We start from the raw sequence: 60,948 nt of genomic DNA, 5'->3' as shown, positions 1-60,948 counted from the left end.
CAGGAGGGGATGCAAGCCGGGCCAAGGCCAATAATCGAGGCAGCCCCCTCCCTCCCCCCCCGCCGCCCACCGTGAGAGGTGGCCAGGGCCGCTGCCCCGCACGGATTCCCAGGATCCAGGAGGTCCACCCGCCAGTCCGCAGGCACAGGGCTGGGGGGTGAGGCGACTCCGGGAAGAGCCCGGCCGCAGACAATGGACGCGGCGGCGGGAGGGGCGGCGGCTGCGGGAACAGCCGGGAGGCGGCCCCGGGAGCGCGCGGTCCCCCGCCCCTCGCCCCCGCCCCCCCGTCCCCTCTCCCTCCCCCTCCCCCTCCCCCCGCCGCGGCCGCCGGCTCGCGATCTGATTCCTCATCCTTGATTCCTTGATCTTTGGTCCCGCCATGGGAGCCTGAGCGTCCTCCAGTGCCCCCCGGCCCCCTGCCCCTGGGGCCTCGCGGGGGAAGAGGCCAGCGGTGTGGGACCGAGCGCGGGGTGAGCCAACTCGGGAGCCCCCCTCGACACCCCCCCACCGGCCGCGCCGCCCGTCCCGGAGCGCGGAGTTCGGAGCGACCCCGGAGCGCTGCGGATACAAAGGCGCCGGGCCGGGCCGAGCTGCGCGCCGGGGGCTGAGCCCACCCGGCAGCTGGCGGCGGCGGGTGAGTGCTGGGCCGCGGGGGCGCGGGGAAAGTTTGTAAGGGAAAAGAAAAGAAAGGAAAGAGAAAATAAAAAGGGAAGGAAGGAGCGAGGGAAGGAAGAAAGGAAAAGGGCAGCAGAAAAGGAGGGCGATCGTTCACGGGGCCAGGGGTGCCTGGCCCTGGAACCAGCGGGGAGGCTTCTGGGGGTGGGTGGTGGAAAGGGGGGCTCGAGACCACCCCTTTCCTGCCCGCTCCCCCCCCCACTGCACAGCGGAGTACACCCCAACTTTACAGAGGGAAAGGGGTGCGTGGGGAAGGGGCGGAGCCCAGGCCTGGAGAGCCGGGGACTTTCCTGGGCCCGGGGCCCGAGCGGGGGGCCTTAGTGATCTCCGGAGAGCCGGCCGGAGCCGGGGACTGGGAACGTGCGTTGGAGGTGGAGGCGGCGGCGGCGGTGCCAGGATCGGGGCTCGAGGTGTTGGAATCCAGGTGTTGAAGGATGCACGCACGCCTCAGGAGTGCGGGGAGGGCCGGGGCAGGTATGCATTGAGGGTGGGTGTGCGGTGGCGTCTCGAGGGCCAGCAGCGGACCGGAGAGGGTGTGTGTGTGTGTGTGTGTGTGTGTGTGTGTGTGTGTGTGTGTGTGTGTGTGCAGCCTGAGGACGGGCTTGGCGCCGGGAGACCCTAGCACTGTGTATGGGGGTCCAGGGGACCGATCGGCGCTTACATCTCTCCCTCTCCAATCCTATTTGCCCCCATCAGGGTACTTGGGCTTTGCATTAGTGAGTTTTCCAGGGTCGCTGGAGGATCAGCCTGCATGATTCTTTGTGTGTATGTATATGGATGTATGCACGCGTTGACGTGCTGTGTGTTCCTGCAGGTGGGCCCTGGGCATGGATATGTAGTTGTTTTTCTGTGCTTGAATGTGTGCATGGCCAGGGAGCAGGCTGACCTAGCATTAGCTGTGTGTTTGGATATGTATTTATGGGTATATTCAGGAGGGTGTGTGTGTGTGTGTGTGTGTGTGTGTGTGTGTGTGTGTGTGTGTGTGTGTTGGAAGACGGGGTTTGTTGGAAGAATGTGGATAGATATTAAGAAAGGTGGGTTTAATAGCAAAATGGGGTATGCATGTTACATGTGTATTCGTGTTTGTGTGCGTGTGTGTGTGCACAGGCACACACTTATATAGTGGGAAGGAGTGTGAGTGAATCTGTGCTCTCTGTGTTGATAAGTGTGTGTGTGTGTGTCTGCCTTAGCTGAGGTGTGTATATCAGAATGCGTGTTGGGGGTACTTCTTGTCTCTGCAGACAGATTTTCCTGGCAGAAAGCCCACAGGGAAGGCTGTCTGCGGATTCTGAGCCTTCATAGATGGGCCCTGCCTGGGTTCAAGGATAGTGTCTTGAGTATCTGAGAATTACAGGTGGGAGGGAATGGGCTGTCTTAGGAGGTGCCTGTTTTGGGAGATGAGATTTTTCTATGGGAAGGTGTGTGTGTGTGGAGGGGGGGCCTCTTGTTGTCCTAGAAGGATTTGGGGGTGGGAATTGAAGAAATCAGAGAGACAAATGAGAGTCAGAGGTTGAGATCTAGTGCTGGGAGAGGCATTTTGCTAGGCTTCATGCCCCTCAGGCCATGTGCAAGAGTCCTAAGGTTTGTGAGTGTGGATTTTAATGTTGGTTGGGGGCAAGAGTTAGAAGCACATCTGGAGGGATAAGACCCAGTAAGCAACAGTAGGGTTGAGAAGGTGGCATGAATGTGTTTGGGAGTTTGTGCACGTGTATCTGTGTGCTTTAACACATACTTTCCCTTTTCCCTGGTGAGATGCACTGTTGGGCTGCAATTAGGTGTGGGACCAGGGCTGAGCTGGCTGGAGGACTGGTATCTATCTGTGTGTGTGTGTGCTGGAGGGGATCACTATCATGATTATGATAGTGGGATAGACATATGAGTACATGAGTCTCCCCCACAGCATCCACTTCCTTTCTCCTTCCTCTGGTCCATTCTTTTTTGGAGAAGGAGGAGCTAACCTTCTCCTTTAGGACACAAGGCTTGTGCCCCAGCTGCATGCTCTCAGGTATTTTCCTCTTCTTACCAGAGGTTAGGTGGAGACACCCGGTTTTAAGAGCAGAGACTGCGGCTGCACATGCCTATTAGGGTCTCTGGGCAATTGCAATTGGAATGTTAGTCTCTAATGGGCAATTGGAATGTTCCCTCGTTAGCCCTCAAGGGTCCGGGACCCTTCCTGAGGCCTGATAATAAGAGTGATTGGGGCTGGAAAATGTTAGGACTAGGGATAGTAGAATAAGGAAAGGTCAGATTCTTTCTTTTCTTTTTTTGTTTTGTTTAAATGCATGATTCTCCCAAGCTGGACATGCATCCGATGTTAAGGCTCCTCAGGACTAGCACTGTGTCTAAGAAGATGTACCCTGTTTGCCATGTACACACTCCCCCTATACATGACCTATTGTACTGGTGGGGGCTTTCCACAGAGGAGGAATTGTGGTTAGACAATAGGAAGTGTCATTTAAAAAAGTACTTCCAGATTGGGAGCCAGTGGTCACACTGACCCCTCCTTCCCCATTGTCTTGCTCCTGCCTTCTATTTCCTCTAATTCTTCCGGGGCAGACCTCTGAGGCGGGTCTTCCTCTGCTTCATCAAATTCTTCTACATCTTTTTATTTACTCACCTGTAGGAAGAGGTCTGGGTCTCCTCTCATCCCTTGGGAGTTTTAGGGACTGATGTCTTCTTTGCTTGTCTTCCCTTCACAGCTCCTCGCCCTGTGAGGCCAAGGGAGGAGTCAGACAGAGCTGGTTGGAATTAAGACTTAATAGCAGTGTAACTTTAGGCCAATTTCCTCAGCCTGTGAGATGTTTTAGGACACCATCCTCCAAGCCCAGACGGAGCCCATCCACCAGAAACCCCAGGTCTCCCCACTGGCCTCCTCCTTTCCTCCTTTCCATTTTTCTGACTCTGCTTCTTTCTAATTTCTATGACCTCAGACAGAACAGGTAACTTTTTGAAGCCTCACCTGATAAATGCAGCTATTAATAAACTTTTGATTTATGAGGATTGAATGAAATAAGCTGGAGATAGCATGTTGCTCCGTGTTCAGTGCTCAGTACAGGTTCGCTGAGATCCTGATTGATGGCTACCTTAAGGGGAGATGTCTGAGCAGTAGGGCAGCACAGCAAGTGTCTGGCATTGGTCTTTTCTGGCAAACCATGCTAGGCATTACCTACTATCTGCCAGGTGCTGTGGAAAGCACTGGGGCTGGAGGGACGAATAAGTCAGGCTTTCAGAGGGGAGACATGTGTTAACATGTCCATTCCCTGTAACCTGTGAGTGGTGTATGGAGGTGTGTCCTGGATGCCACTGGAGCATAGAGGAAGCATGCTTGGCCCTTGGGGGCAGTGTCAGGGAAGGCTCCTAGAGAGGTAGCTGGAGTTTGAAAAATTTAGGTGAAATTTACACAACATGAGATTAACCATTGTAAAATGAACAATTCAGTGGCATCGAGTCCATTCACAATGTTATACAACTATCCTTATCTAGCACTAAATCATTTTTACCACCCCCCAAAGAATTCTGGGCTCATTAAGCCTTTACTTCCAATTTACCCTGCTCAATCCCTGGCAAACATGTCTGTATCATGTTTCTATGGTGCTACCACTTCTGGTTATTTCATATCAATGGGAATCAGAATGTGTGACCTTTCTGTGCCTGGCTTTCTCACTTAGTATAATGCTTTCAGTTTTCATCCAAGTGGTTCCAAGAATCAGTACCCCTTTCCTTTTTATGGCTTAGTAATATTCCCTTGTGTGGATATAGCACAGCTGATTTTAAAGGACCGTTAGGAAGGCAAGGAGGGGACTGAGGACGGCCTTGCTGGTAGAGAGTGAGTATGAAGGAGAAGGCAGGAGCCTAGTGTTTGGGAAGGCTGGATCTTAAAGTTGGGATTTGGCCTCAGTTTCCCTGGCTATAAAACAAAGTTAATGATCCCTTTCCTTTCTTGTCCTGTAGGGTTGGTGGAGGTGGAAGATTGGGGGAGAGGAGAGCTGGGATATTATTCCTGCTTCTTAAGAGCTTTTTTTTTTTTTTAAATCTTCTCTTTTCTCATCTTTACTGGCAGCTCCCTCCTGTGTACTCTATCCTGTGCGTTCCTCACCTTCCTGCTTTCCTTGCCATGAGCTTCTTTTCCTTGTGAGTTGACCAGAAAATTCTCCTCTTACCCTTTTTTCAGGTGGGTAGTCCTGTGAATGATGAGATTTTTGGCAACAGGCGAAGGAAAGGTCTGGGAATAAATCCTGTTCACATGTTGTCCATGTCCTGAGCCTTTCCCCTTCTCTTCCCTATTTCTTGGTGCTCTGTCTTGGGCAGCCCCCTGTCATCTAGGAGGATCTTTACACTGGCTTCCTCCGCTCTGTCTGGTACAGAGTAGGAGGCCAAAGCCCCTCTGGTGGGGCCCTTTGGAAATGAGGTGTTGTGGTGTTTGTCTGATGCCCCTGGCAAAGTTGGTAATTACAGTCAAGACAGCTGGGAATGGGGTTGGGAGAAGCAGGCTTAGAATCAGCAGAGCCAAGGCTATCCTGGTAATCAGGGTGGGGCAGCGAGAGGGCAGAGTGGGAAGAAGGTGGGGTGGGGTGGCGTGGAAGCTTGGGGCCCCCTTCCCTTGCCACTCCACACACAGCTGGGCTGAGAGCCTAGTGGAGAGTGGGAGGTGATTGGAGTCCAGGCCCAGTCTCACCGTGAGGAGGCGGCAGGAGGAGAGGAGAGAGGCTGGGGGATCCAGGAGCCCCTGAGGAAAGAAGCAGTGTGGGAGGAGGGGTTGTGGCTGTTCCCTTAGTACCTGGATGAGGTCCAAGTTAGGGAGGAGCCAACTCTGCACCCAAAGGTGATTCCATATTATTCTGGGTAGAATCTTCTCACAGTGAGAAGATGGCAACTGGAAGTGAAGGGGATTGACTGTGCACCCCTGAAGGAGAAAGAGGTGGGAAGCTAATATTTACTGAGCATCACATCTATTATGTGCTAGGATCTCTGATGTTTGAAATGAATTCCCATTTTGCAGATAGGAAAACTAAGGTTTAGAGAAGGTAAATCAACTCATCAAATGTCACATAGCTCATTAAAAGGCTATTCCAGGTTTATTTGACTTCAGAGTCTTTGCTTTATACCTTTTCCTATTTTTTTCTTTTTTAGTCAGTTGTGGGGCTTGAATTTGGGGTCTGGGCACCATCTCTGAGCGATTTTTGCTCAAAGGTACTGCTCTGTCACTTTGAGCCACAGCTCTACTTCCAGGTTAATTGGAGATAAGAATCTCTCAGACTTTCTTGCATGGGCTAGCTTTGAACTGCAATCCTCAGATCTCAGCCTCTTGAGTAGCCAGGATTACAGGTGTGAGCCACTGGCACCTGGCTTATATCCTGTGTGTGTGTGTGTAGTGTGTGTGTGTGTGTGTGCGTGTGCGCCCGCGCGCGCATGTTCTCACGCACTGGAACTTGAACTCAGGGCCAGGGTGCCATCTTTTACCCTTTTGCCTGAAAGCTAGCCCTTTACCACTTGAGCTCTACTTCTAGGTTTTTTTTTTTGTTGTTGTTGTTTTGTTTTGTTTTGGTAGTTAACATAAGATCAGAATTTCAAAGACTTTCCTGCTCTGAGCTGGCTTAGAACCTTGACCTTCAGATCTCAGCCTCCAAAGTAGCTAGGATTAGAGACATAAGCCAGTGCATCTGGCTTACTGTTCCCAATTTTCATTTCAACTACATCTATTGCTCATTATTGCCTTTTTTTTTTTCCTTTGCTAGTACCAGGGTGTGAACTCAGGGCCTCCAGCTAGCTGGGCCAGCACAATACCCCTTGACTCCAACCTAGCTTATTGCTGTTTATTTGGAGATGGAATCTTGAGGACTTTTCTGTCCTCAGTGGCTTCAAACCTCAGTCCTCTAGATTTTAGCCTCCTCAGTAGCTAGGAATATGGATCTGAATCATTAAAAAATTTCTTTATCTTCTTAGTTTTGTTTTTGTGACAGAACCTTCCTATATAGCCCAGGCTTGCCTGAAACTCATGATCCTCCTACCTCAGCCTATGAATACTGGGATTATAGGTTTGCATGTCACCTTTCTACTCCCCCATCCTAAGTAGTTGTCTTTAATCTAGGGCATGAATAAGTCCCTGTCCCTCTAAATAGCAGACATGAAACCAAATAGCTAGGGAAGTAGAGAAGCCTATCCCTGATGGTGGGAGCCAGATTGGGAGGTTCCCACGGAGGAGCCCCATCTCTTCCAGGAAGAATACTTATCTAATCCCTGGGCAGAAGTCTCTTCTGGGGCTTTTCCCTTTCTCTTGCTGGGCCACTGTTTGGGGTAAGAGTCATGGGAAGGGATAACAAACTATTCTAGCCCATGAGGTCTTCGGATTCTAGGGGCCAGGCCCTCATTCACTGTATGGTTTTCTTGCATTGCCCTAACAGCCTCCTCAAGACTGTTTTCTCCAACCTGGCTTCCCCAGCCTGGCTAGAAACCAGAGTGACTTTTTTAGGGTAAGGGGTAGAGGAGGGAGGTGTGAACAGGTGCTAAGTTTGAAGTGTTGATGCAGTAACTTAAAAAACAACCAAGTGTGAACAGAAACACATATTTTGTCATCGGCTTTACTCTAGGAATGGAAGTGACAGAAGAGATGGGAGGTGACACTGAGAATCCTCAGAAAGAAGGAAAACCTTGGTGGGATGGGGTTGAGTTGCTTTTATTTTTTCTTCAGTGGGTTGAGTTGCTTTTCAAGATGGTAGAGGTTGGTTGCTTCTGGGGCACTTCAGCTAGATCCATTTTTTAGATAAGAGTGACTGATTGGAGGCCCTGGGCTGAGGTGGGAGAAAGTTTTATGAGGAAACTCGGGTCTGCCATCCTTACAACCCCCCTCCCCCCAATCACACTGTGTCTCACACCCGAGGCTCACTCTACTGCTTCCCCAGACAGTCCTGACAGTGTCCCATATGTTGTTCCTCCCCCACAATCTCCCCACGCCTCACTCTCCCTATCCACAGTCAGCCGATGATTGGCCAACTTCCCCTTCCTAAATAGCTGCTTTCCACCTTCTGTGCCTTGAGGCAGGGTCCGGTGAGCTGGTTTTGAGGTATTTTGGGGTCAGGGACTTTTGGGGCCTATATAGGACATCAGATGATGAGGATGGGAGGCGTTTTGCTTGGCTTGTACAGGAGGATGTCCTGTGGATCAGCACTGTTCACCCACTTCCTATTGTCCACCTTCCTTCTGTCCTCTGGACCCCTTGCGGGCCTCTGTGCCATCTTGCTTCTTCTTTGCCTCCTGGACAGGGAAGGGCCGGTCCTGTGCTTCAGACAAGAGAGAGAGCAGCTTTAAGCCTTGTAGGTGGGGATTATGGGGCCTGCCCCCAGGTGAAAATTAAATAGAATATCCAGACATCCAGAAGCCTGTCCTGTGTCCTGTCTCTTCTCTGTCCCTCCCTGGGACAGATGCCAGATGGATTACTCACGGCTCCTCCTGCCCCTTTCCCCCCCAGCCCGACTCAATGAGTCTGGGGGAGACTGGGGAATGGGATGTTATGAACTGTGTGTGTATTTGTGTGTGTGCATGTGTGTGTGCGTGTGCGTGTGCTAGGTTGGGGGTAGGGAATTTCTGAGAGCTTGGATGGGGGTAGGGGTGCTAGAGAAAGCAGAGCAGGTCTCTACAGAACCTGCCTAGCCAGGGTGGGTGGAGCTGGGTGGGGCAGGCAGGAGCCATTCCAGGTTTCAGAGGGGGGAATGCAAGTGTAGGTGGATGTGGATGTGTGTTGGTGTTTCAGGGTATCTGAACATTTAGAGTGGGTCCCCACTAGCCTTCCTTGCCTTAGACTAAGGGAAAGCAAGAAAGTAGATGGAGAAGGGAGTGGCTATGGCTTTCTTGCTCCTGTCCAGGTAGCATCAAGCTCAGGTATCCTGGCAGGAGCCAGTCCGTGGACCCCTCCCCTGTGTGCTCCTGTAGGGTGATTGGAAGGCAGAGTTGCTCTGGGTGCAGAGATGCCTGGGTGGACCCAACATGGCCCCTCCCCTTTATTCTGCCCGGTGAGGAAAGGATCCTGCCCCCACCCTGGGGCTGTGAGGATGGTGAGCTCATGTCTGGGCTGTCCTGGGAGAGTGCCTGGTTACCAGTGCGGGGGTGGGGCACCTGGTGCCAGCTCCTGTGCTCCCTGGGCCTGCCCTTTCCCACTCAGCCCACTGAGATTCAACTGTTCTCTCTGGCCTCCCGAGCAGCACCGTCACTCAGGGCCACTGGGGTCTTTTAAGAGTGGGATAACTTATTGATCCCATTTGTGGTGTAGGGCTTAGGGTTGTCCCTTGCCTATTCTGTACCTTAGTTATTTTTGTGGTAGGAAAAGCCTATCACAAGCCTCTTAGGATGGATGGCTTGTCTATGCCCAAGGCTGAATGGGATAAATGAAAGAACATCTAGATTCTTAGTAAATGAATGGGAGCTGGCTCAGTGCAGAGCTCCCTTTTCTGGGGAAGGAGCTGTTTGGTCTTACCTTTTTTGGCTTTCACCTGCCTAGTCTCTGACCCTGTCTCACTGGCGAGAAGAGGGCATAGGGCTGCAGTCTGCAAATCTTCTCCTCTCCTGTCCTTAGTGTTAATGACCCAGAGTCCAAAGGAGACTTGTGTAGAAACCTGGTCCCATGTCAAGAAGAGCATGTCTTAGAGCCAGTGTTAGTAAGATTTTTCTAACAACAAGAGGCCCAAATGGGCTACTGAGGGAATACTGGCCATAGGCTGGCTACTTTCTTTTCCTGGGTATGACTTTTTTTTTTAATCTGTAAAGTTTAGGGTTGTACCTCTAAGGCATCTTTCAGCTTAGTGCTGGAACCTACTGAGAAGGTGGCGAGAAGTGGTTCTAGCACCTTCTTTTCTTCTCTGGAAGCCATGTTAATTGTCTGTATGCCCCCACCTCAAACCAAGAACCCCGGATTTTTAACCTCCATCATCTGCTAGAGCTGCCAGGATGTGGTGCTCAGAGAGTAGTATGACAAAAAGAAGAGAAACGAAGCCAGGGCTCTAAAGTGGTACCATGGAGCCCTGGAATCTCAGCTGGGCTTCATGCTAGTTGTTTTCTGACTTTATGGTGTTTTGTCTTTGGGCAGATGTCTGGTTCTTTGGATACTGGGTGGGGAGGTTGGACATCTGGCTTGCTTCTTGTCTCACACCTTCCCTCAAAGCTTCGTACCTGGCTCTTTGAGCAAAACTTACACCCATGTCCTTGAGCCCTGGGCTGTGAGGTGACAATTAGGAGCCACAGGGTGGGGTGCCACATGTGTACCCTGTTTCGTGGGCTGTAGTGCTGAAAGGGTGCAGGGCATATGCATGATCCAGACTGTTGTATAGGAATTAGAAGCCTATGATGGGCCAGGGGTCGATTTCAGAAGGGCTTGAAGAGGTAATTATGCCCATACCTATGTTCAGTTGGAGCCACTTTCCTTAGTCCCTCACTGGGGAGAGGACAAGGGCCTGTCAGAGATCTGCCCCTGTCAGAGGAGAGATTTTAGCTTCTTGTCCTCTTTTTCCATCTTCTTCCTTCCAAAATCAAACCTAAGAGTCGCTATACCGCTGGCCTGGTACTTCCAGCCCTGTCCTCTTTCCAGGTGAGGAACAATCGGTGCCCTTTTAAGGTGTATTTTTGTATTCTGTCTCTTGTCTCCCCTTTCTCTCTGGCTGAGTCACCCTGGCTGTAACAGTGATTTCTCTTGGTCCCATCCTCATCCTCCTCTGCCTCATTTCCCCAGCCCAGGCTTGAAGTGGCGGGGACTAGGCTGCCTGGCGTGGGTCAAGGTTACAGCAGTAGTGAAAGGAGGAGACCACAGCCTCTTTTCTGCACCCCATCACCTATGATCAACACACAGAATGCATGGAGTACCAGCGTCTGTGTCCAGTGCCTTGCTGCTTGAGCTGCTCCTGTGAGTGGAGAATGAGGAAGGCCCATATTTTGACCACCTCTCTTGTCTCTCCTCCCCCAACTTGCACACATACCCCAGGGCATTGCTCCCTTTGCCTCTTGCCTGGGTTTGAGTGTATTTTTTCCAGAGGCCTTCAATTGTTTCCTGAAGAAACCTGATCCATAGCTCAGACAAAAGCTGGGGCTGCTGGAGGAGAAACCCCATTCTCTCCTGCTCTGTCCCTATTCCCCCCACCTCCGTAACCTCCCTTGCTTTGGATGCTGGGTATGGGTTCCAGGACCTGGCTGCCATCACCTAGGCAACAGGGGGGTTTGGTTGCCATGGTGATCAATGTGGGAGAAACTGGGCAGCCGGGACAAAAGCCCCCACATTCCCCCCTAGCCTTCTCTCCCCCCAGTCCCCTTGGGATGATACCGAGACACATTCCATTAATTTTATTTCTGAAAGGCCTTTGGAGGGGAGAAGGGTCTCCTTTTTGTGCTGGGCTCTCTCTTCCCTCCCTCTCTCCTCTCTGGCCTCCTTTTAACCCCAGATAATCCATGACTGGGTTTGAAGCAGGAGGACCCAGCGTTTATGTCTTGGGGGACCAGGGTGAGGTGAAAAGCATTGGGACATTACTCCCTTTTTACAGCCTCCCACCCTTGGCCCCCAGCTGAGCACAGCTCCTTGCCCTGTGCCAAGTCCCGACTTCTCTCTGGTCTCGTCATCCTTCTGACATTTCCACTTGTTGATCTCATCCAGTTATCCCCTCCCCCACTCTCTTCCCTGGGAACACTGCCCACCCGGGAGACCCTCCAAACCCGATTCCTGAGACTGATTAAGTAAGGGGAACTTCTGCCCCTCTTTGCTCACCCTGCATCTTTCCCTGGTCCAGCTTCTCTGACGCTGAGATTTGTTCCCTGGGGGTACTCCTAGGGACAGCAGGCCAGGCTGTTGTGTTCCTTTGTGGTTTCTGTGTTGGGTGCGTAGAGAGAGAGAGGATACACGTTGGTGTATTTAGGGCACCCTGGCTAGCAATGCAGGGGTTGCCTTGGGTTTTTAATAAGTAGCTGGGGAGGAAAGTAGAGGGCTCTAGGGTGAGCAGCTAAGAACAAAGAGTTGGGAGGGGAATGGCACTCTGTCTGGCTTGAAATTTATCTGTAGGGAAAACCAAGTGGCTTGAGCGTACCTCTGAGTGTGTTTGAAGTGGTGATTCTGGTTGAGATGTATGCATGTGTTACTTCTTGATTTAGTGATACAAACAGCCAGATTTATTTATACCATCTCATTCTCTAGTTTCAGAAGAAGTGTCAGGGGATTGGAATATGAGTGATCCAGGAGCTAGAGCTTATTTAATTGCTTAACTGATTACTAGCTGTGCAGCTTATGAAAACACTTCTTTCACTTCCATGATCTTTATGGCAACCCTCTAAAGGAGGTATCATTCACTATCACCTCAGGGTTACTGAGGACCCTACCGGGTTACAGGCACAGAGAAGTTGAGAAACTTGTTCATGATCACACAGCTAAGTCAATGGAAGAGTTAGCTTTTGAACCTAGCTCTTTGAATGTTGATCCCAGCTCTTTTCGTTGTTGGCTTTGGTAGATGTTGGTATTCAGGGCAAGAGCAAGGAGATGGAGGGGAGGGCACTAGAATTGGTATATGAATCCTAACCCATGATGTTCCTTTGCCCCTCTACTTACCACCCCTCACTATGGAATAGGCTTGTTGTCTTTGAGCCTCCTGGCAAAGTTCAGTTTTTAAGAAGAGACTAGAAGGAATGGGTTGGAACCACATCAAACGTGGTACAGGTGTGATGTCTAAGCCACATGGAGGAGTAAACCAGTAGGATAGGTTCTCAGCCGAGGGGGGAGAGGAAGAAGACTAACATATAATTTGCAAATGAGGGTGGGGGCTTAGTGGGGTGAACATGGACCCTGTTTGTGGCTAGGGCTTTAGAGAATTTTAGAGTGAGGTTGTTGAGATCTGTCTTTCCCTAAGAATGTCTGTATCACTCGCTTGCTTTGACATCAGAATATTGACAGATATACTGTTTCATCCATGGATTGCTTCTAGATGATGGTTAGGAAGAGAAGTGAATGGATTTCCTATGGCTGTTATCTCCTTTGCACTCACAGTTTCCATGACAGTCAGAAAGGCATATTCATTTACTAAGGGGTGTCAGTTACAAATATGTACCACTCATACCATTTATTCTCAGGTTGCAACACCAGTCCATTTTTACTCCTTCACCTAACAAACCTCTTGGTGGCATTTGATTTGGTTTATTCTCTGTCAGAGCCCTTCTTGGTTTCCGTAGACCCCACTGTTCTGGCCTCTTGCTCCTCTGGTCTCACCTTAATCTCCTCACCTGCACCTTGTCCTCTGGACACATGCACATTTCGGTAGTTCTCTTATGTATTTCTCTCCTGAGATCATGCTGTGCGTTTCAGTGCCCCTGTACCTTGTCCACATTCCCAGCTCCGACTCAGTCCTGAGGCCAGCTCCTTGGATGCCCAGCTCCCCACTGCCTCACAGCCATGAGTTTTATATGTGGGGAACAAAACTCATCAATCATTGCCTAATGATTCCTCACTCTTTCCAACCTTTTTTTTTTGGCCAGTTCTGGGCCTTGGACTCAGGGCCTAGGCACTGTCCCTGGCTTCTTTTTGCTCAAGGCTAGCACTCTGCCACTTGAGCCACAGTGCCACTTCTGCCTTCTCTATATATGTGGTGCTGAGGAATCGAACCCAGGGCTTCATGTATATGAGGCAAGCACTCTTGCCACTAGGCCATATTCCCAGACCTCCAAACTTAGAGCCCAACCATCTTCTTTGCTCAAAGATTCTTTTTTTTTTTTTTCATGGTGGGGGGGGCGGGGAGGACTACTTGGGTTTGAACTCAAGACCTTCTACTTTGCTAGGAAAGCATTCCATTGCTTGAGCCATGCCCCGACCCTTATTGCCTTTCGTGTGTGTGTGTGTGTGTGTGTGTGTGTGTGTGTATGTTTGTGTGAGTGTGTGTGTGAGAGAGAGAGAGAGAGAGAGAGGAGACAGAAGGGGGGGGAGAGAGAAGCAGGTACTCTGCTACTTGAGCCATACCTCCCGTTTCCTTTTTGTGTTTTTAGGTTAATTTTCAGACAAATCTTGAATTTTTGGCTCGGGTCTAGCCTCAGACCATGATTCTCCTACCTTGGTCTTCACACCCACCTTATTTGTTGAGACTGGGTCTGCTAACTTTTTGCCTAGGCTGATGCCAAACCTTTATCCTCCCAGCCTACCTCCTGTAGCTGAGATGACAGGCACACACCATTGCCCAATTGGTCAGGGAATCTTTCTGGCTACCACCCTCTCCCTTAGACAACCTTCTTCAGGTCCTGTTGATTCTATCACTAACATGGTATCTCAAACACAATCTTCTTTCACCTTTTCTGTGCCTCTACCCCTAGCCAAGTCTTCACTACTATAGTATGTCCTTACTTATCTCTGTTTCTACTTGTATCTCTTTCCAGTCCATATCTGCATAGCTGAAGTAGGCTTCCCATTGCTTTAGAATACAACCTGAGCTCTTCACTTGACCCCTGGCCGGCTCTGCTTCTACCTCCTTCTCCTGTTCCTCTATTCTGGCTCGACTATCCTTCTGTGGCATTTGTGTGGTTCTACTGTTCAGGGTTTTTTTTGTTTTGTTTTGTTTTCCCCCCTCCCTAGGTCTCTGCTCAGTTGTCATTTTCTCAGATTTTCCAGAATGCTCAGTTTAAAGTAACTCTGTATAATTGTCTCTTAGTTTTCTGTTCTTTTCCTCCCATCGTACATAGTCGTTTATGTTTATCAGCTTATTCATTGTGGATCTCCTTGAAGAGCACGAACTCAGAGTCTGTCACACCACTGTTTATACCGGGCCTAGCAAACTAGGGGGTTCATAGAAGGTGCTTTATAAAGGTTTGATGCACTGACTCTTTACAAAGATTGGAGGTTGGAAGTGAGTGCCCAGTGCCTGGCCATGACTGTTTGTGGAATTGGGGTCAGAGGGGAAGGTGACATTGGGTCCTAGAGTAGCTGGGGCTCCTGGGAGGGAGGGAAGCTGGCCTTTGAAAGATGATGAGTGTGCCTTGGGGAGTGGGGGAGGGGTCATCCTCCCCTGTAGAGTTAGAAGATGAATGTAGAAGAAGTAGCCAGATAGACTCATGTCTTTGTTATTCTAGGACTTTGAGCTTTTTGAAAATTGTTTGTACTTGTCTTTTACTCCTATTCCTACTGTATACATCATCGGTACTCCCTCCCTTACCTCCTACTCTCTAGCTTGCATGAACATGCATGGGGGCAGGCAGGCTTGTCTCTGAGTCCAGGATGGGTCATTCCAAGTGGTCTTCCTGCCCTGGGAGCCTGTGCTGACCTTTCCCCAATTCCTGAGCCCCCGGGTACATTGCAGGCGAGAGGGTTCCTAGCAGGCAGGGTGTTGGACAGAGCAGGAACCCAAGCGCATGTATTCTCAGGTAGACTGACTTGAGCTTCCTGAGGCTGTCATTTGGGAATGGGCTTCCTCTGGCCTGACCCACAGGGAGCTTAAGCCCCACCCCAGCCCCTGACCAGCTGCTTCCTCTCCTCAGGAGCGTCGCTTGATTTTCTCTGAGCTAAGCCCACCCGTCCAGCAAAATAGAGTCCCTCAGGGTGAAAGTTGACTTCCTGAAGGTGCCTCTTGGCCTGAAGAAGCCGGTGTTGAAGGAGGTGGCTGTGGGGCCCCCCAAGAGGCCCCAACCTGCGGCCCTGGAGCGCTATAAGGCAAGGCGTTCAGACGCCATGGACACCGAGTCTCAGTACTCGGGATATTCCTACAAGTCAGGCCACTCCCGAAGTTCCCGCAAGCACAGGTGGGCAGGACTCAGGGGATGGAGGGTGGGTTGAGGCCGGTTGAGAGGTGGGCACAAGTTGGGATGGTGGAGTAGGGGGATACTGAGAAGAACCTGACCTTCTCCTTGACTTGTTCCTCTGGCTTCTGGCTGCAGGGACCGCCGGGACAGACATCGCTCTAAGAGTCGAGATGGGAGTCGCGGGGATAAGTCCGTGACAATACAGGCTCCAGGAGAGCCCCTGTTGGACAACGAGTCTACTCGAGGGGATGAGCGGGTAAGCACTAGAGAGATGATGGGCTCCAGACTAGGCATTTTCAGAATGCTGGAGGGGAAGGGTCTCCTTAGGCAGAGGGTATCTAGTTACACTTAGGTTGACTTAGCAACCCAGGGTAGGACCTTGTTTGCAGTGGAATTCAGGGAATTTCAGTGGAGACCTTCCGGGGCCAGCAGCCTCTTCCTTATCTGAGAGGCAGGGTGGTTGGACTGTGTAATGACAATTGCCCTGAGCTCCTCTGAAGCTGATGCCAGCCAGTTAGGGTGGTAGAGAATCTGGAGAAGAATGATCATAGTGGGGGTGGTGGGTGGGGCTTGTGGCCTGTGGGTGACTGAATTTTCTTTGAGCCTTGGGTGTGTGCATTTGGGTGTCCTCTGCTGCTCACCTGTGGAATAACATCACTTAGGGCGTCAGGAAAGCTGGTCTGGGGAGAGGAGTTGGAGCCAGTGGACAGAAGTGAGGCTGAGCTGATGGAGAGGAGACCCTAGAACAGAGTTGCCCAGGACAGAGGGAGAGAAGGTTGTTTCAGTCCTGACCTTTGGGCCATTGTACTCTCCTGTTAGGAAGGACAGTGGGCAGAACATATTCCCAGAATAGGGCAGGGACAGGATTTGAGATAACACTGGTTTCCTCCTTCTTTCTTCCTGAGAGCATCTTAGGGAGCTAGAGGTTCCTATTTCCTTATTCTTTTTCTTTCTCTTTTAAGATTGTTATTGTAAAGATGATGTACAAAGGGATTATTATAGTTATATAAGTTAGGTAATGAGTGCGTTTCTTTCTGGACAGTGTCACCCCTTCCATCGTTCTCTCCCAGCTTTTCTTTCCCCACAAGGTTGTACAGTTCATTTTCAGCATAACTAGTTCTTTATTCTTCTGTAATGAAAACCCATGTATATAATATTGGGAATTCCTGGTCATGGGAGTAGATCAATATCTGAGGGAGATATTCTCTCCTTTTTCCAGTGGCTGGGCCTCCTGAGTTCTTTTTATTCAGTTTTTTTTTTGTAGGTCCTAGGACTTGAACTCAGGACTCAGGGACTGTCCCTTAGCTTTTTTTGCTTGAGGCTAGAGCTCTAGCACTTGAACTACAACTCCACCTCTGGCTTTTTTGGTAGTTAATTGGGGGTAAGAGTCTCATGGACTTACCTGCCTGGGCTGACTTTGAACAGCGATTTATGGATCTCAGCCTCCTGAGTGAGTAGCTAGGATTACAAGTGTGAACCACCTGGCCCTCTTGGGTTCTTATTTATTTATTTTTGCAGTGCTAGGGTTTGAACTCAGAGCCTTGCACTTGCTTGGTTTGCTTACTTGGCTGGCACTCTATATCCTGTGAGCCATGCCTTCAGGTCTTATGTTTTTTAAATTAAAAAAAATTATCATAGGGCTGGGGATATAGCCTAGTGGCAAGAGTGCCTGCCTCGGATACACGAGGCCCTAGGTTCGATTCCCCAGCACCACATATACAGAAAACGGCCAGAAGCGGCGCTGTGGCTCAAGTGGCAGAGTGCTAGCCTTGAGCGGGAAGAAGCCAGGGACAGTGCTCAGGCCCTGAGTCCAAGGCCCAGGACTGGCCAAAAAAAAAAAAGAAAAAAAATTATCATAAAGGTGATATACAGAGGATTTACAGTTACATAAGTCAGATAATGAGTGCGTTTTTTTTTTTTTTTTTTTTGGATAGTGTCACCTTTTTCCTTGTTCTCTTCCAGTTTTTCTCTCTCATCCCCGTCTACAAGTTGTATAGTTTGTCAGTCCTAGTTTGTCAGTCAGTTTAGGCTGGTTATTTTGTTTGGTTTTGTTTTTTTGCCAGTCCTGGGGCTTGAACTCAGGGTCTCAGCACTGTCCCTGGCTTTTTTTTGCTCAAGGATAGCACTCTGCCACTTGAGCCACAGCACCACTTCTGGCTTTTTTCTATATATATGTGGTTCTGAGGAATTGAACCCAGGGCTTCATGTATGCGAGACAAGCACTTTACCACTAGGCCATATTCCCAGCCCCAGGATGGTTATTTTGGACATAGTGTCCAAAGAACTTTCTGCCTAGGCTGGCTTTGAACTTCATTCCTCTAGAACTCATCCTCCTGAGTAGCTAGGGATACAGCTATGTGCCATTGATACTTGGCTAACTTTTGTTTTTGGAGGGGGGTGGTTGGAACTCAGGTCCTGGAACTGACAAGGCAGGTGCTTTTGCCAGTGAATGCACTTTGCCTCTGTGCCTCCTGGAAACTTGATCTGCTTGACCTAAGCTATCATGAGCTCACCTGTGGGAGGGATTCCTAAGCCTATGACTCTTGAGAGAGTTGGCAATATGTCTGAGGGTTATAGAATAAGGAGTAGATCCAGTTCCTTGATCCCAAAGTGGCAAGCACATCTACTTTCTTCTCCCATCTTTGGGAGAAAAGATTGCTCAGCCCCCTGAATCACTGGCCCTGCCAGGCTGGCTCTTAACACTCTCCACCTCCAGTGTCTCTTGATATCAGAACAATGCCATAGGTCCTGGCTTTCTGAGGAGTGAAGGATGTGGCCACTTGAAGGTCCCCTCTGTGGGACAGCCTTCAGCCACTGAAGAGACCACACTGAGAGTACCTGGAAACCTCAGGTTCCACCCTCCTGCTCCCACACCCTCTGTTCTATGGGAACTCAGGTTGCCCAGCAGAGCTCTCTTCGCAGACAAACACAGTGACCTCAAGTCTCCACTGTTCCTCATGCTCTGCCCTGATTATTTACCCCCTTCCCACACCATTTCCCCTAATGTCCTATTTTATCAGGTCACTCCCTCCATCTGAAACGTGCAGTAGCTCTCCAGGTAGATAGCAGCCTGAAGGACAGGTGCTTATTTCTTAGCCTGGCATTGAGTAGTGGCCTGCACAAGCCCCACCTTGCTGCTTATGGCTTCACCATCCTGGCTTCCTAGTATTCAGCTACTGCACCAGTACTCCAGTTCATGAATCCCTGTGCTATGTTCTTCCCCTTAGGCTTTATCTGGAGTGCCCTTAGGATAAAACTTCTAGACTATCCATGGTTTTGTTTTGTTTTGTTTTGTTTTTGTCAGTTATGGAGCTTGAACTCAGGGGTTGGGCGCTGTCCCTGAGCTTTATCCACAAGGCTAGTGCTCTACCATATTGAGCCATAACTCTTATTTTTGGTTTTCTGGTGATTAATTGGAGATAAAAGTCTCATGGACTTTCCTGCCTGGGCTGGCTTTGAACCACGATCCTCAGATCTTAGCCTCCTGAGTAGCTAGGATTACAGGTATGAGCCACCAGCGCCCAGCTAGAATATCAGTATTTGTGTAATTCATGGAGATCTGGTTAAAATACTGATTCTGGTTCAATAAATGTGGAGTGGGCTTGCATTTCTGCATTTCAAATAAGCTCCCAGATGATGGCCTATAGCCCTTTAAAGTAATTTAATTCCGAGAGTCTCAATCTTGGATCATCTGGGGAGCTTTTTTTTTTTAAAGGTTGACAAGCAAATCTTACTCTGCATAATTGGCATCCTTTCCAAGCTCCCTGGGTGATATGAATGTGTGCAGGTGGGGCTAGAAACCATTAATTCAGTCCAACTTGCTGCCAGGGGTCAGCTCAGGTCCCATCATTCCCTGGAAGCCTGTACAATTTGCCTGCCGAGTCTGCCCTTAGATCTCTGTCACTGCAGGAGCAACTCCCTTGACATTTGTCCTGTGCCCTCTTTTCTAAGGCTCATTGCTACTTGTGTGGTCTTTTTGTCTTTGATTCTTATACAGCTCCCTGAGGGCCTCTGTCTCAGATGTCCATGTATGCAGAGGCCAGACTTGGGCATAGGACCGTAGCTCAATAAATAAATTGAGAATTGCATATTTGTTGATTCTTCTTTCTGCCTTCTCCTTTCCCTTGTGTTCTGTCGTTTTTCCCTTCCTCCTCTTCTTTCCTGTTCTTACACTCTCCATCACCTTGTGGTCCCTTCCTGCCTATAGGATGACAACTGGGGGGAAACAACAACAGTAGTCACGGGCACCTCTGAGCACAGCATCTCCCACGATGACCTCACACGCATCGCCAAGGACATGGAGGACAGTGTCCCTTTGGACTGCTCTCGTCACCTGGGTGTGGCGGCAGGGGCCACTCTGGCCCTGCTCTCTTTCCTCACACCACTGGCTTTCCTGCTGTTGCCCCCACTACTGTGGCGGGAAGAGCTGGAGCCATGCGGGACAGCCTGCGAGGGCCTATTCATCTCCGTGGCCTTTAAGCTGCTCATCCTGCTGTTGGGCAGCTGGGCTCTGTTCTTTCGCCGGCCCAAGGCCTCGCTGCCCCGCGTCTTTGTGCTGCGTGCCCTGCTCATGGTGCTCGTCTTCCTGCTGGTTGTCTCCTACTGGCTCTTCTACGGTGTTCGCATCTTGGATGCCCGAGAACGCAGCTATCAGGGCGTAGTGCAGTTTGCTGTGTCGCTGGTGGATGCGCTGCTCTTCGTGCACTACCTGGCTGTGGTCCTGCTAGAGCTGCGCCAGCTCCAGCCCCAGTTCACGCTCAAGGTTGTGCGCTCTACCGACGGTGCCAGCCGCTTCTACAATGTTGGCCATCTCAGGTATGGGTGCCTGGGGTAGGAAAGGGTTTAGCGGGTAGAGTGTAATGGTGGGACTGGAGATGATAGGCTGGCAGGGCTGGGTGGTTGACTACTTTGCATATGGTAGGTTTTCAACCATGTTTGCTGCTTAATGGGAAGGTCATGTGCAAGATTCTAATAAGACTTGAGCTGGGAATGAACAAGCGATTTGAGATCAGGAATCTTAGAGAATGGACCAAAGGGGAAAGAAGTTGTGTAGCTTGAACCTGGGCTTTCGTAGCTCTTTCTTGGAATCAGCAGCTTCTTGTGTGAATAGATAGAGTGTCACTGATGAGCTGGCCAGAGAAGGGAGCCCCAGAGGAAGAGCTTACTTTTGAGCAGGTTGCCTTCTGCTCTGCCCATCCCTGTATAGAGCATAAATGGCACCTCTTGGGTCTTGTCAAGAATCTTGGAAGAATGTTAGTAGAAAGTGAGGTGGGATCCTTAGCTGGGACTCAGGTCTCCAGTATCCTTTCTCCCCCGGGCTTCTGTAGGACAGGGAAAGACTAGCAGGCCCAGCCCTGGGAAAGGTTGGGAGCCTGGTAAGTAGACCTCAGGCTTGAGCCAGGCTTCCTGGAAGCAGCTTGACCCCGTCATGTGTCCTTTCCAGCCCTGCCAACCTGCCCTGATGTGTCCCTTCCCCTGCACCCCTTGTCTGTCCCTTCTCCCTCCCCCTCCTACCGTCTTCCCCCACAGCATCCAGCGCGTCGCAGTATGGATCCTGGAGAAGTATTACCATGACTTCCCTGTCTACAACCCTGCCCTCCTCAACCTGCCCAAGTCCGTCCTGGCCAAGAAAGTGTCTGGCTTCAAGGTGTATTCTCTCGGAGAGGGTGAGCGGCCCTGCTCCTCCACCCCTCTCGGCCTTTTCCCACGCAGGACTCCAAGCTACTTTCTCTTTCTTTGGCTCTTACTCCCTTTCCCTTGCCTTTTCCTTTTCTCCAGCCTATGTCCCAGACCCCTCTGTTCTGTCATTTCCTTTGGCTTCAGGTGGCTGGTCTTAGCTGCTGATCCTACCTCCTGTCCCTTTTTGCTATGGTGTATCCCTGGATCTGGCTCCTCTGTGTCTTATCATCCCTGGTCTCTGCCCTTTGGCTCTGTGAGCTGCAGAACCTCCCGAATCAGGAGGAATATGTGCAGGACTCCTGCCCTTCCAACTCCTGGTTGCTTTCCTGTGGCCTCTCCCAGTGGTGGCCAGGAGGGCTGGGATGGGGAGGTATTGCTGGGCGGTGGGCATAGCTACCTCTGGAAAGGTCAGGCTCTGTCTCCAGAGCTCCTGGAGAAGAAAGAGAAGCCACTTTCTGATGTGACTATCCCCTCTGTCCTGCTCCTGTGCAGAAAACAGCACCAATAACTCCACTGGCCAGTCTCGGGCTGTGATTGCAGCCGCAGCCCGGCGACGAGACAACAGCCACAATGAGTACTACTATGAAGAGGCAGAGCATGAACGCAGGGTGCGCAAGCGGAGGGCCAGGTAGGTTCCTGAGGGAGTGGACATGTGGGCTTGGGGTGGGAGGGGTGCCTGTGGAATGAACTAGGCAGAGGAAGCCCAAGATACTCCTGTGACTGCTGGAAATAGATGAGCACTGATGATACCGGGATGCATGTTCATTTCCCAGTACTGACATGACTGATTACCACAGACTTAGCAGCTGTAAAACAACACACATTTATTATCTCTCCATTCCATGGGTCAGGTTCAGGCTTGTTGGGCCATCTGCCTGCACTCCCAGGCTGAAATCAAGACAACTCTTACTTGAGCCTGGACTGTTCTTCCAGGAGAAGAATTACTTCCTTGTCATTGCTACTCCACAGACAGTTTCCAGAGGGACAGTCGGCTCATTTTATGAGTTTAGTTGTCTCAGAAATGGCCCTGGTTGCAAGGAAACCAGTGACGGCTCTTACTCCTTGGACATCTGCCCTTTAAATCACATATGCTGCACTGCCATTCTTTTTTTTTTTTTTTTGGCCAGTCCTGGGCCTTGGACTCAGGGCCTGAGCACTGTCCCTGGCTTCTTCCCGCTCAAGGCTAGTACTCTGCCACTTGAGCCACAGCGCCGCTTCTGGCCGTTTTCTGTATATGTGGTGCTGGGGAATCGAACCTAGGGCCTCGTGTATCTGAGGCAGGCACTTTTGCCACTAGGCTATATCCCCAGCCCTGCACTGCCATTCTTTTTTTTTTTTTTTTTTTTTTTTTTTTTGCCAGTCCTGGGCCTTGGACTCAGGGCCTGAGCACTGTCCCTGGCTTCTTGCCGCTCAAGGCTAGCACTCTGCCACTTGAGCCACAGCGCCGCTTCTGGCCATTTTCTGTATATGTGGTGCTGGGGAATCGAACCTAGGGCCTCGTGTATCCGAGGCAGGCACTCTTGCCACTAGGCCATATCCCCAGCCCCATGCGCTGCCATTCTTGACAAGTAGGGTGGGACGGGGTTTGGGGGGTGGGAGGTGTAGAGGGTGGGGGCTGGGGGTTGTGGATGGAACTCTTTCTCACCCCATTACCTTGTTTATAAATAGTGGAAAACCTTTTCCTTTAGCTCATTTGACAAGGGACTTGGCTAAGAAACTTAAGAGGAACAAGAGAGTAAACAGAAATTGTTGATGTACACAGTTCAAACATAGTTAGCTCCAAGTCCCACCCTCTAAGCACATTAAAGCAGTTCCCAGGTCTTAGGGTTTCTGGATACTGGGCTGAGGGTCTCTTGTCACCTCAGGTTTTTAGGCCAAGTGGATTTTGCTTTTGGATTTTCAGTGTGGAGAATTACATTACTCACATTATCCCATTTGTTGTCATAGGTTTCTTTTTTGTTCTATATACCCTCTGCCATAGTCCCTGCCTTTACTTCACCTACTATAGTATTGATTTTCTTAAAATCTGTATGTATCATACAGATTTAGTGTTGGATTGTGGGTCTATGTGTTTTTAGTGTGAATTGGTTTCTTATTCCTTCTCCTCTAACATTATGTTGTCTGCCCATTACACTTTGTTGATCTCTTTTTTTTTTTTTGCCTGTCCTGGGGCTTGAACTCAGGGCCTGAGCACTGTCCCTGGCTTCTTTTTGCTAGCACTCTACCATTTGAGCCACAACACCACTTCTGGCTTTTTTCTATATATGTGGTGCTGAGGAATCGAACCCAGGGTTTCACTTATACGAGGCAAGCACTCTACCACTAGGCCATATTCCCAGCCCTGTTCATCTTGTCACTACATATTACTTCATAGAACATCCCAACACCCTACCCAGTATTGGAATTATGGTCACCTCCTACTTTTTTCTCCCTTTATAAAATCAGTTGTGGAGCTTGCACTCAGGGCTTGGACACTGTCCCTGAGCGCTCTCTCTCTCTCTCTCTCTCTCTCTCTCTCTCTCTCTCTCTCTCTCTCTCTCTCTCTTTTCTTCTTTCTTAAGGCTAGTGCTCTGCCTCTTTGAGCAATAGCTCCACTTCCGGTTTTCTGGGAGTTAATTGGAGATAAGAGTCTCACAGACTCTTCCTGGGCTGGCTTTGAGCCATGATCCTCAGATCTCAGCCTCTTGAGTATCTAGGATTACAGGTGTGAGCCACCAGTGCTTGGCTTTTCCCCCATTTATGATGGAGAAATTGTGTCTTGTTACTGGTATAATTTGCAAGTCTCTTGCTGCCTTGGACTGTAGCAGTCAGAGTTGATGGGGTTTTGGGGTCAGTTTGGAGTCAGAGTTTTGGGGTGAGAAATGGGTATCTGGTCCAGACTCCTTCTGTCCCCCAGGCTTGTGGTGGCGGTAGAGGAGGCCTTCACTCACATTAAGCGGCTGCAGGAGGAGGAGCAGAAGAACCCCCGGGAAGTGATGGATCCCCGAGAGGCAGCCCAGGCCATCTTTGCATCCATGGCCCGTGCCATGCAGAAATACCTTCGGACCACCAAGCAGCAGCCTTACCACACCATGGAGAGCATCCTGCAGCACCTGGAATTCTGCATCACACATGACATGACGCCCAAGGTAGGCTCCATGCTCCCAGCACCCTTCCTCTTGCCCAGCTTCTGGTTTCTTCTACCTTCACTTTCCCTTGGTCTCTGACATCTCCCGAACTCTCCATCCCTCTCTATCTTTCACCTCTGCCTCCTCCTTGTAATCTCTTTTCTCATCCCAACCCTGCCAACCTTGTTTGCATGAAGTGAAGTTACAGATGAGTGAGACACAGGATGGCCCTGAACTATTTGAAAGATGACTGAGCCCTGTTTCTCATCTTCATGAGGATGTTGGAATTTCCATTTCCAAGGTGCCATCTTTAGCCCATTGGCCTCTTCACATCCACCAGATGGCCTTTGGTTTTGCTTATGTTTAGCCATTGCCTGCCCACTCCTCATTTCATTGCCAGCTTTCCAGAATGGATTTCCCTGAGCCATCCTTGGTGAACAGATGACTAGAGATGTTGCACGTTAATCTTCCTTCTCCATCCCCCACTTCTCTCCTAGTGCAGATCTGCAAGGCCCTGATCATACAAGCCATATGAGTAGAAAGGAAGAAAGGAAGAATGAGGGAAGTTTTGCCCAAGTCATAGCCTGGTATAAGCAGAAGAGTAGAGGATGGGGGGCAGGGAAGCTGAGTTCCAGTCCTGACTTGAAAGAGCTCCACATCACTTCTGTGGTGCCATCCTCCTCCTCTATGCAGCAAGGGTCGGAAACTGGTGAACTCAGCACGTACCAGTTCATAGGCATATAGTGAGCCTGGAGATAGGTTGGTTGTCTTTGGAAGTTTTAGACCTTCATCACAGAGTTGAAGGACAGTGGGTGGATGCGAGAGATTCCTAGGCAGTACTTTTCCTTCCCTCAGGCCTTCCTGGAGCGGTACTTGGCAGCTGGACCCACCATCCAGTACCACAAAGAACGCTGGCTGGCCAAACAGTGGACATTGGTGAGCGAGGAGCCAGTGACCAATGGGCTTAAAGATGGCATCGTTTTCCTCTTAAAACGCCAAGACTTCAGCCTGGTGGTCAGCACCAAGAAGGTGCCATTCTTCAAACTCTCCGAGGAATTTGTGGATCCCAAGTCGCACAAATTTGTCATGAGGCTGCAGTCAGAGACCTCAGTGTGATTGTGCAACAACAGAAGAGTGGGAGACTCTGGGGGCTCCTGCAGGGTGGGGGGGGCTTAGTTCTCAGGCCCAGCCACATGTCTGCCTCCCTTCTTCCTCTTGCTCTTGTGTTTTTTTTTGTTTTTTTTTTTTTACTTGAATTAACTTACCCTTCACCCTCCCATCTTCCTTATTTTACCCCATGTGAACCTGGAGAGGCCATTCTGCTGGTTCATTCTGGAGGGGCCATTCTGCCCCCCACCTTTTATCACTCCAGACCCTGCAGTATCTGTGCCTCTCCCTTTCCCAGACTTTTCCCAGATGGCAGTCCCTTCCGAAAGGGCACAGGGCCCTCCCGATTGTACCTTCCTGTCTTGAGCCCCTACTCACAAATCCAAGTCCTTTTAAGAATTCTCTCCAGTGGTCCCTGACAGGGTTTCTTTGGGGATGGAGGGGGTGGAGGGAATGGAGGTGGGGGCCCAGATCTGACTCCAGAGAGCCACAGTGCCAAACTTCTCTAGACTAGCAGCTGCTATGCTGCCCACCCTCCTCATCACTCCAGAGTTAGGAGTTTCCCTGCAGTGCTATTTGTCTCCAGCTGTTAGAAACCCCCTTTCCCCATCCCCACATATTAGAGCAAAGAAAGACCCAGAACTTAATGTGGAAATATCCACCTGCCTCATCTACCATTTCTGGTTTGTATGGTCCCATGTGATCACAGGCAAACTGAGGTGGAAGCTCTCTGATCACTTTACCAGGGCTGTGGTAATGTGTCTTTCCTGAATAGCTCCTGTGTGGAGGGGCGGGATAGATCCCTGAGATTCTGACAGACCCTAGTCACTGATCCCTGCTGTTTGAACATGCCCTGACCTTTATTCCCACCCTTCCCAGTGAAGGATGGCATATAGACTCCTGTAAACAGCTAGCTGTGTGCAGCTTCCAACCAGCCCTGTAGTCTTAGACATTTTCTTTTCCTGTACCAGTTACCCCAGTCCTGCTGACTTCCAGCTCTGGAGATCTGTTGCCTCATCTATGTGTGGGGGAGGGGTCAGCAGCTCCTCCTCATCCCCTGCCTTAAATCCAGTTCTTTGCCTCAGGGGTCTCTTTACCTTGGCCTTCAAGGGTCCCCTCTTCTTCTCTCCCTGCCTGGTTTTCTGGGCTCTCTGTTGGGATGAGGGACCAGGATTACTGCCTTTTGTGGGTATTTAGCTCCTTACTCTGTTTTAGCTTCTATAGCTTTTGCACCAAATCTGAATGCTCCCGAGTTTAGATCTCATTTTGAGCAAAATTCACTGGCCCTCTAATAAATATTTTCAGAGTAAATGTGAGCCTTGAAATCAGTCCCCTTTGAATTATGTCATTTTCACCACAGAGAGTAGAAGTAGGAAATCCCCATATACATCCAGTCAGGATCCATGCATATGGCTGGGATGCCCTGGGCCACTTCTTTCAATAACTCCTATTGCCGCTGTCTATGTCTTTATTTTCCTTGAAAAATGTTCTGTCCCTTGTGCTACAAAGCATACCCTGAGATAAGATGCCTGTTAGTCTCAGCTGGGAGACTTTTTCTCTGAAGTGATAGTTCTGGGGGTTGATAGAGCCTAGTGGTTAGGTTCTTTTACTATTCTTTCCCAAAAGGCCTCTCTACCCACCCCTAACTAAGGAGGGGCTCATCTGCCAGTGCCTATCTTGTTCTCATAAGAAGATGCTGACTTAGGTAGGGCCTCAAGCTTCATCTAGGGCTGGGGCTAGAAGTCCCTGCATAGGCCCATACGAGGTCTATCCTGAAAAGGAGGTCATGGAAGGTCTCATTTCTTCAAAAATCAGGTTTCAGAGGAATTCCTTTTGGGTCACATAAATACCTCACTATCCTGGAAAACAGGGCCTGGATGGTGATTGGGGGCATTGCCTTTTGTGGGTAAGAGTGGGAGGATATGGTGTGGCTTGGGGTATGGGTTGGGGTGGGCAAAAAAAGTATTTGGAATCTTAGTTGCTGCCCTCGCTTAGGGTCTGGGGAGTATTATAAGAACCTGCCATGTTTTTAAATCACTGTGAGTTTTTCATTCCTTTTTCCTAAAGCAAAAAGAATCCCCACCCCCCACCCCAATCTCTTGTCTAAGCACTAAGGGCTGTGACTAAGAATGATAGCATTTTGGTCCTTTGTGTCAGAACTGTGGTATCTTTGTCTCCTTTGGTTACTATTATTATTTTTTAAGAAGATGTCTGGATGGATCGTCAAACATATGGCTGTACGTGTCCTTTTGCTTCTCCAGTAAGGGAAGTTGTCTCCATGCTGTGAACTGCTCTCTGGTGGGCAGCTGACTCAGCTCTTCTAAGCAGTTTCCCCACTAGGCTTGTCCCACCACTTGCTTGATTTTCTCATTTTTTCTGCTTTGGGGATGTGACTACCTACTTCCCCCCTCTCCACCACCACCACCACCACATGATGCTTTGTTGAGCCTCTCCAGTGCTCTTGTTTCTATGACTACATAGCATCCTAACTCGTTCCCAGTATATCTACTCAGCCTTTCCTTTCATTCCCTTGGAACACTTGCCCTTCTTCCTTCCACACCAGGACACGGTGCCTCAGTTCTTCACCTACCTCGCCATTCTATCACTGTCCATGCCAATCCCTTTCTCTGAGTGTTTGTGATTTCTGTGTATTCTTATTTATGTCCCTCTAGTCTCACTTCCTGTTCCCCTCCATTTCAGTGCTTCATTTCCTACTTCCCAGACCACCTCAGCATTCCCACCGCAAACCCTGATCCAACACCAGCAATGGGACATCAGAATTCCTGGAGACTTCTCATCTGAAACACAGGATTTATGCAGATGAGCTCATTTGCCCCTTCGTGGCAGTCTGATTTCTCTTCCCTCTGCCCTCTCTGCGGGGCAGTATCTGCTGATGGATTCAGTCCTGGTGTGTGATCGTGATTTGTTCTGTGTGTAAAAGGAAAGGGGCTTTTTTTAGTCCCTTCCAAGTGAGATTGTAAATGTAGATTTTTTTTCCACTGTTGGATCTAGATGGTTTTCTTTTTTTTTTTTCTTTCACTTTTATTGGGGGGTGGGGTTTACAGAGCTGAGACCCTGTGCATGCATGTAGAAAATTGTAAAATGTAAATTTTTTTTAATATATAAAAAGCTTGTTTTTACAGTTTGCAGTGGATTAAACATTATGGCAATTTTAAGGATTTTTTTTCTTAAACATAGGAACTAAAACTGTACAATTTTTTTTATATATATAAAATAAAGACATTTGACTTTTGTGGGGGCATTCTGTTGGTTTTCTTTTTTCACAGTAGATCCTGTTCTTTGCTAGAGAGTTGAGTGGACAGCAGGGGGCAGTGTGAACTCGCCATTGCTTCCCAGGTGTGGGGTTGTGGTGGATGGCAAGGAAAAATGGAAAAGGACGCTGCTTGTTCTCAAGCCTGATTCCTCCAAAGAGAGACTGTGATGCCTCATCCACTCTCTGAGCTGGTTGGCAGGATAAGGAACAAAGAGATTTCAGGGAGTAGTTCATTGATCATTCTAGTCAGTAGTGCTAGCTCCTCATATTTCACATGTAAAAGCTTGCAACATATATCCTTTATTTATTTTTATAGAAGGAGTTTTGCTATGTTGCCAGCCTACCCTCCAACTCCTGGGTTCCAGTGATCTTCTTGCCTCAGCCTCCTGAGAGTGCTTGAACTACAAGTACCTACGGCTGTGCCCAGTTTATCTCTTATTTCTAAAAGTATAGGTCTTGTTTAGTTGTCGCTGTTCAGTTTAAGATACAGCACTAGAATGGCTATCAAGAAATCAGAGCCCTTGGCCAAGTATGGTGATGTACACTGTAATTCTAGCACTTGGAAGGCAGAGTCAATTTAGTTCCAGGCTGCACAGTGTTTGTTTACCAGCATTGTGAAGATAAGCCCTGGGTGATCCCAAGGTTGGACAGAGAGGGGTTTGACAGAGAGGGGTTTGAGTCTAAGAGGGGATAACACAATCTCTGAGATTAGGTTCTTTTATGTATTTCTGTTTTTTTTTTTTTTTTTTTTTTTTGGCCAGTCCTGGGCCTTGGACTCAGGGCCTGAGCACTGTCCCTGGCTTCTTCCCGCTCAAGGCTAGCACTCTGCCACTTGAGCCACAGCGCCGCTTCTGGCCGTTTTCTGTATATGTGGTGCTGGGGAATCGAACCTAGGGCCTCGTGTATCCGAGGCAGGCACTCTTGCCACTAGGCTATATCCCCAGCCCTTTTATGTATTTCTGGATGTATACCAGTTCCTCACGTAGAGTTGGTGTTCAATAGAGAAATTATTGGTTAATAATGAAATGAACTAGCAATACAATAAAGACATATACACAGACTCATATACTTTTCTCTTTTTGCCTATACTCAAGTCTTTCTCATGTGAAAATAAACAAAAACACTTCCCTTGGCACTGTGTCTCTGTGCTCACAGCTCCGTCCTTTTCATAGTTAAACCTGTGAAAGAAGAGTTTCATTTAATGTTTTCAGTTCATTTCAGACTCAACTTTTGGCTTACTGTTGACCAAATTTCTACCATGGCATGCCTTTGAAATTATTTTTGCATTATATAATCAGTGACTTTGGGCTGTGTCTGTCTGTTTCATGCCTGTAATCCTCATGACTCAAGAGATGGAGATTTAAGGATTACAGTTTGAAGCCAGCCTAGGCAGGAGACTCCCCCTCCTGACCCCCCCACCTCCCTCCAGAGCTGAGGACTGAATTTAGGGCCTTGCACTTGCCAGACAAATGCTCATGCACTGAGCTAAATCTCCAACCCCATCCTGAGACTCTTATCTCCAATTAACCACCCAAAGGCAAAGCTGGAAGTGGAGCTGTGGTTCAGGTATTAGAGTACCAGCCTTGAGTGGAAAAAGCTAAGGAACAACATCTAGGCTCTGAATTCATGCTCTAGTATCAGCATACACACACAAAAAAAGTGACTTTGGGTATAGTGATTCTTTATTCAGTGCCAGTGATGTGCCTAACCTGGTACTAAAGTGTGTTGGCTGGTAAGGATACTGAATGTGGACCTGTCCTCACAGAGATAGCCTCTGTGGACCTTTGAGGTGTCGTGTCTGTATGTAACATCATGGATCTCTTCCCCCTGAGGCTGGCCCAGGAACTAATAGACTTAAAGCCAGAGCTCAATATGGCCAATGGGACCATGTTTTCTTTAGGGGTTTACATGAAAACAAAAGCGATCATGTCAACTATTTGTCATGTAACAATGTATACTTGTACTTTTAGCTGGAAAGGTACATTTTCTGTGGAAGTACTTCACATATCACTGAAAACAGGGTCTCAGTTTAGTGGATTGCCAGCTTAGTGGATTTCCAGGGTAATTCCCAAGACTCTTCTTGCCTTTAATACGTGATTATCCAGCCTTTTACTTTGAAATTTAGCCCCAAGAGAACAAGGGGACCCAGGGGCTGGGTGAATTGACATAAAGATCTTAGTGATCCTTAGTGATTTGTTGTATCCATCCATCCATCCATCCATCCATCCATCCATCCATCTATATGTAGAGAGGAGCCAATGGTTTCTATATAACTGGATCCAATTGCATATTGATAGTTTAATCAAGTGGTAAAAATGCTTTTCCAATGGCTAGGAGGGGAGGGGAAAGCTAGCCTTTGGAAAAACACCGGCATTTGTGCACAGGCAGTGGTGAAAGCTGCTGGAGAGACTGTAAAGGACCATCCCACTTCCATAATAGAAAGATCTTAGAGAATATCCTCCCTATCCACCTCAATTTCCTTTAAGCCAAAAATGGGGGAAGAGGGCATTTCTCTTTTTACAAAGGGCAGGACAAAGACCATCCTAGTTGTTCATTGTAGTAAGTGCTATATGTAAGAGTAGGATAGTGAGAGAAGGTTCTACTCTTTATTTGGAAAGGTATATGAGGGGACTGAAGGTATAGAGAAAATCTCTGTGCATTACACCCAATTTGCCTGTGAACCTATCTTACAAAAAGTATTTAAAAACCAAGCAAACAAAATACCACAGACAACAATACCCACAGGACTAGAGATAGACCTAGTAATAAAAATGTTAGTATATATTGTACTTATGATTCCAGGAAAGAGAGGGAGAGGGAGAAGGAGTAGGAGAGGGAAAGGGAGACCAAGAGAAGAGAGGAGAAAGAGAAGGAGTGGAGAAGGGGAGAAAGAATGAGAGGGAGAGGAGCGAGGGAGAGGGAAGAGGGAAAAGAGGTCTAGACATAGATCTAGTAATTAGAATGCTAGTATATATAGTACTTGTGATTCTAGGAGAGGGGAGAGGGGAAAAGAGAGAGGGAGAGATGCCTTCTGTTTCTCCTGGATCCCTTATACTGTCACAGTGGAGGCTGAAAATCTGACAAAAATAACTGAAGAGGAAAAGGAGGGTCTAGTGGTCTGGTACCACAAGAGCCAAACATTTGCATGAGCAGATTGAAATATATCAGGAAACAGGTGGCTTAACTTAGTGGTGGCTTTTGTGCTTTTCAAGTTCCTGTTAATATTAGTTCTCTGATATTTGAATGTCTGATTTCAGGGTGGGGTAGACTGGAATCTGTTTTACTCTCATGAAGGATACCTGTTGAAGATTTGCTTGTTTTAGGCTGGTTTACTTTTATTCAGCACAGTACCTCTGACAGCAGCAAATGAGGACTACAGTTGAACAAGAAAGCAGACAAAACTGGCCCTGGAGTGCATTTTCAGGGACTGAGATGAAAACCAGTACCTTGGATTTGGAGCATAGTAAAGAACTGGACACTTAAGGGATTGGTTTTCAGGGATTGAAATGTTCAGGTTGTTGTTTGCTTTTGAAGCATGTCTGTCTCCCAAAACAGCTTCTTGAGTCTTAATTATGGAAAATACACACATCTTCTAAAAATGCAGAATTTAATTCAACAACTTGAGCCTCTTTGCCTCCAGTAAGTGTTGGATGTCTTGGTTTGAGCTACCAGAACAAATACTGGGTGACCTGAACAACAGAAATTTATTTCTCACAGTTCTGGGAACAAAAACATTCCATAACCAGAATGACAGCATGGTTGGGATCTGAAGAAGACTATATTCTGGGATAGTAATGGCTATATTCTTACTGTGTCCTCACATGAGTGGGGTTGGGACAGGGGATTGGGGGTGGGTGAGAGGATTTGATATCTCTTCTTGCAGGGGCATTAGTATCATAAGGGCCCCACTATCATAATGGAGACTGTGATTACCTTTCAGGTAACATTAAATTAGGTTGGGCTCGAACAGGGATTTGGGGAGAACATGATTCCGTCGATGGCATCATGTGCTGCTGCTGCTACTGTCTTGCAGACCAGGCTCTGAGTAGCATGCCCTAAAAGACAGTTTGTGTACCTTCACAGTTTATTGGTTCCAAATATGTCTCACCCCTAAGATATTTGATGGAAGAGATCAAAATTGTTATGCAATTTAAACTTCACACATGTAATAAATTGCTTAATAAGTCACTGATGTTCATGGTATAGAGTTGCACACTGATATCAAATTGTGATTTTTATAAGCCTCTCAAATGATATCATGTCAGATGACCTCATGTGGTGTTTTGGGAAGGGCTTAGTGGACTTCTTTTTTTTTTTTTTTTTGGCTAGTCCTGGGCCTTGAACTCAGGGCCTGAGCACTGTCCCTGGCTTCTTTTTGCTCAAGGCTAGCACTCTGCCACTTGAGCCACAGCGCCTCTTCTGGCCGTTTTCTATATACGTGGTGCTGGGGAATCGAACCCAGGGCCTCATGTATATGATGCAAGCACTCTTGCCACTAGGCCATATCCCCAGCACAGCTTAGTGGACTTCTTAACTGATTCAAGGAGCGATTTTTGTGATGCAAACTTCACTGAAGTTGGCAAGAGCTTATCACTAAGGACCCAGAAAGTAGAACAGCAGCTTACTGCAATAGATTGCCTTTGGCCAGAACTTGCTTGCCAATATGACCAATTAGAACAGAAGAAATTTAGATATTCTGCTATGTTAGAATGTACCAGAAAGGATACACTAATGTACTTTAATATTTTCACTGAACCCAGGGCCTCATGTATACGAGGCAAGCTCTCTTGCCACTAGGCCATATCCCCAGCCCCTCCATTTTATTCTTGAGGGTTCAAACACCATCCAGTCATGATGAACAGTTTATAGTGCATGGTAATTTAGTGTCTCATTTCATCTTTTCTTTTTTTCCCCCCAGTCCTGAGGCTTTGGCTCTGGACCTGAGCACTGTCCCTGGCTTCTCTTTGCTCAAAGCTAGCATTCTACCTCTTCCGGCTTTTATTTTTCCTTTTTATGTGGTGCTGAGGAATCGAACTCAGGGCTTCATGCATCTAGGCAAGCACTCTACCAGTAAGCCATATTTCCAGTCCTCATTCCATCTTTACTTACCAACTCCCAGAAGCAAGCTGTGAACTGCTTTTCTCTCTTCTCCTTCCCCCTTCCCTTCTCCTTTATCTCCCCTCTACCTTTCCATTCCTTCTCTCCTTTCCTCTCCTCCCTTTTCCCCTCCCTTCCCATCCTCTCTCCTCCCCTTTCTTACCCTCCTCTCTCCTTTCTTTTGATCTCTCCTCCCATCTTTTGCCAAGAAAGGGTTTAGACCAACAAAACTGGTCAGAGATTAGAAACAAATATCTGAGGGGGAATTTTCTGAAAGGACTCCTCTCTGCTTTGAAGCTTGGGAAGGCTTTTAATCCAGCCAGCAGTACCAGCCAACTGTAAGACACACTTGAGATTCTCACCTGAAATGCTATGTTTACATTTTTAGATAACTTGCCTTCTTTTTGCATGCCTGGCCTTTTAGTTTTTAAATTAAGCTGGTTGAGACTGAATAGAAAATCAGCTGGGGATTTTAAGCTTTCTCTTATTCTCACTTTAGACAGTGCTTCCAGCCTTTGGAGCAGTTTGTTTGTTAATGGTAGTTGCACAGGGCCACTAGGGGCAGGGTGGGGACTGTTGTTATAGCTCACCCTGTTTCCATAGCTGGCACCTCCCACTTCCTGTGTATTTTCTAACATTCTATACAGACTTAGTTTGAACATCTTTGAACTTCCTCCCTCCCATAGCCTTCCCTGCTTTTTAAAAACTTTCTTATAAAATGGGTTTCATAATGTCCTTTTCATATTTTTTTTACATGTGTATGCAGGATTCTTTGATCAACTTATCTCCTCTATTCTTACCTCTCCCCGCCCTCACATCCTGTTGGTTCTCCTCTCAGTAGTTCCCCTTCATGTTCATGTCTTTTTTTTTTTTTAGACCTAGATTCTGTATAAGAGAGAAAACACAGTGTTATTTGTCCAAGTCTGGCTTACTTTACTTAACATGATGATCTATAGTTCCATCCATTCTCCTGAAGATGAAATAAGAGGGATAAGAGAGGGTAGTGGGAGGACAAATACATAGATGAAACCTATCACGAAGCACAATTTATATAAAAAGGGACAAATAAAAAAGTCCACAGAAGGCTGGGAATATGGCTTAGTGGCAAGAGCGCTTGCCTCGTATACATGAAGCCCAGGGTTCGATTCCCCAGCACCATATATATAGAAAATGGCCAGAAGTGGTGCTGTGGCTCAAGTGGCAGAGTGCTAGCCTTGAGCGGGAAGAAGCCAGGGACAGTGCTCAGGCCCTGAGTCCAAGGCCCAGGACTGGCAAAAAAAAAAAAAAAAAAAGTCTACAGAAGCTGGGAGCCGTTGGCTCGTGCTTGTAATCCTAGCTACTAAGGAGGCTGAGATCTGAGGATCATGGTTTGAAGCCAGCCTGGGGAGGAAGCTCTGTGGGACTCTTTTTTTTTTTTAAAGGAATATAAAACTATTTATTGACCACTGTTCACCATTATTTACAATAAAGTAAACAATATACAGTTGGGTAACATTCTGATTACTACAAAGTTGTTTCTCTGGCTTTTGTGGAACCAGTAACCCAATACTGAAAACAATTGAGCCTACATGTAAGGAATGAGTTGGGATAAAGAAAAAGCATGCAGGTCAATAATTATAAAATTCTGTCCATTCATTTAGGCCAGTAGGTCCTAAATAGTCACATCTCTAACCAGCTGATTTTACATTTCCATGAGCTGAGTGTTAGATAGCCCATGACCCAATATTCTGTAAAGGAATGCTCACTACAGAAAACTTTAGTGAAAGGAAATCAAGATTTGTCTTTTCTCATCTGGGTGAGGGAAGCTGTTATTAGCTTAAATTTTTTCCTTTCAAGAAGTTTTGCAAAGCTATTGCATTTGCTTATCTATGGCAGAGGCAGGAGGACCTAAAGTTCGAGGCTAGCTAGACTGGCTACCTAGGAAGTTCAAGGTGAACCTGAGCTGCCTAGAGACCCTGTCTCAAAATCAACAGAAAACTAAAACAAGGGCCAGGGATGTAACTAAGTGATACATCATTTACCTACATATGCAAGGCTGTGGGTCTGATGCCCAACACCTCTAAACAAGCAAAATCTCCAAAACAAAAAACTACGTATGTAAGTATTTTGTTTACACACACACAAACACAAAAAAGAAAATTCAGGATGGTCCTTCAACGTAGCAGTTAAAGACAAGTTGTTCTGATTAAGTAATGACCCCAAAAAATTGCCTAATATTAAAAAAAGCCACAATCTGTTTCTGAATGCAGAGGAAATATACCATGGTATTAAACATTCTTTTCTGATAAAGCAACTACAGAAAGCCTTTATTATATTTGTTCAAAGTAACCAGTGCTATTGAGGAAAAAAGAAAAACCTCAACTCCCCCAATACTACTTTCCAAACCAACATGTCATACTTGATTTTCATTAGAATGTAGTTATTGTTTCACACCATTAATTCAAAAACCAAGACTCGGATTTTATATATATGTATAAATATATATAAAAAGCAATGCAAACAATTATTGAGCTTCATCTTCTGGACAAGAATGCCAACTTAGTCTCTCTTCATAGAAAGCAATCACAATCTGAGGACACTTCATATTCGCCTCTTTTGCCAGCACCAAGTCAGCTTCATCTGAATCTTTCCATTTCATAAGAAACATCAATTCTCCACTGCTGTCTGTGGCACCAATTACTCATTCAGGATCCAGACCCCTAGCAAACCCCCTTGGTTTGTCAGCAGCATCTCTTTTCTTCTTTGATTTGCTATCATCAGATTCACTGTCCGATAAAGATTTGCTTTTTGTACCATCCTTTTCTTTACCAGCTTTTTGAGAATTAAGAAATGCTTCAGGGCTGGGGATATGGCCTAGTGGCTAGAGTGCTTGCCTCGTATACATGAGGCCCTAGGTTCGATTCCCCAGTACCACATATACAGAAAATGGCCAGAAGGGGCGCTGTGTGGCAGAGTGCTAGCCTTGAGCAAGAAGAAGTCAGGGACAGTGCTCAGGCCCTGAGTCCAAGGCCCAGGACTGGCCAAAAAAAAAAAAAAAAAAAAAAAAAAAAGAAATGCTTCAATTAATTCTGGACAATCTAAATTTTCTTCAGGTTCCCAAGTATTATCAGCATCTGTAAATCCCTTCCACTTCAGGAAATATTCTACCTTCCCATTCACTACAGGTCGGTCCAGTACTTTTTCTACAACAAATTCTTCAGGCTCTGCTTCTTCAACTTTTTTACTCTTTCCATTCTGTTTCTTTCCCATTTTTTGCAATGTAGTCTTGTTAGGGGCCATTTTTAATTGTAGACTTGAAGAGCTATTATTCACCACCTCAGATGCTCCGGTCGCTATCCTGCAGCAGCAGCGTCTCTGGCCCGCGGGCTTCCAGCTCCAGTCACCTCTGTGGGACTCTTATCTCCAATAAACTACTCAAAAAGGCTGGAAGTGGTGCTGTGACTCAAGTGATAGAAGAAGCTCAGGGAGAGGGCTCACTCCCAGAGTTCACACCCCAGGACCCACAACCTAGTCAATAGAAGTATATTCAAGTTTAACATCTTGATTATGATGGTGGTTTCCTGGGTATATCTATGTATCTCATATCTCATCAAACATTTGAGATGATGTGTGAAAAGTTTACAGAATCATCCTTTGTAGGTTAAAAGAAATTTCAAAAAAAATAAAGCTTTAAAAAAAAAAAAGAATGCTAGGGTCAAATATGCTGATGTATACTTGTAGTCCCAGCTACTCAGAAGGCAAAGAGAGGAAGACTGTGTTTTGAGATCAGCCCAGGTAAAAGCTAACAAGATCTCTCCTCAACAGCAAACTAGGTGCGGTGGTACATACCTGTCTTCCTATCTATTGAGAAAGTGGAAATAGTAGGATTGTGTTCTGAAGCTGGCTCAGGCAAAACTTGAGATTTTATCAGAAAAACAAACAAAAAGCAAATGGACTGAAGGTATAAGTCAAATGGTAGACTGCTTGTCCAGCAAGAAGACCCTGAGTTCTATGCCCAATACAACCTGAAAAAAAAGAGAGAGAGAAAAAAACCCAGCCCTGTTATTGGAACCTTTTGAAGTTATTGAGCTGAAATTTAACATGGATGGGGGTGGCTCATGTCAAGTTTCAGTTCTTTAAGATGAGGAATAACTGTATAATAAGGACTCCTGGCAAGAATGGAATGAGCTGTCTAATAAGTGTCTCTTAATATTCTGAAGCGAGGTTGAGTAGGTACCCATTTGTGATATAGGAGCATCTGGCTGTTGAGTGGCAGTTTTACCTAGATTATCTTAAAAGACTTTCTGTTACAGTGTTAGTAAATTTGTCATCAGGTTACTGCTGGTCTCTTATGTGAGCTTTCTAGGCAGGTCATCTACCACTTGACCTACATCCCAACCCTTCTCTCACTTAAAAAAAAATCTGTTAAACAGAAAATAGGCAGGAGGGATCTTTGATTAAAAAAAATTAGGTTGTGGTTATAGACAATTCTGTAAATTTACAAAGAATCATTGAACTTTTACTTAAAATGGATGAGTTTTATGATATGTAAATTTTACCTCAATAGATCTAGTTTTTTTGTAATATTTCCTAAGACCATAACTGGTTTTACCAATATATTTATTTTACTATATATCATGTATATTTATAGTAACCTGAGATTCTTTTGACATGCTAGAGAGTCAAATAGGAAGTATAATTCATGTAGAATGACCTAGAACATATTAAAAGATTACCAACTTTAACAAATGGATGTGAATTGCCCCCGAAGCTGCTGCCCTGTTCTGTTAAAACTATTTAATTTAAAAATATTTGTTTAGGGCTGGGAATATGGCCTAGTGGCAAGAGTGCTTGCCTCCTACACATGAAGCTCTCGGTTTGATTCCCCAGCACCACATATATGGAAAACGGCCAGAAGTGGCACTGTGGCTCAAGTGGCAGAGTACTAGCCTTGAGCGGGAAGAAGCCAGGGAGGGTGCTCAGGCCCTGAGTCCAAGGCCCAGGACTGGCCAAAAAAAAAAAAAAAATTGTTTAATCTATTTAATTTTAACATTCATGCCTTAGTTCTATGAGTTTTCACAAATGTGTACAGCAAATGTATGCAATTAATGTATAGAAAATTTCATCAGACTAAAAAGTTTCTTTGTGGAATGGATATAGTGGTATAAACCTGTAATCCCAGCATTTAGAAGGCTGAGGCAGGAGAATTTTGATTTCAAGACCAGTTTGGAATACTCAGCAAAACCCTATCTCAAAATTAGCACCACTTTGTAGTCAACCATTTTCCCAGCCCACAAACCTTGACAATACTTTGTCCTATAGTGTTACCTTTTGAAGGATATCATTTGATCAATATATGTATAATATTATATATATATATATATATTTTTTTTTTTTTGCCAGTCCTGGGGCTTGGACTCAGGGCCTGAGCACTGTCCCTGGCTTCTTTTTGCTCAAGGCTAGCGCTCTACCACTTGAGCCACAGCGCCACTTCTGGCCATTTTCTGCATATGTGGTGCTGGGGAATTGAACCCAGGGCTTCATGTATATGAGGCAAGCACACTTGCCACTAGGCCATATTCCCAGCCCTGATCAATATATTTCAAGAAGATTTTTCAAATTCAATGTAGCAATTTTAATTTTTGAATTATAAAAGCAATGGCTATTTGTGGGTTGTGGGAATTTCCCTGCTGGCACCTAGTCAACTTGAGAAGGGGAAAGCAGTCACAAACAGAATGAGATAAAGCCTAACTTCAATCACACTCAGGCTCACAGGCTCATAGGCTCTCAGAGTCATTTAGCCAACATCTCAACTACAATACAAAGAAACTTGAGATTCAGAAGAAAGGACTGAATCTCAAATTTGCATAACTTGTTGTCAAGCTAGCACTCAATTTCCCAAGAGGCAACCTCAGTATGTTTTTTAATACTCTATGCCATGATTTTTATTTTCTTTGGTTGGTCATAGGGCTTGAACTCAGGGCCTGGGTGCTGTCACTGAGCTTTTACACTCAAGGCTACTGCTCTACCACCTTGAGCCACAGTGCCACTTCCTTTTTGACTCTGAGTTCTTTTTGTGTTTTGCCTGCACATCCTTGATTGCTAATGTTTCTAAGAGTATTTGGTATATCTCACTAGCACATGGTAAAGAGTGATTCTGGGGTTATTATCTCATTGAGTTATTATTCGCAATTCCTTGCATATTAAGACCAAAATTAATTACTGTTATTTGATGGGTGTTCATTCTGCTTAAGGCAAAGTGCCTAAGAAAAATTCAGTATTCAGAATCAAGTTTTTTAAAAAAAGGTGACAACTAGAAAGACCATTAGATATCATTGGAGGTGATTCTGAAGCATCATTTTGCATTCCCGATAGTCTCTACCTGAAGCAAGCAGTTCAATAAAGGGCTAAGGAAAAGGATGTGAATATTTGTACTACCTCCCCCAAGGATTAAATCTATATTATTGTTTTTATTCTTGCTGAAAGACTTCTAACATTTCCGATAGTGTTGATATACTAAAGATAAATTCTTTTAGTTTTTGTATGCATGAAAATTCTTTATTTTACCTCTATATTGACAGATGTTTCACACTCTTCTGGCTTGCATTATTTCCACTGTTAAGACTACTGTAACTCTTGTCTTTATTTCTCTGTGCATATGGTGTCTTTTTTTCTTTTCCTCTAACTGCCTTAATGTTTTTCTTTTTTAGTGTCAGTTTTAAGCAATTTGATTATGATGGACCTTGGTATCACAAATTATTAAGTTTCTTGTAGTTGAGACTTATTAAGTGTCCTTGGTCTGGGGTTTATTTGGCTATTATTATTATTATTACTGATACTAGAGTTTGAACTCAGGACCTTGAACTTTCTTGACTTGTTTACGTAACTGGCGTTATACCACTTGAGCCATGCCTCCAGCCTGCATTTTTTTTTTTTTGGCCAGTCCTGGGCCTTGGACTCAGGGCCTGTGCACTATCCCTGGCTTCTTTTTGCTCAAGGCTAGCACTCTGCCACTTGAGCCACAGTGTCACTTCTGGTCATTTTCTATATATGTGGTGCTGGGGAATCAAACCCAGGGCTTCATGAATGCGAGGCAAGGACTCTTGCCACTAGGCCATATTCCCAGCCCCTCCAGCCTGCTTTTTTGCTGACTATTTTGGAGACAAAGTCTCATACTTTTCTGCTGGAGCTGGCTTTAAACTTCAACCATATAGATTTTAGCTTCTTAAGTAGCTAAGGTAACAGCTATAAACCATTAACACCTGGTCATTATTTTAATATTTTATCCTCCCTTCTGTGTATATCAATAGCATACATATCGATCCATTTGTAGTCTCAACACAGGTCAACGCTGCTTAGTTATTTTGTCTTTTCTCTTTGTTATATTTTGTATAGTTATGTCACTAGGTCTTCAAGTTGAAGATCACTAATCTTTTCTATTTAAGTAAACTTTTTTTTCATAACAGTTCTGTGATTTGAACTAAAGTCCTTTGGCTTGCTAGGAAAATGCTCTGCACTTGGGCCAGGCTTCCAGCCAATTAACTTATCTTTTCTTATACAATGACAAATTAGCTCTCAATTTTTTTATATGTGACACTGTATTTTTTTCTCTAGAAGTGCACCTTAGGCCTGTTTTGTATTTTCTATTTCCTTAATATGATTATTTTCTTCTACTTTCTGGCATATCTAGATGGTTTGCAGTAGTAGCTATTTAATGTCTTTTTAATGTACTTGTAGTATAGTTTTAATGTACTTTTCTACTAATTTTATCATCTGTGTAATATTTTACTTCTACTGACTTACTTTGCACTCATTATAGATCATATTTTCCTGCTTCTTTTGATGTGTTTTTTGTTCTAGGTAGCCCAGGCTGACCTAGAACTCATGATCCTCCTGACAATATTTTATCAGATGTCAACAACTGTGATTTGTAGGTTATTGGGTTATGTGTATTCCTTTAATAATTTTAAATTTTGTATAGGCCAAAATTTTTTAAAAATTACTGTGATATTTTGAAGTTTGTCTTTGAGACTTGCTGGATAAAATTAGAGCCAGAAACCTTAATTTATTTGTATATACATGAATTTATATTCAAAGTGTTTTGTTTTAAGCTTTAAGACCTTCTTTTAAGTTTTCAAATAGCCCGAGTCTTCTAGCCATGAATTCTTTTATTCTTTTCATTTTTTCTGAAAGAAAATATCTTTTGTCTTTTTTCTGGAAGGCACTTTCCCAGGAAAGAATTCCAGATAAAGCTTTATTTTTCTTCCACAATGCTTTTAAGATATTGTCTTCTGGTTTGCAATTTTGTATTACTAGAATTCTGAAATGATTTTTTTATTTTTCTTCTCTTATACGTTATATGCCTTTTTCCTCTGGCAGCTTTTAAGAGTACTTTTTGAGGGGCTGGGAATATGGCCTAGTGGCAAGAGCGCTTGCCTCCTACACATGAAGCTCTCGGTTTGATTCCCCAGCACCACATATATGGAAAACGGCCAGAAGGGGCGCTGTGGCTCAGGTGGCAGAGTGCTAGCCTTGAGCGGGAAGAAGCCAGGGACAGTGCTCAGGCCCTGAGTCCAAGGCCCAGGACTGGCCAAAAAAAAAAAAAAAGTACTCTTTGTTTTTTTTTTTTGGTCAGTCCTGGGCTTTGGACTCAGAGCCTGAGCACTGTCCCTGTCTTTGTTTTTTTTTTTTGGTCAGTCCTGGGCTTTGGACTCAGAGCCTGAGCACTGTCCCTGGCTTCTTCCCGCTCAAGGCTTTGCATAGCACTCTGCCACTTGAGCCACAGCGCCGCTTCTGGCCGTTTTCTGTATATGTGGTGCTGGGGAATCGAACCTAGGGCCTCGTGTACCCGAGGCAGGCACTCTTGCCACTAGGCTATATCCCCAGCCCCAAAGAGTACTTTTTGAATCAAGTTTTATTTGGGCAACTTGGGTGTAGTCTTCATTATATTTATCTTGCACAGGGTTAGTTGAGCATTGTATGTATTTGTGTTTAAAGTTTTATTAAATTTGGGATATTTTTAGCCATTATTCTTTCACATATTTTTCTGTTCATTCTTGTTTGCATTACAGATTGCATTTATATAATATCACATGTCCCTGAGGCACTGAGCTTTATTTTTCCTTATTCATAATTTAGATAGTTTATGTAGAATGTCACCAAGTTCACTGATCACTTCTGTTCCTGTGAAACCTGGCCACTGAATCATCAATTTGGAAAAAGTATTTTTCACCACAACTGCCATTTGATTTTTCCACCCCTTTATCTTCCATTTCTTTCCATGTGAACACAGTGAGAGAGGTAGACCCTATACAAAAGAACTAAGTGCAAGTTTGCTTTAAATTAAAAAAATCTATCTATTGAGGCAGCATAAACATACACCACCCAAACCTTTTGTTTTAGGAAGTCAAATTGATTGATGACTCCACAGCTGTTCTTTGAGTCTACTATTGTATTTGCACTGAAGCCTTACTTTTAATAGGCTGTACTAGCCAGTGATTGGATGTGGTAAGAATATTAATGCAGGCCTTTTCCTGCAAGATGCAGACTCCTTTGGTGTGTGACTTTGGCTTAAATACTTTCCAGCAGCCTGGTTGAGACTGGTATAGCAGTCTGAGAGTTGCCTTAGCCAATCCTTTGCCCTTTCCTGTCTTTTTCCAAGGAGTTAGATCTAGATCATAATAAAAAGAGTCTCCTGCCTTTTCCAATGCCTCTGTTCTACTTCATAGGCTTGTCTCCTAATGCATCTTTGACGTTTGCTTCTAGGAGGACATAAATAAACACAGTTATCATCATCATCATCATCATCATTATTTTGTTTGTAAGTTTTTATTTACAGTTGATATTGGATTTTATTTCAGTGACGTTTCCAGATTTAGAAGTATTCCAGAAATACTGATCTATTGTTCATCATTTTCTTGTTAACAGACCAAAGCTCAGAGGTCCTCTTTGAACTGAGTTTCCCTTTCATGCCTAAATGAACCTATATTATAGCAATAGTCATGTCATAAAAGCTTTAATGTTTTAGTTGTCACATTACTAACTCTTTCTAAGTGCCGAGCAAGCTATTTAACTTCTCCAGGCTTATTAAATGGATCGGGCTAGCTCATCTACGTAAGTCTTTTAGTTTTAAAATATAATTTTATAGGTAGGAAAATAGAAATATTTAACTGGACAATTACCCAAAATCTTTTTGTGAGAAAATGTCAAAATTGAAGTGTTTCTCTAGTAGGAAGATAAAATAAAAAAGTACTAGACTTTTTGAGCTTTTATTTTTGTGTTGGTCCTGTGTCTTGACCCCAGGGCCTGGGCACTATCCTTAAACTTTATTGCTCAAGGATAGTGCTTTACCACTTGGACTACAGCCCTACTTCCAGATTTTTTTTTTTAAGTGCTTAATTGGAGATGAATCTCATAGACTTTCCTGCCTGAATTGGCTTTGAACTACAATTTATCCTTAGATGGACCTCAGTCTCTTAATCCTCTTAATAGGATTACAGGCATGAGCCACTGGTGCCTATAATTGAACTTTTTTTTTAAAAAAAGAAAATATACTTAGAAGCCAGGTACCAGTGGCTCACACCTGTAATCCTAGCTATTCAAGAGGCTGAGATCTGAGAATCAATGTTCAAAGCCACCTGGGGCAGGAAAGTCCATGAGACTCTTATCTCCAATTAACCACCAGAAAACTGGAAGTGACACTATGGCTCAAAGTGGTAGAGCCTTGAGCTGAAGCACTAAGGGACAGCACCTAGGCCTAGATTTCAAGACCCACAACCAACTTTAAAAAAAAAAAGAAAATGTACTTAGAAAATACTCATGGTTAATAAAGTGATTGAAGGACATAGGTTTCAGGACATATAGTTTTGTTTGTTTTGTTCTGTATGAGAAAGGGAAGGAATTTGTGTATTTTAAAATTTATTTTTATTGTTTTTAAATAGTTGTATAAAGGACTTGCATTCAGAAAAACAATGTTGCCTTGATCAATGTCACACCTTTCAACATTTTTACCCATCTCTTCCATCTCACTCCTTCCCTCACTATTCTTAATTTTACAGGATATTTATTGATTTTTCATCATTTAATAAAGTGGTCTTTGTGTACAATGTACCTCTATCCTAAGAGGAAACAGGAAAGAGAAGGAGTGGAAAGGCAAAGGAAAGATGCTATCAAGAAGATATAAAACTACGGGGCTGGGAATATGGCCTAGTGGCAAGAGTGCTTGCCTCCTACACATGAAGCTCTCCGTTCGATTCCCCAGCACCACATATACAGAAAACGGCCAGAAGCGGCGCTGTGGCTTAAGTGGCAGAGTGCTAGCCTTGAGTGGGAAGAAGCCAGGGAGGGTGCTCAGGCCCTGAGTCCAAGGCCCAGGACTGCCAAAAAAAAAAAAAAAAAGAAGATATAAAACTAGAGAGCTATATGGAGTGAACATTTCTAGAATGGGTTATAAAGTCAGAGATGCCCAATAATTAATTAGAAGTTTTTTGTTGCATTAATTAGGCACCTTGTGCTTAACAGTGATACAAATCCAGTTCAAAGAAGCTTAAATAAAGAAGAATCATAGTATTCTGAGGATGAATCTAGAAACCAGAGCTACAGACACCTGAATTAACATTTCCAAATGTTACATCCTCTTCCTCCCTCTTTCTTTCTTTTCCTCTCTTTTTCATCTGTGTTTGGCCCTGTTTCTCTTTCAAGGCTAACCTTGCTCAAATATAGAACTTTTCCATAAGTAGCAAACACTCCAGACTTAGCTCAGCAATCATAAAAAGAACTTTTGGTTTGTTTGTCTGTTCTCATATCCACATGAAAATTCCAGAATCTGTTCTAATTGGTCCTGCTTTGGTCACATTTCCATGCCTGGACTAGTCATTAATGCCAGGGAAATGGGGCACTGTGCTTGTTCCACATGGGTTACGTTCCTCCATTTTTGCTATGAGGAATGATCTTTCACAACAAGTTTGAGGGTGGAAATGCTTGCTGGGAAAATAAATCATTGGTGTTACTTCAGTGTAAGCCAACTCCTATTTGTTATAATCAGAATGTTTTCTTTATGCAACAAGCCTTGTGTAAATAAGGCTTACTAGATAACAATTATGGAAAAGAATTATGGAAAAGATGTTGAGTCTTGCCTAGGTTTCAGGCAGGTAGGAAGGCAAAGGGGAACACACACACACACACACACACACACACACACACACACACACGAGTCAAATGTTCTATAAACTGAACTAATTAATCAGAAGTAAGAACATGGAGAAAGAGATGACCATGACAGCTTTGCCTTGAAAGAGGTCATGGGATTGCCGTGGGATGTTTAATGAAGGCTGCATACCAAGGATTTAGAGTGCTTTTGTTAAAAAAAACAGTTTCAATTTTTCATCACAGTGAAAAATACCCCAAAGAAGCAATTTAAAACAAAAAACAATTAATTTTGGCTAATGGTTTCAAAGATAACAGTCCATGGACATTAGACTTCGCACTTGGGGACTGTGGAAAGACAGAACATCGTGGTGAGGAAAATGTGGGAGAGAAAAGCTGCTCATCTCATGGCAGCTGGGAATCAGAGAAAGAGACAGAAAGTGATCCATGACAAGATACCCTCCAAAGGCATGCCCTCCAGTCACTTACTTCCTCTAGCTATGCTTTACTTCCCAATAATGCCATCAAATTATGAATCCATCCATGGGCTAACCCATTGATTAGGCAAAAGACCTCATGATCCAATCACTTCTCAATGAATGGATGCACCATAGCCTTTAACTCAAGTGTTTTTTCACACTAAGCATAGTAAGCACTAAGTTTTCACTTAAACCTTGGAATGCCCAACTAAATACAGGATAAAGACTGGCATTTCTGCTTTTACTTTATAGTTACATCTTTTTCTTTGGGTCAGATACTTGCTCAGCCTCTGTATGTAGATATCTCACTTAAGGAGTATCTGTCTAAAAATGTGTACAAGCTGGGTGCAGGTGGTTCCTACCTATAATTCTAGCTCCTCAGGAGGTTGAGATCTGAGAATCATGGTTCAGAGCCAGCCTGGGCAGGAAAATCCATGGGACTCTTTTTTGTTTGTTTGTTTGTTTGTTTTTGCCAGTCCTGGGCCTTGGACTCAGGGCCTGAGCACTGTCCCTGGCTTCATTTTGCTCAAGGCTAGCACTCTGCCACTTGAGCCACAGCGCCACTTCTGGCCGTTTTCCATATATGTGGTACTGGGGAATTGAACCCAGGGCTTCATGTATACGAGGCAGGCTCTCTTGCCACTAGGCCATATTCCCAGCCCTCCATGGGACTCTTATCTCTAACCACTATTAGTCTTGAGCAAAAGAGCTCAGGGACAGTGCCCAGGCCCTGAGTTCAAGTTCCATGAACAACAACAACAAAACTCACAATAAATAATGCTTAGTACAATGCCTTAGACATACCCAACTTACCCACTTGAAGACCAAAGGCACCAGGTTAAAAATATTTAAGTTATTGTACTACCAGCTTTTGCAACATCTGGAAAAGTACACAGAAGTCTGTACTCATTAGTTTAAAATGGCGGTCACGGGGCTGGGATATAGGTCAGTGGCAAAACACTTGCCTAGCAAGTGCAACGTCCTGGGTTCGATCCCCAGTACCAAAGAAGAAAAGACCAAAAAAAAAAAAAAAGTTTTAAAATGGCAGTCACCTCGGATTCCAGGTCAAGCGGAACCTTGCAGGCACGTTATCACCCAATGATAGACTTTCCTACGCCAGTGTGAGCAATGATCCCATGTTGGGAACAGAGGCTGCCAAGCATTGACGGTGATGATGATTTTCCAGAGCTGCCTCACACAGTCAGACCTGAGATTATGCCCCGCCAGACCACAGTTTGACCAAGATTGCTTAGTTATGCATACCTCTTTCTTTCTGCCCAATTCCTCCTCAAGTCAAACCTAAAGCTCAAATCAGCACTCACAAGTAAAAGGCTGCAATGTCTCATCTTCTTTGTCTTCCCAATATATTGATTACATTCCTTTCTTCGTTGCTCTTTGTCATTATGTTTTTTCCTGTTTGATTTCTGGAGTGATTGATGAGATCTAATTTATTGGGAGCATCCTGAATTTAGGCCCCTATAAAGCCCAGTCACAGTTGGAACTCATTTTATGTACTCCTATGACCCAGAATGGAACAGATGTACAATTGTAGGCTCTTTCTCCCATGGGGTATATTTTATGTTCTTCAAAGATTCCTCTGCTGGGAACTTTTAATTGTAGTTCCTGTGATGTGGGTGATGTCTCTCATCTGACTGGCTGGTTGAACTTCAAGTCTCTGAACCGAACTTTCCGTAGTTAGTCATGGGGAATTGTATGGAGTGGTGAGATTTCAGACTGGCTTTAGGCCAGCTCCATGTTGGAAAGCTTGTGTCCAAAGTGGAGAAACACTCCTTCATGCCTATCCTCCTATTTGTGAATGGTGGCCTCAGACACATGTCCACAGCCTCTCTTGTATACTTTAAATTCTGGAGGACTTACATAGTGAATAATCTATGTATTGCCCCTTTGAAATGTGTCTAATTGACTGAGGTGAAGAGAAAGGAGACTTTGCCCCTGGGGAAAGAAGAGTAGAACAGTATTCCAACCCTCTCCAAAGTGATCCCTTCCCTCACCTTTTCAACTGTGTCTCTTGTGAGGTGTTAGCAGTCATTGCACCCGTTTTTGGTTGTGTCCTTTGTGAATCTTGAATGGGTCAAATAAGGAGGCAAGTTTTGTACTGTGCAGGATAGTTTAGAATGTATTTCTTTGGTTTGGATTTTGAGTGCCTCAGCTCAAACTAAAGTAGAAAGAGTCCAGTTTAAAATACCGTCTACCCATGTTTATTCCACTCAATCCTTTGTGTATCTTGGTTCCATTTTAAATGTGGGGAAACTAAGACAGAAGGGTTAAGAGACTGAAATCAAAGCCCAGATCTTTCTGGTTTCCAAGGTTGAGCTCTTTTTCCTTTTAAAGCTATGCATTGATTATCAAGGAGGCCTGGAGTCTTTTTGGGTTACACTCTGGGTTAGCATGTGGAATCTTGTTCAGATGCTGAAGCCTCAGTATTGTGTTTGTAGTCTGTTCACCTCTGTGCTAAGTTTTCCTTTATGTAAGCTGTGGAACATAAGAATAATATCTTATTAAACACTGTTTCCCAACAGAACTACACTGATGATGAGGTCTGGGGGCGGACAAGTAGGAAAAAGAATTAGTAGAACTGAAATCAACTGAACACATACTATTATATGTTGGCAGGTTCTGTGATGGATTCTTTCCCCTCCCCTCCCAAATTCTATATTAACATCAATTAGTTGTACAAGGGGATTTTGACCATGTTTTGACATGGTCATATATGCATTCAATGTACCTTGATGAGATTCATCCCTACAAAACTCTCCCTCCTCCTCTCCACATCCCTTCCCAAACGATTATCAATAAGACATATTGTTCCATTTCTGTGATGAATCAGTTAGGTACCATTTATTTTGTTCAGTGTTGATTTAAAAACTTCAACAAGTGGTACAGGAGGGTTACTGGTTAATCAGGAAGGCCATTAAGAGTTCTGGCCACTGACCTATGTACTGCCCCAGTAGGGACCACGGGGGGGGGGCGGGGGGGAGGCAGGAGGGGAGGCCAAATCACTCACCTAAGCTTGGAAAGTGAGAGAACGGGGCCAGCATTTCCTCCCAGGGGACACCCAAGGACTAAGTCCATCCTTGAACTCCAGCTACGTGAATCAGCAGAAGAAAGTAGCCACAAAAGGCTAGCTAATACCAACCCCACAGATAGGCACTCTGATATTATTTGGACAAGGGTAAATTAGGATAAGAAGGTACACTTTTGTGGTTCCCTTCTCAAGAGAACTCTGTTTGCTCCTTTTTCTTATTTGTGTGTCTCATGCTTGGTGGACTAACTGACATTCAGTTATGAGTTTCAAAACTTACTTTCAAAGCTTTACTTCCCTTCTTTGTGGTAGTACTCCCGGTCTGGGTGCCTTTAAAGTCTTGAAAGTAGTACTCAAAAAGAAAATATGGGAGGGTGTGTTGAGGGTATGGTGGGTAGTGTAGGAGGAAAGATGGTGAGAAAAGGAAGAGGTATAGGAAGGGAAAGAAGGAGAGAGGGAGGGAGAGAGAGGAAAGAAAGGAGAGAGAAAGACAGAGAGAGAGAAAGAGAGAGAGAGAGAGAGAGTCCAGAACTAGGTTTAGAGCTTTTATGTACACATTTAATCATACAGGCTGACTGGAAAGATTGTAAATTTCTGACCCTTCACGGCTTTAAACTTCAAAGGCTTTGGAGCCTTCAGTAAAGTCCCCTATTGTTTGAGCTGTGATCACAACCTGTTCAGAGGGGAGGCTCGGGTGAAAGATAAGACTCAATAATTACTTGTGGAACAACCAAGAACAAACAGGAGGAACAAGACCAGAAATGACTAACAAACCATAGAAGGGGGGTGTTCCCTTCACTTTTACTGGTTCCCTTACAGAGATGACTGTTGCATTAGCTTTGCTTTTCGGAGTTTTTCCTCAACAACACAATGGCAAATCCTCCTAAATTTCTTTTGTGGAGACTCACTTTTTCCAGTCATAGTATGCTTCCCTTCCCTCCCCTCTTCCTTCACTCTGGCTTCTCAGGAGCCATCTTAACACTCGATGTTGTGTTGAGTAAGACACAATGGAGGAATGAAAAATCTGTCAGTAGATTTATTTAGCAAACCATGACAGCAGTTGCACACTTTTCAGAGCTGTTGGTAAAATTGATCTGGGAAGTAGAGAGAAGGTTGTTTCCCTTGGTAAAGCTCTTCCATGTTTCAGGTCTAGGTCCCAGATCCTGCTCTGGAAAGAGAACTATCCTTTGACTAAGGAGTTGTTTATTGTTATTATTATTCCTATTATTACTATTACCATCATCATTTTGACACTGCACACGGTGATGTTTTTATTTGGTACCTGCAGAATTGCATTCACAAGTGAACAGCTTTCCTGAAATTGAAGAAAAAAACCTGCAAACACAAGAATGTTCAGGAAGGAGATTTCTTCTTTTGTAAGGACCTTGCTGGTACTGCCTGGGAGGCTCATGAAGGGAGATGGTCAGGAGGTGGGGCCCCTGAAGCTGTCAATGAACCTCTGCTTTGGACAGGGCCTAGGTCCCAGCGAGGGTCAGTGCCAGCCAGGGATCTGGGTGAGAGCTGGAGCCCAGGTCAGGTCCTGGGAGCAAAGCAAGGAGGATGGGGGCCCTGGTATGGGAAGGAGGGTGTTGTGTGTTGCTGGGTTCGATTTCATGTTGGCGGCCAAGAAAAAGGCAAGAAAGGGGCTGGGGATATGGCCTAGTGCCAACAGTGCTTGCCTCATATACATGAAGCCCTGGGTTCAATTCTCCAGCACCACATATACAGAAAACGGCCAGAACACAAACAGTTCAAGAAATGTATCCAATGCCTAATGTATGAAACTGTAACCTCTCTGTACATCAGTTTTATAATAAAAATTTAAAAAAAAAAGAAAGAAAAAGGCAAGAAAAACAAACAAAAAGGCAAGATATGCAGAAGGGAAAAAGGTGCAGCTCAGGTTGGCCTCGAACTCATGATCCTTCTGGCTCATCCTCCTCATTGATTACCAGTGAACACCATGGGCCCAGGTGAGACTTTGGCCAAACAGTTCCCAGAGGCGGCAGGCTGGCGGCCACGCCTCTCACTGCGCCTGCGCCGGCTCTCACTCACGTTGCACCCATACTGCCCCGTGGCCACCCACCCCTTGTCGCCAGGGGGCGCCTGCGGCTCACCGACACTCCCACAGTCTTTTCACTGGTTTCTCTCCTGCTAGCTCCCACCTTTACATTAAAAAAAAAAAAAAAAAAAAGCATGTTTTTACTCATAACAACTTATTTCCTTCTATGTTTTGAATTTTTAATGGGAACTCAAATTTAAGTTTGTTTTGTTTTTCTTCCGTGAGAATCCCTGGTGGTCTGGCTTTGGACACTCAGAACTGCTTCTTAGTTCTTTTTTGTTTTATTAGTTTCCTCTCCTATTGCTTTTAATCATTATTGTAAATCTTTAATAACCTGTATTACCGTCCTTAAGCCTGCTTCGTGTATTCTCTTGCTTTGCTGAGAAAATGGATGCCATTACATATGAAGTTTCTCAACTTCCCATCCTTTTCCTTTTACTGTGTTTTAACACGGGAGCCTTGGTTGTGGGCTCACCTCACCCACATCTATTATGCCACAAGCTCCATTTGTGTTTATTTCATACATCATTGTGCCCACTGCTTGGCTTTTGTGGAGTAGGCATGTTGTAAGTATGTCTTGAATATTTATTGATCTTTTTCCAGAACTTAGCTACACTAATTTATCCCTATCATCTCCTGAATCTTTCACTACTCCACCTTCTACCTTTTAGTCTATGAGTACACTGAAACTTTCTTTAACCCTAAAAAGAAAAAAATAACAAAAGAAATTGTCAAATTGTCAAAGAATAAGAACTTTTCTTATCATGGGTCTGCATTCATTCCCTTGTGACACACACACACACACACACACACACACACACACATTTTGTTTTCTTTCTCTGCTGAATAAGCAGAGAAAAAAACTTCTAGAAAACACTCTCCAATTTCAACCTTTTCATTACTGAAGCCATTGATTTCCAGTCTCAGTCATATCATGTCAGTGGACTTTTTCTTCACCAAACTCATATATCACTTAAGTTTGGGGAAGAATTTACTTATGCACTTCCTTTTTCTTGGAACTCTCTTCTTCCTTGAATTTTGTGACACTAGGATTTTTTTTCTGGTTCCTCTTACTTGCTACCAATTCCCCCCTTTCTCCTCCTGTTGGAATTACTGTCCCTAGTGTTCTATACGTGATGATCTTTTTTCAATGAACAAACACCCTTGCAAAATCTCAACAATACCATGGTTTGATTGCTACCCAAATGAAAATGATGCAAATGGTTCTCTAGTTTACAACCATCTTCTTTTTGTTCAGATCTGAGAGAGATGTGGGAAAAATCCTATGAATCTCTGGAAGAATAACATTTCAGGAATGAAAATAGCAAGCGTAAAGGTCCTGAGTAGGAGTGTGTTGACAATACTGAAAGAAGGGCAAAGAAGCCAGCTGAGGCTTGAGTTGAAAGAATGTGGAAAAAAATTATCAGGAAATGAAGATCGAGAAGCAATGAGAAGTATAGTCAAATCATGTGAAGTCTTAGGATCTTTTTATTTATTTATTTTTTGTGTGCAGGGCCTGGGGTTTGAACTCAGGGCCTGGGCACTGTCCCCAAGCTTCTTTTGCTCAAGGCTAATTCTCTACCACTTGAGCCACAGTGCCACTTCTGTTTTTTTGTTTTTTCTTTTTGTGTGTGTGATTAAAGTGATCAGAGTCTCACAAACTTTTCTGCCCAGGTTGGCCTTTGAATCATGATTCTCAGCTAAGATTGCAGGAGTGAGCCACTAAAACCTGGTTTCAAACTATTTCCAATATAGGATGATTTCTTTAAAATTTCAGTCAGATCATATCCCTACTTTGTTCCAACTCTCCAGTGGCTTCTTATCTCCCCCCCAGTAGACATTGGGTAATTAAAATAGATCCTAAGGGTGGGCACCTGTGGCTCACACCTATAATCCCAGCTACTTAGAAGGCTGAGATCAGGAGTCTGAGGACTACTGTTCAAAGCCAGCCCAGCCAGGCAGGAGAGTCGGTGAGACTCTTATTTCCAATTAACCACTAGGAAACTGGATGTGGAGCTTTTGTTTGAGAGGGAGAGAACCAGCCTTGAGCAAAAAAGCTGAGAGACAGTGTCCAGGCCCAGAGTTTAAGCCCTGGTACTGACACACATACATACAAAAAATAAGGCAACCTAGCAGAAGGCTGTGTAGTAACTTTGGCGAGAGATGGGATCTAGACCAGGGAAGTAGATGACTATAGCACTCTGCCACTTGAGTCACAGTATCACTTCTGGCCTTTTCTGTTTCTGTGGTACTGTGGAATCGAACCCAGGGTTTCATGTATACTAGGTAAACACTCTACTACTAAGCCACATTGCCAGCCCTATCATTGTATTCTTTTTTTTTTTTTTTTTTTTTTTTGTCCGTTGTGGGGGCTTGAACTCTGGGCCTGGGCGCTGTCACTGTGCTCTTCAGCTCAAGGTTAGTGCTGTACCACTTGAGCCACAGTACCACTTCCGGTTTTCTGGTAGTTAATTGGAGATAAGAGTCTCATGGACTTGTCTGCCTGGGTTGGCTTTGAACGGATATCCTCAGATATCAGCTTCCTGAGTAGCTAGGATTATAGGCATGAGCCACTGACACCTGGCTGAATAGCATCTTAATAATAAAATATTAAAAAATAAAAAGTTGTGAGAGGCATTCAAGTTGGACAGTTGGAATGAAGAATGAAGTTTCAGAGGAGAGTGATGGCATGAAGGATAGTAGAATGTGGTTGGATCAAAATTGGACTGTAGGTTGAGGATGGAGGTTAAAGGATTGATGAAGTTGTGATGTGAGCTGGAGTGAAGTGGGAACACAGAAGATGATGATAAGTGATAGTAGAATGCTAGAAAAGTAGCCTTTGGCACAAAGGCATGACTACAGAAGTGAAAGCTTGAAAACTTTAAGGAGTGAAGGGAACAGGGGACAGGGGCAATGAAGAGGAGGTCAAAGAGCAAAAACTTTGGCTAATAGGATTTGTCATCACTTCTCCCTCTCTCCCCTTCCTCTCCCCTCTCTTGTTTCCTTCCCTTCTCTCTCCCTCCTTTCCTTCCTCCCTCCCTCTCTCTTCCTTCCTTTCTTCCTTCCTCCCTCCCTTCCCTCCATCCGTCTTTCCCTCCTTCCCTTTCCCTTCCCTTCCTTCCTTACTGTTCTCCTTCCTTCCCTTTCCTCCTCCCTCCCTCCCTCCCTTCCTCCCTCTTTTCCTTCTTTCCTTCCCTCCCTCCTTCCCTCTCTCATTCTTCTCACTCCTTCCTTCACTCCTCTCCTCCCTTCCTCCCATCTCCGTCTCTCCTTCCATTCTTTAGTGCTGTGGTAGCAGGCATGCACCACAATAAGTCCCATGTACCTATTCTTTTCCTGAAATCTTAGGACTTTGGGTCTGTCTGTTCTTCTGTCAATTCATTTTTTCTTGGATTTTCTTGCTCAGTGGAGTTACTCTTGCACATTTTTGAGCCCTCTCACCAATTCCACAGCTTTACTTGCCACCCAGATATGTGTGTTTCCCAAATCTGTACCTCTCGTCTCCGCCTCACTGGACTCCTTTGTTCTCGTCTCTATTTCTGAGTTCTGACTTCCCAGTGAGGAGCCTTCAGGCAGCTTACATTAATTGGAGTCTGAGTTAATTATCTCCTTCTCCAAGCTTCCTTCTTTTTATTTTTAAACTTCAACTAACCACTAAGACACATTTGACTTATCATAGGCAGTCTCTCTTCCTCATCTCCCACATGTACTCCACTTACCAATTCCTGTGAGTGCTATTTTTGAAATACAAATTCTGTTTCCAAAATGTCAACACTTATTAATTACAGTTCTCTCCCTTCTTCAAGCCTGTATCTGCACACAGAAATTTAAGTTCAGAGAGGCATTCATTTCTCTAGCTTCATGGAAGCCCAGGAAACATAGCTTATTAAGCATTAATTTCTGCAGCACAGGAAAGCACATAGAAGGAAGATGAGACTGATGAACCTAGTATATTGGCATACTAACCTGAGCATCATTTACACGGTTCCCTAAAAGGACACACTCTAGGTTGGGATTCACTGTATTTTTATGTACCTACAACAGACTAAAAAGTTTTTGTTGCAGTTTACCATTGACAAATTAGAAAGTAAGCCAGGTATCAGTGGCTCACAGCTGTAATCCTAGCTACTCAGGATGCTGAGATCTGAGGATTGTGACCTGAAGCCAGCCCAGACAGGAAGGTCTGTGAGACTCATATCTCCACTAAAACTACCAAAAAGCTGGAAGTGGAGCTGTGGCTCAAGTGGTAGAGAGTAGCTTTGAGCAAAAAGAAGGTCAGAAACAAAGCCCAGGCCCTTGAGTTCAAACCCCAGGACTAGCGTTTTCTCTCTCTCTCTCTCTCTCTCTCTCTCTCACACACACACACACACACACACACACACACCTCAGAGAAACCTTCTCTACTCTATCTAAGTAGACTTCTCTGTGTTATTTTTTAATTTCTCTTTATTTACCAGACATTATTCTGAGTTTCAGGAAGACAGTAGTGAAGAACATTGACAACATTCAGGCTTTCATGTAACTTAAGAGTCTAATGGGGAAACCCAGGCAAGACTCCTATGTAGAAATAAATAATAACATATTTTTCAACAGTGATCAGTGCTGTGAAGAAACTGAGGGCAACAGGATAGAAGGAAGAGGTGGAAGATGGGGAGGAATTTTAGGTAGAGATAGAAGAGACAGCTCTTTTTATTTAAATGTTATTTTACAGATGCTATACAGAGGGTTTAGTTATATAAGTCAGGTAATGAGTACAGTTCTTTTTGGACAATGCAGAGACAGCATCTTTAAGAGGATGAGATGCTGGAGATAAAACCGGGGATATTGCACATATGAGATAAGCACTGTGCCTCTGGGCTACATCCACAGTCCCTGTTTCTCTGTGTGTTTTGTGAGACAGAGTCTTTCTAGGTAGCCCAGACACGCCTCAAACTCTCGATCCTCCTGCTTCATCCCCATCATCCTGCTCTCTGTAATGGGATTACCTGAATGAACCACCATGCATGGCTTATGCTAAGTTTTTGGGTATAAGTATGGAGGAATGATGAAAGGAAGCTATGCATGAGAACTGCCACAAACAGGGAGAAACCAGCATAAAGACTCTAAGGTAGAATGAATTGGGCATGGGACAGCCTATGGTCATTCTCTCTGAAACCCCTCTTAATAGCTTTTACTGTGGGGTGTAATAATATATTTATTTGTGTTTACCAGCTTAGAACTACTACATATTTGCTAGTGGCTATTATTCCCACAATCCCCGAGGACTGAGGCCTCTTCTCAATGTTACATATGGTATGTTTACTTAGTTTAGTACCTGGGCACACCATGAGAGTTTGTTTACAAAATGAACAAATAGCTAGCAACTTTTACTTTTTTTAGAGGATTAAGTTGCTTAATAGACACTTTTTATTTTCTGAATGCAAGATGATAATATTCCTGAAAGTAACAGAAAGATTATGTGGGAAGGGTAAGGAGCTTGGTGGAGGGAAGAGAGAGGAGGCAATGAGATCAAGTAGTGGGGGGGCAGGACATTATCGAAGCACAATGTACTAATATATGGAAAAGTCATAGTAAAGCCAATGAATACATACTCTTAGTATGCTTTAATAATTATAATAAAATGATAGTATTGGCTGTGTCCTATCAAGCTTCACAATTAGTATAGGTACTCTAAGTAGATTTCATTTTAATTATTTAATTTTTTTGTGTTGGTACTGGGACTTGAACTCAGTACTTGGGTGCTGTTCTTTAACTGTTTTACTCAAGGCTGGCACTCTACACTAGAGCAGCAACTCTGCTTCCAGCTTTTTAGTGGTTAATTGGAGATTAAAAGTCTCATAGACTTTCTTGCCCAGGCTACCTTTGAGCCAGAATCCTCAGATCTTAGTCTTTTGAATAGCTAGGATGATAGATGTGAGCCATTGGTGCCCAGCTCAGGCTCTCTTTCTTGAGTCCTTCCTTCCTTGAAAATCTCTGTCCTCAAAAGTCCATTGTTCTTATTTTCTGCAGATTGTTATCAAATCCTAAGAGGGGTTCTGAAGTGGAGCTTCTTCTTCTATTAGTTCATTAAGTCTCAGTCATATTTAATGTATGGAAATGAACACAGGACGAGGGAAAAGCAGAATTTTGAGTAATTGTGAGACACCCAGGAGATGTCTCGTGAAATGAATCTAGCAATACGAATCTATTTATGGAACAAGAATCCTCAAAGAAACCAAGCTGGGAAAGGGAAAGGGGAGTTGGAGAAAACTAGGTTATTGTGATTTAATGGGAGCTGAAAGGAGAGCTTCTTCATGAGTGCAGAGGGCTCTGTAATGTCAAATGTTCCAGCACCAGAGTGCAGAGGAAAGACACCGATGTGTAGAATAAATAGCGAGCCTCCAGTGCAGCCTCAGAGGAATGGGGAGGCTAGGCATGAGACAGGGAAAGCTTTGTACATAGCCATTCATTTCCGAGAAGTAGTAGTTAAAGATTGAAGATGACATCTCTCTCTTTCCTTCATTTTGCAGAGAGCGTCTTTGGCTAACTGCTGGAAAGAGGAAAAGTCAGCAGGTCAACTTATTCCTTCTCCATCTTTCAAGTCCATTCTTCTCTTCACTTTGAAATTGGAAGTAAAATGTTGGTCCAGTGGCTCTGGAGCAGGGCCTTCTCTCGGCTTCGTATCTAGCTAATTAAATTCAATGGAAAAAAAAATCTAGCCATGACTTGTCTTTCTCCTATCAACTACTCTGGACTCCAGAGGGACTGACTCTTCACTAGGAAGTTCAGATGAGTGTCTGAAAGCCACAGGGGCTCTAGATGTGTGTGTGGCAGTGGGATGGGGAATAGACAAAAGAGGACCAGATATTGTTTCTTTGGAGCAAGCTGTGTGGTGCTTTGAGCAATATAGGATACGGTAAAGATTCATGGCTTATAAAACTTAAATATATTTTTAAGGATCAGGCAGATACCACAAGTGAGCCGCATAGGCAGAGAAGGTTGAGGATGAACTGGAATAGACTAGAACTTAGAATAGAACACATGCTGCTCAGTGAACTGTTTTCCTGCGGGAATGTGGTTCCAGTGTGCTAAAGAGAGGTAGGAAATTGGGATCTCTAGATGAAATGTCTATGGTTTTCATGTTAGTAATTTAAAAAAAGTCACTGTGGAAGACGTCTATAAAGAGGGCTCTGGTCTCCAGCTATCAGTTTGTAACTTGATAAAGAATGAAGGGAAATACTTCCTTCATTTCTTTTGCAGATCTGACTGAGCCTGTGCTCTGCCTAAGTGCTCTACCACTGAGCCTTTCTCCATGACTTACTTGCCACCCCTCCCCATTCCCACAGCCCTTCCCTCCTGCCATCCTTGCTCTCCTTTTCTCAGCATTCATTGAGCTAGAATAGCTTTCTCCTGAGTCCTTGTTTGCTGGCTCTGAGGAAAGAAGACAGATGGGCAATGCCCTCTCATGTGACTGGGAAAAATGGGGGATATTTCAACCCCAGTTTAGTTTCTCAAGTCCACAAGGATGCCATCAGTTTTAAAGAACCTGAGGGCACATACAGACCCTCACTGAGAAAATTAATTTCCATTTAAAACCTATCCTTATATAGTCTGCATATAAATAGGAATGCTTCTATCTGTGTACTGTGGCACAGGCCTGTAATCTCAGCACCCAGGAGACTGACAGTAGGATTTAAAATTTGTGGCCAGCCTGGAGTATATAGTGTTACCCTTTTTAAAAAGACTGATAAATAAAAAAGTGGCAGGTTTTTTCTATCCCATACACTGGAATCATTCAGGGGCTTAGACAATACTGTTTCCTGAGTCCCAGCCTAGGCCCATTTAGTCCACCTCTGGAGGATGGACTCTTACTGCAGTTTCAAATGCTCCGCAGATGATTCTAATGAGCAGCCAAGGAGCTAAGAACGACTGCACAGGTAATATACTAGTATGGATAACAACTTGTAAAGCATGTAGAAAGTCTTGAATTCTCCATGGGGTAGTGAAAGTATCAATGAATGGAACAAAGGATCAAAGAGAAGTACAATGGGTCTGTGGTGTGCTGTGTGGTTCTGTAACCTACAGGATTTCTGGGTTGAGACTAGTCACTCTAAGATTAGGATGGGGATCAGGATGCTTTGAATACTGGGTAATGGCCCTACAGAACAGAACAGAACAGAACAGAACAGAAACTTAAGGAAAAGGGTTCATAGACTGCTAATGACTTTATTTATTTGGTGAATGAGGAACTAAAGGTGGTCAGATTCGAACTAATGGAGGACACACTAGTGGGGAAGGAAGAAAGAGAAGGGGTTCATTTCTAATTTGACTTTTCAGCAGCAGTTTAGGCCATTGTGACCAGAAAGCTTGGGATTTGTCATCTGGTGTGACACCTTCAAAGACTTCTCCTGTATATCTAAGAATCTCTTCTGCTGTTTCTTACACTGGCCAACATTGGTTATATTCTAACAATGTTAATCTATTCATCTGTACTCTGGTGTTCTATTTATTCATTCACTCAACAATATTTACTTAGTATCCACCTTGATGGACTAGATACCAGGTAGGTTCTGATGATATATCCTCTATTCTTTAGGAACTTAAGAGTCCAGCAGAGATATAACTATAACATAGACACACGTGCACAATTCCATATGTGCTTACAAATTAACATTTTTTGGGTGCCAATCCTGGAGCTTGAACTTAGGGACTGGGCACTGTCTCTGAGATTTTATGCTCAAGACTAGCACTCTATCACCTGAGCCATAGCTTTACTTCTGGCTTTTCGACAGTTAATTGGAAGTAAGAGTCTCTCTCACTAAGTTTCTTGCCCTGGCTGGCTTCAAATTTCAATCCTTAGGTCTCAGCCTCCTGAGTAGGTAGGATTATAGGTGTGAGCCATCAGCATTCAGCTTCAAAATGAACATTTTTGTAACTGAAGAAATAAAGGTATCTATGAGAACATATAACCGGAAGAGCTGATCTGGCTGGGCTGGCGGGTGTGTGTGCCAAGGAAGGCTTCTCTATAGAGAAGTGATACAGAGGCTGGTCCCGAAGAATGAACAGGGATAAACTCTCTCTCTCTCTCTCTCTCTCTCTCTCTCTCTCTCTCTCTCTCTCTCTCTCTCTCTCTCTGTGTGTGTGTGTGTGTGTGTGGTGTGTAGATGTTCCAGAACGAATTGGAATTGAATGTACTAAGGCACAGAAACAGAAAAGGGAGTTTGGAACGTTCTGGGAGTTGAGTAAGGACCAGAAACTTTGGGTTGCTGTGAAAGAAGTAGCACAGATATGAACAGGGATCTTTCAACCTGACCAAAAATTCTTGACCATAGCTGGGTGCTGGTAGCTCACACTTGTATTTCTAGATACTCAGGAGGCTGAGATTTGAGGATCACAGTTTGAAGTCAGCCTAGGCAGGAAAGTTTGAGACTCTTTTATCTCAACCACCCAAACAAGCCAGAAATGGAGATGTGGCCTAAGTGATAGAATGCTAGCCTTGAGCAAAAAAGGGTCAGGGACAGTGGTCAGGTCCTGAGTTCAAGCTCCAGGATGATGTGCATGTGCACGTGCATGCGCACTCCCACTCCCACACA

At 45.0% G+C, this 60,948-nt stretch overlaps 1 protein-coding gene and 1 pseudogene across 2 annotated transcripts; one reads left to right on the top strand and one right to left on the bottom strand.

The window, feature by feature from the left end:
• Positions 1-334: 334 nt before the first annotated feature.
• On the top strand, positions 335-28,729 carry Vangl2 (VANGL planar cell polarity protein 2). Of its 2 annotated transcripts, none has more exons than XM_048357353.1 (8): positions 335-634; positions 15,148-15,408; positions 15,544-15,664; positions 19,616-20,223; positions 20,938-21,074; positions 21,580-21,715; positions 23,984-24,215; positions 25,050-28,729. In XM_048357353.1, exons 2-8 carry the CDS (start codon positions 15,338-15,340, stop codon positions 25,308-25,310), a joined length of 1,566 nt encoding a protein of 521 aa, XP_048213310.1. In that variant the 5' UTR covers positions 335-634; positions 15,148-15,337; the 3' UTR covers positions 25,311-28,729. The 2 variants fall into 2 exon arrangements, with proteins under 2 accessions (XP_048213310.1, XP_048213311.1); XM_048357354.1 differs by lacking the exon at positions 335-634 and adding an exon at positions 12,274-12,352.
• Positions 28,730-36,111: 7,382 nt separating this feature from the next.
• LOC125359323 lies at positions 36,112-37,040 on the bottom strand (annotated as a pseudogene).
• Positions 37,041-60,948: the final 23,908 nt, after the last annotated feature.

This window comes from Perognathus longimembris, chromosome 11 (assembly GCF_023159225.1).
Source record: "Perognathus longimembris pacificus isolate PPM17 chromosome 11, ASM2315922v1, whole genome shotgun sequence".
Classification (NCBI taxonomy): domain Eukaryota; kingdom Metazoa; phylum Chordata; class Mammalia; order Rodentia; family Heteromyidae; genus Perognathus; species Perognathus longimembris.
This window is presented reverse-complemented; position numbering and strand designations above follow the sequence as displayed.

What these genes read in the sequence shown, in the direction of transcription:
- Vangl2 (XM_048357353.1), top strand. Translation starts at nt 15,338, where the DNA reads ATGGACACCGAGTCTCAGTACTCGGGATATTCCTACAAGTCAGGCCAC. An exon ending in CTACTCGAGGGGATGAGCGG is followed by an intron (nt 15,665 to 19,615) that starts GTAAGCACTAGA and finishes TCCTGCCTATAG; the next exon opens with GATGACAACTGGGGGGAAAC. An exon ending in GTGCGCAAGCGGAGGGCCAG is followed by an intron (nt 21,716 to 23,983) that starts GTAGGTTCCTGA and finishes TCTGTCCCCCAG; the next exon opens with GCTTGTGGTGGCGGTAGAGG.